Source organism: Mustelus asterias, chromosome 10 (genome assembly GCF_964213995.1).
Source record: "Mustelus asterias chromosome 10, sMusAst1.hap1.1, whole genome shotgun sequence".
Lineage (NCBI taxonomy): Eukaryota > Metazoa > Chordata > Chondrichthyes > Carcharhiniformes > Triakidae > Mustelus > Mustelus asterias.
Genome location: NC_135810.1, coordinates 113,874,293 through 113,946,381, shown reverse-complemented (window position 1 = coordinate 113,946,381; position 72,089 = coordinate 113,874,293). Strand labels below are relative to the sequence as shown.

Genomic DNA, 72,089 nt, shown 5'->3' with positions numbered 1-72,089 from the left:
GGCTAGTGAAAAAGGTTGGATCCCATGGGATAAAGGGGGAGGTGGCTAGATGGGTGGAGAACTGGCTTGGTCATAGAAGACAGAGGGTGGTAGTGGAAGGGTCTTTTTCCGGCTGGAGGCCTGTGACTAGTGGTGTACCGCAGGGCTCTGTATTGGGACCTCTGCTGTTTGTGATTTATAGAAATGATCTGGAAGAAGGAGTAACAGGGGTGATCAGTAAGTTTGCGGATGACACAAAACTGGCAGGACTTGCAGATAGTGAGGAACATTGTCAGAGGCTACAGAAGGATATAGATAGGCTGGAAATTTGGGCAAGGAAATGGCAGATGGAGTTCAATCCTGATAAATGCGAAGTGATGCATTTTGGTAGGAATAATGTAGGGAGGAGCTACACAATAAATGGAAGAACCATAAAGGGTGTAGAGACGCAGAGGGACCTGGGTGTGCAAGTCCACAGATCTTTGAAGGTGATGTCACAGGTGGAGAAGGTGGTGAAGAAGGCATATGGCATGCTTGCCTTTATAGGACGGGGCATAGAGTATAAGAGTTGGGGTCTGATGTTGCAGATGTATAGAACGTTGGTTCGGCCGCATTTGGAATACTGCGTCCAGTTCTGGTCGCCACACTACCAGAAGGACGTGGAGGCTTTGGAGAGAGTACAGAGGAGGTTTACCAGGATGTTGCCTGGTATGGAGGGGCTTGGTTATGAGGAGAGATTGGGGAAACTGGGGTTGTTCTCCTTGGAAAGACGGAGGATGAGGGGAGACTTAATAGAGGTGTATAAAATTATGAAAGGCATAGATAGGGTGAACGGTGGGAAGCTTTTCCCCGGGTCGGTGGTGACGTTCACGAGGGGTCATAGGTTCAAGGTGAAGGGGGGGAGGTTTAACACAGATATCAGAAGGACATATTTCACACAGAGGGTCGTGGGGGCCTGGAATGTGTTGCCGGGCAAGGTGGTGGAGGCGGACACACTGGGAACGTTTAAGACTTATCTAGACAGCTATATGAATGGAGTGGGAATGGAGGGATACAAAAGAGTGGTCTAGTTTGGACCAGGGAGCGGCGCGGGCTAATTGTTCCTTGTTTCTCGTTTCAAGGCTTCATTCTATGATCATCTTGCTGGTGCCAGTACAGAGCGAGACTGCGGATAGTTGGGAACCTGTCTCGGGGGCAGGGAATTCAGATGATGTTCGTAAAGCAGAAGTGGAAATGAATAGGGTTGGGAAGCATTTTCTGATCAGGGCCAGTGTGATCTCCTGGACTCGTTTCGATCGCCACAGGGGGTCGGAGAGGAATTTCCCAGATTTTTTTTTTCCCCATATTGGCCCTGGGGTTTTCACTCTGGGTTTTCGCCTCTCCCTGGAGATCACATGGTCTGGAATGGGGGGGTGGGGGTGAGTTAATAGGTTGTGATGAACAAAGCCTCATAGCTGTGAGGGACAGCTCGGTGGATAGGATATTAGGATGTAGATAGGCTGGAAAATTGGGCGGGGATCCTGGATTCAGGATTCAATCCTGGACCGGGGAGCGGCCCGGGCTTGGAGGGCCGAAGGGCCTGTTCCTGTGCTGTATTGTTCTTTGTTCTTTGTCTATTCTGGGGAATGAATGGACCCTACAGCTGTGAAATTGGAGCCTTGATATTGCGTCCAAGTAAAGATGAGAACATTTGTTAGAGTTGAATGTGGTACAAAGTGTGAACTACTTATAAAGCCTGTTTCTAAATTAGGCAGAATGGCTGCCTGTCTTATTCCAGTCACACTATAGCACCCACAAAGGCGATAAGCCATCTGCACGATTGTGAGTACAGGATGTAAGATGGTAATAAGATATAAATGTCGGTTTCTGATTCATTTCATTAAAACATCTCCCACTGCTTGTGAGGGACCTGATGCTCATCTTTATTGATAGGGCTTTACATTGTGAGGGCTGTTTATACCGGCTAGGCTTACAGTTCTAATCTGCAGCATCGCCATATTGCTGATAATGTGCATTGTTGCGGGCGGCATTTAATTAGCAGGCTGGCATACGGTCACTGTGAGTTGGTTATTATTGTTAAGGAGATGGAAACGGTTCTTGAAGATGTAACTTTTGTGCCTCCAGTAACAAAATTACAATTGAAAACAAAGCTAGGTCAGATAACGAATTTGATCTAATCTTAAAATGTCCCCACGCGAACTTTGAGAGCCACTTTTGACACATGTTCATTTGGTGAGATGGTTCAGATCCTTCCCGAGCATTGGGTTAAATTATGGGAAGTTGTGTTGGTTAAGTTTATATTCCATAGAATGGAATCATAGAATCCCTACAATGCTGAAGGAGGCTATTCAGCCCATTGAACCTGCACCCATAACAATCCCGGCCAGTCCTTATCCAGTAACCCCACATATGTACCCTGCTAGTCTCCCTGTCACTAAGGGACAATTAGATGGCCAATCCGCCCAATCCTTTTTTTTGGACTGTGGGAGGAAACCAGGGTACCGGGAGGAAGCCCACACAGACACGGGAGGAACGTGCAAAATCTACACCTACAGACAGAAACCCAAGGCCAGAATCGAACCCGGGTCCCTGGTGCTGTGAGGCAGCATTGCTAACCACTGTGCCACCGTGCCGCCCTTGAGCAGAGACAATTAAGGGCGACCTAATTGATAAGATGATGAAAGAGTTTGATAGGGTACCACGAGAAAGAGGGACTAGCCAGAGCTTTCCAGCTGTTCATGCCGGTGGAATGATATGGCCCTGCCGATGGCCCTCCACTGCTCTCCCAGCGGAAAATCCCGTTGATCCCATTGACAGTGGTAGGACCAGAAGTTCCTGTCACCGACAAATGGCAAACCATCTCCGGCCATGAGAAACACGCCATGAAACACACCACCCCACCCCCCCGCCACCCCCCCTCCCCTACACACACACACACACACACACACACACACACAAACACACACACACGCACGCCCGTGCACACGCACAAACACATACATACGCATGCACACACACACGCACACACACACATGCACACACATACGCACGCACACACGCACACACACACACACAAACACACACACACACACAAACACACACACACACACACAAACACACACACACGCACGCCCGTGCACATGCACAAACACATACATACGCATGCACACACACACACACACAAACACACACACACATACGTGCACGCACACACATACGCACGCACGCGCACACACACACACACACACACACACACACACAGAAACACCCCTCCATTATTTTGATATTGGGAAAACCAAAAAAAAGGTCATAAACTTAAAATTAGAGCAAGACTGTTCACGGTAGAGATCAGGATATGCTTTTCCACAGGGAGGTTGAGACCTAAACGCTACCGCACCACCTCCCCCCAACACCCACTCACCCATCCACTTCTAGTGCCCCCCCCTGCATGCCCTGCAAGAATTAAAGGATTGAGGCTGGGAGTCAATTGGAAATTTCAAAGCTGGGATTGCTCAATTTTTGTTTGTGTACCGAGGGTCTTAAGGGATCATTGAAGCATGGAAAATCTACAGCATGGAAAGAGGCCACTTGGCCCATCATGTATGTGCTGGCTAAAAAACGAGCCCCACCCAGCCTCATCCCACTTTCCAGCATTTGGGTCCGTAGTTCTGCAGGTTGCAACATTCGAGGTGCCTTGTTCCAGACATCTTTCATAGGAGTTGAGGATTTTTGTCTTGACTATTCTCCCAGGTAATGAGTTCCAAACCCCACAACCCACAAGGTGAAAGGATTTTTCCTCATCTTAGAGAATCCCTACAGTGCAGAAAGAGGCCACTGAGCCCATCAAGTCTGCACTGACTCTCCAACAGAGCAACCTACCCAGGCCTTATCCCCATAACTCCATATATTTACCTCACTAATCCCCCTAACCGGGACATCTTGGGGCACCAAGGGATAATATAGCATTGCCAATCAACCTAAACCTGGACATGTTTGAACATCTCCTCTCTAATTCTTCTCCCAATCCTTTGAAATCTATGCTCCCTAGTCACTGACCTCTCTGCTGAATCATGGAATCCTTAAAGTGCAGAAGGAGGCCATTCTGCCCATCAAGTCTGTCCCACCTCTCCCAAGCACGCCCTATCCCCATAACCATGGCTAACCCTGTTTACCATGGCAAATCCATCCAGCCTAGCCGACTATGGGAGGAAACCAGAGTACCCAGAAGAAACCTACGCAGCCATGGGGCGAGGCAGACTCCACACAGAGAGTCGCCCAAAGCTGGAATTGAACCTGGGTCCCAGGTACTGTGAGGCAGCAGTACTAACCACTGTGTCACCGTGCCACCCAGCAAATGGGTCCTTTCCATCCACACTATCCAGACTCCTCACAATGTTGTACATCTCAATCGAATCTCCCGTCAGCCTCCTCTGTTCCAAGGGTGGCACGGTGGCACAGTGGTTAGCACTGCTGCCTCACAGCGCCAGGGACCCGGGTTCGATTCCCGGCTTGGGGCACTGTCTGTGTGGAGTTTGCACATTCTCCCCGTGTCTGCGTGGGTTTCCTCCGGATGCTCCAGTTTCCTCCTACAGTCCAAAGATGTGTGGGTTACGTTGATTGGCCATGCTAAATTGCCCGTTAGTGTAAGGGGATCTAGCTAGGGTAAATGCATAGGGTTATGGGGATAGTGCCTGGGTGGGATTGTGGTCGGTGCAGGCTCGATGGGCTGAATGACCTCCTTCTGCACTGTAGGGATTCTATGTCTATGTCTAACCCCGGCCTGTGCAATCTTTCCCCTAAGCTGCAATGTTCCATGAATCTCAGCCGTATGGATGGAGCTCAGATATCAAAGCAACAGATATCTAATTGAATAGTGCAGCAAATTCAAAGGGCTGATGACATAATGCTCTTCCTATGTTCCAAGGAAACATTCAAAATGCCTCTGTAAGTGATTGTGATATTAGCAGTGGATAAAATGTTTTCCTGCTATTTGAACAGTATTTACATTAACTGGGTGGAAATAGCTTCATTAAAATACTGAGTGCTTTCAGATCAAAGTGATTTGTATGCTAGTACCGAATAATGTAACTCTGCAGCTGATTAATTCTCAGCACAGCAGCACGTGGCATGGTGGCACAGTGGTTAGCACTGCTGCCTCACACTCCAGAGATCTGGGTTCGATTCCCGACTTGGATCACTGTCTGTGTGGAGTCTGCACGTTCTCCCTGAGTCTGCGCGTGTTTCCTCCGGGTGCTCTGGTGTCCTCCCACAATCCAAAGATGTGCGGGTTAGGCTGATTGACCATGCTAAATTGCCCCTTAGTGTCCCGGGATGCATAGGTTAGAGGGATTAGCGGGTAAATATGTGGGGTTATGGGGATTGGGCCTGGGTGGGATTGTTGTTGGTGTAGACTCAGTGGGCCGAATGGCCTCCTTCTGCATAGTAGGGATTCTATGAAAGCATCCTCTTGCATTAGACTCTATTTCTGATTTCTTTATATTTGTCTAGTTGGCGATGGTGTTGCTGTTCTGCCAATGCAAGGAGATGTCCTTGTTGTGGACTGGCACATTCCAAGGTCCAGGGCTTGGTGCTGAGAGTCACACCAAAGCTTGGCACAGCCCCCACAGAGCAGGAAGGGCGCTGTGCAGGGCCCTGCAGCCATAGCTCACCCTTGGGCTGTGCACCCGACATTGAATGTACTTAACGAATAAAAGAGCATTGAACCAAAACACAGAAAATGCTGGAAAATCTCAGCAGGACCCAGACCTTCCTGCCGCTTGCCATTTCAACACACCACCCTGCTCTCCTGTCCACATGTCTATCCTTGGCCTTTTGTAATGTTCCTGTGAAGCCCAAACTGGAGGGACAGCACCTCTTCCAATTGGGCACTTTACAACCTTCTGGACTGAACATTGAGTTCAACAACTTCAGAGCATGCACTCTCCCCTCCACCTTCACCCCATTTCCATTTATTTAATTTCATTTCTTCTTTTCATCTCATTCATCCATTTTTATCACTTTTTATTCTTATTTTTATTTTTCCACTTCTAAAATCACACTTTCCATCTTGTTTTCCATTCCCTACCAAATCTCACTCAGGCCAACTGCAACATTCCACAGGTTATCCTTTGACACTCTGTGCCTTTGTGCTGCCATTCACACATTCCGATCTCAGCCTTTATCATCACCATTTATGGGCTATGGCAGGTGAGGACCTCGAAACTATCAATGTCACTAAAGAAGTAGTGTTGGGCAAGCTAATGGGGCTAAAGGTATAAATCTCCTTGCCCTGATGGAATGCATCCCAGGGTACTAAATAGAGATAGCGGGGGAAATAGCAAATGCACTAGTGGTAATTTACCAAAATTCACTGGATTTTGGGGTGATTCCCACAGATCGGAAAACAGCAAATGTGACACCATTGTTTAAAAAGGGAGGTCAACAAAAGGCGGTTAACTATAGGCCAGTTAGCTTAACTTCTGTAGTAGGGAAAATGCTTGAACTTATCATCAAGGAAGAAATAGTGAGACATCTGGATATAAATTGTCCCATTGGTAAGACGCAGCATGGGTTCATGAAGGGCAGCTCATGTTTGACTAATTTGGTGGAATTCTTAGAGGACACTACATGTGCAGTGGACAATGGGGAACGTGTGGATGTGGTGTATCTGGATTTCCAGAAGATATTTGACAAAGTGCCGCACAAAAACCTACTGCATAAGATAAAGATGCACAGTGTTACGGGGGTAATGTACTAGCATGGATAGAGGATTGGTTAACTAGCAGAAAGCAAAGAGTGGGGGTAAATGTGTGTTTTTCTGGTTGGCGATCGGTGACTAGTGGTGTGCCTCAGGGATCAGTGTTGGGACCGCAATTGTTTACAATTTACATAGACGATTTGGTGTTGGGGACCAAGTGTAGTGTGTCAAAGTTCGCAGATGACACTAAGATGAATGGTAGAGCAAAGTCTGCAAAGGGATATAGATAGTCTAAGTGAGTGGGCAAGCGTCTGGCAGATGGAGTACAATGTTGGTAAGAATAACAGCAAAATGGACTAATATTTAAATGGTAAAAAATTGCAACATACTGCTGTGCAGAGGGACCTGGGTGTCCTTGTGCAGGAATCTCAAGGAGTTGGTTTGCACGTGCAGCAGGTAATTAAGAAGGAAAATTGAATTTTGTCCTTTGTTGCTAGAGGGATGGAGTTTAAGAATAGGGAAGTTATGTTGCAGCTGTATAAAATGCAGGTGAGGCCACACCTGAAGTACTGTGTACAGTTTTGGCCTCCTTACTTGGGAAAGGATATACTGGCACTGGAGGGGCTGCAGAAACTCACTAGGTTGATTCCGGAGTTGAGAGGGTTGGCTTATGAGGAGAGACTGAGTAGACTGGGGCTATACTCATTGGAATTCAGAAGAATGAGGGGAGATCTTATGGAAATATACAAGATTATGAAGAGAATAGATAAGATAGAAGCAGTGAGGTTGTTTCCACTGGCAAGTGAAACTAGAACGAGGGGGCATGGGCTCAAAATAAGGGGGAGCAGATTTAGGACTGAGTTGAGGAGAAATTTCTTCACCCAAAGGGTTGTAAATCTGTGGAATTCCCTGCCCAGTGAAGCAGTTGAGGTGATCTCTTTGAATGCTTTTAAGGCAATGATAGATACATTTTTGAACAGTAAAGGAATTAAGGGTTATGGTGAGCGGGTGGGTAAGTGGAGCTGAGTCCATGAAAAGATCAGCCATGATCTTATTGAATGGCGGAGCAGGCTTGAGAGGCCAGATGGCCTACTCCTGCTCCTAGTTCTTATGTTCTTATGTTCTTATTTAACTCTCTGTGCTTTTGTCTGGGCGAGTCCTAGCAATTACAACCCCCGCCCCCCCCCCCCCCCCCTCACCCTCATCGTATAAATCTTGTCCAATTTTCCTTGTCTTCAGCTCTGACAAAGGATCATCCAGACCTAAACGTTGGCATTATTCCCTCTCCACAGATGCTGTCAGACCTGCTGAGATTTTCCAGCATTTTTTGTTTTTGTTTCAGATTCCAGCATCCGCAGTATTTTGCCTTTACAAAGGAGTATTGAAATTTTGTTGAAGTGCCACAGAGAGGAACACACTGTGTGAAGGGAAGTTGAATTCCCACCCTAACCTGTTTAGGCTGATGAGACAGGACCACACATACACCTTACTGTCATAAACCATGGCCATTTCTCTGTTCAGACATTACAACATGTGACTAAGCTTTACAAATACTTCATTGGCCCCGGGATCTCCTGAGATCAAACAAGGTGTCACATAAATGCAAGTCATTTCTTATTAAATAGACATGGGCAAATGGTCTTGTACCTTCACTTGTGAAAGAGTCCTTTCAAGAATTGCGTTATTTACATCCACAGTCAAACATGACAGTTTATCAGAAATATTTGGAGACCTGATAGAGGTCCACAAAGTTATGAGAGACATAGACAGGATGGATAGTCAGAGGCTTTTTTCCCCAGGGTGCAAGTGTCAATTACAAGGGGGCAGAAGTTCGAGATTAGGAGGGAAATTTAAGGGAGATGTGTGGGGGAAGTTCTTCATACAGAGAGTGGTGGGTGCCTGGAACGCACTGCCAGAGGAGTGGCGGAAGCAGACACATTAGCAACATTTAAGAGGCATCTGGATGGGTACATGAATAGTGTGGGAATAGAGGGATACGGACCGAGTAAGGGCAGAAGGTCTTTTTTTGTTTAGTTAGGACATCATGATCAGCACAGGCTTAGAGGGCCGAAGGGCCTGTTCCTGTGCTGTACTTTTCTTTGTTCTTTGTTCTTTGTGACATGAAATCCCCCAGATGCAGGAAACTTTTAATTTAGCGGGATTTAATCTCTGCAATCGGCCTTCATCAATGTTTGGTTCACCATAAAGACACAGCTTTTAAAACAAACCAAAAATTTAAAAAAAACAATTAAAGGAGGTGACAGGTTTTAATGGGGCAACACAACTTTATTTTCCTCAACACAGTTGTATTTGTGCATTGACATTATTAGAGGTTCACACGGCCTCCAAACGGAATGTGCTTAATTCTAATTTTCCCTTTCCTGGTGTCATTGACTCATGGTGTGGTCTGTGTTAGCTCAACAGTTCTTAAGGGGAAGTTGTCTGGGTGAAGTTGCACAATAGTACTTCACACCGACAAGTGGAGGAATGCTCAGAGACTGAATACGAGTTGCTTTTTTTAAAATTCGGAAATTGGTATGGTGTGGCGTTTGGTTCCACTATGTAGGCTATGCACCAATGTTGGCACAATGCCATTGACTCTCATAGGAATGTAGGAATTAGGAGCAGAAGTAGGCAAATTCAGCCCTTTGAGCCTGCTCCGCCATTCAATCAGACTGTGCCTTATCTCTACCTGGTCTCAAATCCACCTCCCCATCTGTTCCCCATATCCCTTTATCCCCTTTTTAAATAGAAATATATCTATCTCCTTGATACCATTCAATGATTCAGTCTCCACCGCGCTATGGGGCAGCGAGCTCCACAAATTCACCACCCTCTGCGAGAAGTAGTCCCTCCTCATCTCAGTTTTAAATCTACCACCTCTCAACCTATACCTGTGACCTCATGTTCTAGATTGCCCCACAAAGCAAACATTTGGTCTACGGTTACTCTATCAATCCCATTTAAAATTTTATATACCTCAATCAGGTCACTTCCCATCCTTCTAAACTCCAGTGAGTACGAGCCCAAACTGTTTAATCTCTCCTCATACATTAATCCTTTCATCCCCAGAATCAACCTGGTGAACCTCCTGTGAACTGCCTCCAACACCACCACATCCTTCCTCAAATAAGGAATCCAAAACTGGACACAATACTCCAGTGCCGGAATTCTCCCAAAAAAATTCTAAATGTTGAATTCGCGGGAAAACTGGAGTAATTCACACTGTTTTTTTCAGTGGGAGTTCAGAGAAGAATCTCCCACACTCAGTGCACTGCAGAGGTCACTAGTGTGAATATCATTAAAAATCAGTGGGCAGGACCTATTCCCACTGGAGAGGCCAGCAGCATAGTGCTGAGTGGGCCACTGTGCATACACTGATCTGCCAGTGCCAAGATTGGCGCGTGCGCAGTGCCCACTGTCTGCTGGCCTTCCGATTTCTGGCCATCTCGATCACGGTGTGGAGATGCCGGCGTTGGACTGTTTCACTGCCAGCCCTGTGACCCCTGCAATACCAGCCCTCCGCCCCTCAACCTGCCGAACGCTGGCCTCCCGGACATGTCCGGGCCAGCCTCCACTCCTCCAGCTTGCCCCGATCCCCAGCACCCCATTCCACAGCCCCAACCCGTAGTCCCGACACCGCCCCGCCCCCCCCCCCCCCCCCCCACAAGCAGGCTGACTGCCTCCCAGCCTGATCGCTGGCCTCCCTCCTTCCCCCACTGATCCCTATACAGAGTAGTTGCGGAACCCCCACCCCCATCGATTGGCCCACCAGGCCCTGGCCCAGCAGGCCCCTCCCCAGGCCCCACCCCCATAGGCCTCACCCCCTGAGCACTGCCCCATGCCCGATGGGCAGTGCTAAAGTGCCCCCTAGGCATTGACACCTTGCCCCTGAGCCGTGCCAGGGGGCACAGGCTGGCACTGCCAAGGTGCAAATGCCCAGGGGGCACCACCCCCCCGCGCCTGACCCTCTGAGGGGCCTCGATTGTCCCCCCCCCCCGTCACTCTAGCAGAGTTGGGCCTTGAGTTCCCCGAAAGTGGGGAGCTACTCTAAACCCTGGTGGAATGAAACAGTCTAGTGAAACATTCCTAGTGGGAATTGCTGGAGAGCTATCATGAATGGGAAACCAGGCTGGTGCCCAGACCTGCCTCTTGGTGAATATTCCAGTGTTCCATTATTCCAGTAATATCCTGACTTTATGCAGAACACAAGAACACAACTAGGTGATTCAGCTCCTCGAGCCTATTCTGTCATTCAATTAGATCACGGCATGGTTGCACAGTGGTTAGCACAGCTGCTTCACAGCACCAGGAATCTAGGTTTGATTCCGGGATTGGGTCACTGTCTGTGTGGAGCTTGCACGTTCTCTCCATGTCTGCACAGGTTTCCTCCGGGTGCTCCGATTTCCTCCCACATTCTGAAAGATGTGCTGGTAAGGTGCATTGACACGAACAGGCGCTGGACTGTGGCGAGTAGGGGAATTACACAGTAACTTCATTGCAGTGTTAATGCAAGCCTTACTTGTGATTAATAAATAAAAACTTTAAACTTTAGATCAGGGCTGATCTGAAAAAAATCTCGATTAGCTGCCTTCTACCCTTATTGCTTGATATCTTCACCAAACCAAAAAGGCCATTCGTGGTCCTGAATATTTCAATTGGCCCTCCTTCTAAAGACATTTGTGCCAATGAGTTTTGACAATTACAAGGGGGCACGAGTTCAAGGTAAGGGGGGAAAGGTTCAGTGGAGATGTGCGGGGGAAGTTTTTTACACAGAGGGTGGTGGGGGCCTGGAATGCACTGCCAAGGGAGGTGGTTGAGGCAGATATGTTAGCGACATTTAAGACATATCTTGATATTCATTTGAACAAATGGGGAATAGAGGGATATAAACGGTTGGTTTAGACAGATAAACGTGACCGGTGCAGGCTTGGAGGGCCAAAGGGCCTGTTCCTGTGCTGTACTGTTCTTTGTTATTTGTTCTTTGAGTTTCAGATTCCAACTGCCCCTTCTGCTAAAATATTTTACTTTACCCCTGAGCTTATTTTGTTTATTCATTCATGGGACATGGGCGTAGCTGTCTGGCCAGCATTTATTGCCCATCCCTAGTTGCCCGAGGGAAGTTGAGAGTCAACAACATTGCTGTGGCTCTGGAGTCACATGTAGGCCAGACCAGGTAAGGATGGCAGATTCCCTTCCCTAAAGGATATCAGCGAACCAGATGGGTTTTTATGATAATCGACAATGGTTTCACGTTCATCATTAGATTTTTAATTCCTGATTTTTATTGAATTCAAATTTTACCATCTGCCATGGTGGGATTCGAACTCTGGGTCCCCAGAGCATTACCCTGGCTCTCTGGATTACTAGCCCAGTGACAATACCACTGTGCATTACATTCTTCACCCTCTCCTTTCCTTCTCTTTGTACGGCATGCTTTGTCTCTATAACGCGCAAGAAACAATCACTACTTTGCCTGCCACGGAATGGGAGTGGGCGAGGGGCGGACAATGGAAATATCCGTTGACCTCGGGCGGGATTTTCTGGTCTCGGGTCGAGCAAGGCCGTAAAATCCCACTCAATACATGTGACAATAATAAATCGAATCAAATCAAATCAATTCGAACTATGCCACTGCCACTCTGTGTTGGCATCCCCATGTCTCGGGAGTGCTGCACTGTCAGAGGTGCAGTCTTTTGGGCACTATGTGTTGGCACTGAGGGAGGGGCTGGCGATGTCCCTGGGAGGAGCAAACATGTAACCGAAAGGGGATTTTGCAGCCAAAAGCATCTGCAGAGGAGAACAAGGGAAGTTACTGGCAGAGAGGACCCAAGCCCAGTTACTCATCGCTTTACCGAGTGCATGTTCAATCCTGAACATTAGTCAGTGGTGCGAATTGTCCCTGTAATGTAATGCTGGGCTGTGTAAGGCGTGGAGATGGACGGATCTCACCCTGACTGTGAGCAGTGAGACAGCCCGAGCTCCCCCAGTGCATGAAGAACAAGGGGGTCTTTCTGGGGTTTTTTTTTTATTAATCAACTTGACGTGTCCAAAGCCTAAAGCTTGGTGTGTGTGTACTAAGCGATGCAGAACGCCGTCTATCACTGGCTCTGGGCATCGCCCCATCACTGAGCTTCATCTGCGGTCCAGCCCACACTCCAGTTAACAGTGGCAGGGCACAGCTCCAGATTGGCAGCTCACCCCCTCACCTCCTGGGCACTGAGTGTTGCCCCTAGCTTCTCACACATTGCCCTGTAAAGCCGCGGAACCCATGTGGATGTGAACCCATGAACAAGTGATGTCCGTGGGGCTCAGAGCGCAAGGGGGGCTCTGAGTGAGTGGGGGCTTCCTCAGGGAGTTCGCAGCTGATGCTGGGCTCCAGAATCCCCCCCCCCCCCGCCCCTCCCTCCAGCCCCTGTCTCCTGACTCCGTTCTTTCACCGTTGGGCAGAGACTGAACCTAATCCTGCCGCACAGGAACTCAGAGAGGAGCGGAATTGAAACTCACCAGCGGTAAGTCGTTTCATTTCATCACAGGATCAATCCTGTCCTGGAAATGTATCTATGTCGCTCAAACTCGTGTGCTAATTGTGAAAACTTTGCTGACACCGATCTGACCATTGTGTATATGTGTAAATATGTACGTGTGTATGTATGTACGTTGTGTGTGCCTGTGTGCATATCTCTGTGTGTATTGTGTGTCTTTATGTGTATGTAAATATGTGTGTGTCTATGTACATATGTGTGCATGTGTGTTTGTATGTGTACGTATGGTTACATTGTCTGTGTAAGTGTGTATATTGTGTGTCAATGTGTGTATACGTAAGTATGTGTGTATGTGTGTCTATGTACATATGTGTGTGTGTATGTATGTGTCTATGTATGTAAGTATGTGTCTGTGCATATGTATGTGTGCGTATGGTGCACACATGTGTGTTGTATGTGTACATGTATGTGTGTGCACGTATGGTGAATTGTGTATATGTGTGTATATATGTGTGTATGTGTGTAGTATTTAAGTTAAATATCTGTGCGTTATATGTGTATATACATGTGTATAGTGTATGTTTGTATTGTGTGTGCATATAGGTGTGTCTGTGTGTACGCATGTATGGTAGTATGTAAGTGTAAGTAAAGTTTTAAAGTTTTTTTAAAGTTTATTTATTAGTCACAAATAAGGCTTACATTAACACGGCAATGAAGTTACTGTGAGATTCCCCTATATATGTGTGTATTGTGCGTGTACATGTATGTGTATGGTGTATGTTTGTATCGTGTGTCTGTATATATGTGTGTGGTAGGTAAGTGTAAATATATGTGTTTATAGTATGTGTACATGTATGTTTATGGTGTATTGTTGTATTGTGCGTATATGCATGTGCGTATATGTATGTGTGTTACGTGTATATGTGTGTGTGTAGTATGTAAGTATTAAATATATGTGCATGTTGTGTGTATATTGTGTGCCTGTGCGCAAACCTATAGGTGCTTATTAATATCAGGACTTATTGAAAATGATACTCAATCGCAGACTCCACATTCTACCTCACCCCAGTTTGTCTGACCGACTGCATGAATGTTTCTGTAAAGGCACACTTTCTGCAGGGAATTCTCGCGAATCATCCTTTCTGAATCATTTCTGAGGTGGCAGCTGAGGTAACAGGGCTGTGAGGTTATTAACAATGGACTGTTAAAGCAAGAATCGGTTCCTCAATTCGAATTTGTGCCCCCTTTGCATTATTGCCCTCGTGGAATTTTAATGGGTGGATTCTAATTAATGGGAAGCAGTCCTAATCCAAAATAAAAAAAATAAAAATAATAAAAGATTACTGGAAATGGCAGCTAAGGGAGAGAGAGAAATAGGTTGAGGTTTTGTGGGGGGCATAGCCCTCAGCCAGAACTTTTATTTTGTATTTGCATCACATCTTACTTTTACTTCCCATTTTCAGCATTCTGATCCTAGAGTGAGGCTCAGAAAAGTTGACGTGTGTATCTTCCTGTTGCAGATGTTGAATTACTGTGCCGTTGGGTTAAAGTGACTGAATAGCTTCCCCTTCAGTGGCCTGTTTACATTAACCTGTCTTGGGAATAGTAGGATATTGGTAATGATGATCCAGAGACCTGAGCTGCTCTATAAGTGTGAGTTCAAATCCCACTCCGTCAGCTGACGGAATTTAAGTCAACTGATTTAATTAAAAATCTGGAATAAGATGACCCTGGTGATTTGTCACCGAACCCATCTGGTTCACTAATGCCTCCTTAGAGGAGACGGTGGTAGCCATGACATGGAGATGCCAGCGTTGGACTGGGGTGGGCACAGTAAGAAGTCTCACAATACCACGTTAAAGTCCAACAGGTTTATTTGGTAGCACGAGCTTTCGGAGTGCTGCCCCATCGTCAGGTGAGTGGAGCAGCACTCCGAAAGCTCGTGCTACCAAATAAACCTGTTGGACTTTAACCTGGTGTTGTGAGACTTCTTACTGTGTCATTAGAGGAGGAAATCTGCCATTCTTGCCCAGTGGCACAGTGGTACAGTGGTTAGCACTGTTGCCCCACAGCGCCAGGGACCCGGGTTTGATTCCTGACTTGGGTCACTGTCTGTGTGGAGTCTGCAGGTTCTCCCCGTGTCTGCGTGGGTTTCCTCCGGGTGCTCCGGTTTCCTCCCACACTCCAAAGATGTGCTGGTTAGGTTGATTGGCCATGCTAATTTGTCCTTAGTGTCAGGGGGTTTATCAGGGTAAATACGTGGGGTTACAGGGATAGGCCTGGGTGGGATTGTTGTCGGTGCAGGCTTGATGGGTCGAATGGCCTCCTTCTGCACTGTAGGGATTCTATGATTCTGTGATTCAGCCTGGCCTACATATCACTCCCGACCCACAGAAACATGGTTGACTCTGAAATGGCCTCGCAAGCTAGTCAGCAGTATTGAACCACTGCAGTAAAGTTGACTAAGAATAAAACTGGACATCAGTTTAGGCAGCGGAACCCAGTTCAATCGCCTGTGTAAAAACATCCTGCTCGGTAACTGAGGACTTGTTCCAAAACTGGGAGAACTCTCCCACAGATTAGTCAAGCATCAGCCTGCCCCAGTCCTGAACAAATCATACCTTGCAAACTTTGTACCAGACTCCTCCATCACCACGATAAAGGCAAAATACTGCTGGAATCTGAAACTAAAACAGAAAAATGGTGGAAAATCTCGGCAGGTCTGACAGCATCTGTGGAGAGAGAATAGAGCCAATGTTTTGAGCCTAGATGACCCTTCGTCAGAACTGAGAGGAAAGCGAGTTAGCAGAGATTTATACTCTGAGGGTAGGGAGAGGTGGTGGAATGGGACAAAGGGAATGTAAATGAGCATGCAGAAGGTGCTGAAAGTGTCCATTAAGTGATCAGAATGCGTTAATGGCAAAACAAAGGTACAGTTTGGTAAAGGACTGCCTGAGGAATGTGGCAGTTGGCCTGAAGAAGGAGGGGTTCGGGGTGGGGGGTTGGGGAGGGGGGAGAGCAATAAAATGGAGAATGAGATGAAATGAAACAAAATAAATGGAAATGGGGTGGAGGGGAGAGTTCATGCTCTGCAGTTCATGCTCTTCGAATGTGTGTGGCCAAATTGGTTATGTTCTCTGAGGTGTCAGGTATATATATACAACACTTCGATCCAATCAAGGCACATGTTCCACTCTGAGCTGTCAAAATGAAGTCTAGTGCCATTCGATTCTAAGCACCACCGTGCGCATTGCAACCATCTCATCACTGATTTCAGTGAGGGCTGAAGCTCTGTTATTGGCAACCTGTTCCAAAGCCGACTTCACAGACTCAATCTCAATTGTTTGTCATTCATGAGTTTTACCATTACCTTATCCCCTGGTTCAGGTAATTTAGGAGTGTTTTCCCCTGCCAATTTCATCCAATCTCTGTGTTGCTGTTGAGTGATCACCTGTTTTTTTGAGAGAATGTAAATGATCTATTAAATCTCTCATACACTGAAACACCGTTTCTCTGCCAATCTCAAGATCCCCTCCCCCTGTTATTACATCCTCTGGAAAGTGCATTGCTCTACCAGTCATTTGTTCAAAAGGGGATTAATCCTGTTCCTCGGGATGGAGTAGCTCTCTGTCTCAATAATATTGCAGGCAAAACCTGTACCCAATTGTTTCCTTCCTCTAAAGTGGCCTTGGCGAAACTATTCTTCAGTGTGCGATCCATTCGTTCTACCATTCCTGAGCTCTGTGGGTGATATGGTATTTGAAATCTTTGTTTTATCCCTAACATTTAGCAGACTTTTCTTAAGACTCTTCCTATGAAATGAGTTCTCTGATCTGAGTCTAACTGAAGAGGCATTCCTCACCTAGGTATTATCTAATTCGCCAATATCAAAGCTACAGTTTTAGCTGTGGCATCCTTTCATGGAAATGCTTCAACCCATCGAATAGATTGCTCAATAATTATTAAACAATAGGTCTTCCCTTTCACTCTCGGCAGTGGTCCTGTGAAATCCATCTGTAAATATTCCCATTGGTCCTTTCAGTCTTGGCTGGTTCCCCATCTTAACCCTATAGTGACGACCTGGTTCTACTTGGGCACATTGTCAACATTTTTGATAGAACCTTGGTATATCTTCCTCTATTCTTCTCCATCACCAATAATTTCCAAGTAGACTGATCATTTTGTCTTGTCCTGTGTGAGCTAATCCATAGTATACTTCCAACAAGGTTTGCTGTACTGCTTCTGGTCTTATTATTTTCCCTTCTCCATCTTGACCTTTCTGCCCCCGCTTGCTGTTCCTATTGCTGTTTCTCTTCCTCTGATGCTTGCACTTGAATCTGCTTCACATCAACATCTGTAACATCACTGACTGGTAATGCTGCTACACCTGCTGTTTGTGCCCCTTCCAAATTCTGTTCTAACAATTCTTTAGTGATTTTGTCTGCTTGACTGTTTCTTTTTTGCGTCGAACTCTCAATCTTCTTAACGTTAAAGTTTATTTATTAGTCACAAGTAGGCTTACAGTATCGCTGCAATGAAGTTACTGTGAAAATTCGCTCGTTACCACACTCCGGCGCCTGTTCAGGTACACTGAGGGAGAATTGAGCAAGGCCAATGCACCTAATCACCATGTCTTTTGGGCTGTGAGAGGAAACCGGAGCATCCAGAGGAAACCCATGCAGACACGGGGAGAACGTGCAGACTCCAGACAGACAGTGACCCAAGCCAGGAATTGAACCCAGCTCCCTGGTGTCACTGTACCACACTTAGGTGCTTGCTCTTTGATTACAGCTGCTTCTAAAGGATTCGATTAATTACCCCTTTGTCTGTGAGTGATTCTTCTGCTAAACCTTCACTTTCTCTTTCATTCACTTCTGCTACACATTCAAGCTCTGTTCCTTGCACTGTCAATCCTCCTGCAGGATTTTCCCTTACATCTCTGCTGATTTCTACATGTTTGTCTCCTGGCAAAAAATTTGCTTCCCATTTCAAACATCTTCCATTAGAAACTCTTTTTAATCTCCCTGCTTCTAAAAGTTGGACGATTGTGTGTGGACTGTGGAGAATTATTTTTTCCCATCAGGGTGAGTGGTTCTGAAACTCTTACTGCCTATGAGGCACATGCAAGTACTCTCACACATCGATGTATACCCCTGGCAACCGAATCTAATTGGGTGGAGGACCCCACTGGTCGAAACCTGTCTCCATGTTGTTGAGTTGCCACTGCAGCTTGCGTTACATCAATTTCCTAACAAAAAATGTGAGACGGTTCAGTAAGATCTGGTAATCCTAATGTAGGAGCTTTTAAATAGCAACATAGAAACTAGAAGCAGGAGTAGGCCATTTGGCCCTTCGAGCCTGCTCCGCCATTCATCTTCATCATGGTTGATCATTGAATTCAATATCCTGATCCACCCTTCCTCCCATATCTCTTGATCCCTTTAGCCCCAAGAGCTATATCTAATTTTTCTTGAAATTAGACAATGTTTTGGCCTCAACTACTTTCTGTGGGAGTGAATTCCACATGTTCACCACCCTCTGGGTGAAGAAATTTCTCCTCACTTCAGTTCTCAAAGAGGAACTCCCTTATCCTCAAACTATGACCCCTAGGTCTGGACTCCCCCACCATCTGGAACATTCTTCCTGAGTCTACCCAATCTAACCCTGTTAGAATTTTATAAGTTTCTATGAGATCCCCGCTCACTCTTCTAAACTCCATTGAATATAATCCTAACTGACTTCGTCTCTCCTCATATGACAGACCTGCCATCCCAGGAATCAGCCTGGTAAACCTTCGCTGTACTCCCTCTAAAGCAAGGACATCCTCCCTCAGATAAGGACACCAAAACTGCACACAATACTCCAGGTGTGGCCTCACTAATGCCCTATACAGTTGTAGCAAAACATCCCTATTAACATGGCTTGCTTTAAATCGGAAAATGCCTGCACTTCTTTCTCTCCCCATTCTGTTCTCTCACTACTGGCTTTCCCTCCTTTGATCAGATCCTGTAAGAGTTTTGCAAACACTGCATAATCTTCCACAAAATTCCTGCAATAATTAAAAAGCCTTCCATACTTGTCTTACCCCTTTTCCGGTGAGAGGCCTTGGTACATAATGCATAACCTTCTTCCGATCCTCTGGAGTTTCTTTCTTACTGAATTCTATAACATAATAACATCTTTGAAACAAAAATCAAACGGTCAGTTTGATTCCAGGCAGTAACTTGTTTTGATTGCTCATTTCTTTACCTTAAAGAGCATCATTGTATTAAGGAAACTTGCTTACAGCACATTTTCTTATGTTAGAATTGTCTGAGGCTCAGAAAACAGTGTTGTGGGCTTTCGAATAGCTATTAATGTCTAACTTATCACCAGGCTCACTCCCTTCAATGTTCATTTATTCTACTGGTTCAAAGGTTTACCAGGATGTTGCCTGGTATGGAGGGTATTAGCTATGAGGAGAGATTGAATAAACTAGGGTTGTTCTCCCTGGAAAGACGGAGGTTGAGGGGCGACCTAATAGAAGTTTATAAAATCATGAAGGGCATAGATAGGGTGAACAGTTGGAAGCATGTTCCCAGGTCAGAAATGACAAACACAAGGGGTCACAAGTTCAAGGTAAGGGGGGCAAGGTTCAATACAGATATGTGGGGGATGTATTTTACACAGAGGGTGTTGGGGGCCTGGAATGCACTACCAAGCAAGGTGGTTGAGGCAGACACGCTCGGATTTAAGACTTATCCAGATAGCCACATGAACAGACTGGGAATAGAGGGATACAAACGGATGGTCTAGTTAGGAACACATGATCGGTGCAGGCTTGGAGGGCCGAAAGGCCTGTTCCTGTGCTGTATTGTTCTTTGTTCTTTGATCTTTTCTTTGGATTGTTTCCCTTAGAGTCTGCCTTGCATCTGATACAGTTTTCAAACTTCCCATATTCAAAATTTGCGCCTATTCTCTCGTTAGCTTGCAATCTTGTTTTAAGAATCATTTAACCCTTTGCTACTAATCCTGTCAGTGTCTAAATGTCTAAAAACCATATATTGATTTGTTATAAATTTCCCACATCACCATTTCAGGCAGTGAATTCCAGATTCCCACCACCCTCTGGGTGAACAAGTTTTTCCTCAAACCCCCTTTAAATCTCCTGCCCTTTACCGTAAATCCAAGCCCTCTGGTTATTGACCCCTCTACTAAGGGGAAATGTTCCTTCCTATCTACCCTATCTACGTCCCTCAATTTTGTCCACCTCAACCATGTCCCCCCCTCAGCCTTCTCTGCTGTAAGGAAAACAACCCCAGCCTAACCGCCCTCTCTTCAGAGCTGAAGCTTTGTTAAACTCTTTCAAATTTGAAAACATCTATGAGGTGTCCCCAAAGCAACCCCCCCGACAATATCCCCACCCCCCCATATTCTTTGAAAAAAGAGCACCAGTTTTCCTCGCGATTGTAATCTCTCAATCCTTAAGAACCCCTTTAGAACCTTCTCCAATGCGTCTCAATCCTTTTTAAAATACGAAGACCTGAACTGTGTTCAGTACTCCAACTGCGGTCTAACGAAGATTCTGTGCAAGTTTAACATGGCTCCCTTGCATTCCAATTCTAGTCCTCCCAAAATGAACTCCCGTGCTTGTTATTAACCTGTGTAGCTACTTTTAGTGATTTGTGTGTTGGTGTCTCTCGTTCTCTCTGCTCCTTATTCCCATTTAGATTCTTCTTATTATATTTGCTCACCTTCTTCCTCCTATCAAAGTGCTCGCTTATCGATATTGAAATTAATTGGTTAGCTAAATATACATTCTACAAGTTTATGCACGGCTTCTTGCATTTTGCCATGTCCTTCCTTTGTCCTAACTCCCCCCTCTGATTTGGTGCTGTCTACAAATTTTGAAATGGTACCCTGGATTCCCGAGTTCAAATTGTAGTGGAAATTGTGAAGAACAGAACTCGCAACAAAGCTTCCTGTGGAACATCAGCCACAGGCACGGTCTGCCAAATCCAGCCTTGCAAAAACCACAGTTGCCCAAAATGTAGGGTTTTTAGAATATGCCGTGTGTAAATTTTAAATGAGTGAAACTAAAACATCTAACTTAACTGGACAATGTAACTCAGTGCCGCATTGGCACGGTGTGGCGCCGGACTGGTTATGCATTTTGTCGCTTTCCGGTCTATTCCTTGACCCTTGACCTCACTCGACCTGGCTTGGCCCAAACTGCCCAAGCTGAAATCCAGTTAGACCTGCAATCCTGCATGGCCTGAAACACTGCATCTGCATCATTGTTTTCGGGTGGCACGATGGCATAGTTGTTAGCACTGCTGCCTCACAGTGCCAGGGATCCGGGTTCGATTCCCAGCTTGGGTCACTGTCTGCGCAGAATCTGCACGTTCTCCCCTTGTCTGCGTGGGTTTCCTCTGGGTGCTCCGATTTCCTCCCACAGTCCGAAAGATGTGCTGGTTAGGTGCATTGGCCATGCTAAATTCTCCCTGAGGGTACCCGAACAGGCGCTGGAGTGTGGTGACTAGGGGATTTTCACAGCAACTTCATTGCAGTGCTAATGTAAACTTACTTGTGACACTAATAAATAAACTTTAAAAAAGAGATACTTAGATTTTTGCTTATGGGAATAGTGTGAGGGTTGTTGAGGTAAAAGGACAGCCATGATTTTGCTAAACAATGGAAGAGTCTCGAGGGATCAAACGACCTTCTCAATGTCCTATTGTTCCAAGCAGCTTAGGTCAGCCAGAAGTGAGAATGAAACTGTTGATTGTTTCAAAAACCCAACTGGTTGACTAATGTCCTTTAATAAAGAAAACATGCTGGCCATCTGGCTTGCTTGTGGCTTCAGCTGGACATCAATGTGGTTGACTCTTAGACATCCTCTGAGATAGCCTAACATGATGTGGAGATGCCGGCGTTGGACTGGGGTAAACACAGTAAGAAGTTTAACAACACCAGGTTAAAGTCCAACAGGTTTATTTGGTAGCAAAAGCCACACAAGCTTTCGGAGCTTCAAGCCCCTTCTTCAGGTGAGTGGGAATTATGTTCACAAACAGAGCATATAAAGACACAACCTCAATTTACATGAATAATGGTTGGAATGCGAATACTTACAACTAATCAAGTCTTTAAGAAACAAAACAATGTGAGTGGAGAGAGCATCAAGACAGGCTAAAAAGATGTGTATTGTCTCCAGACAAGACAGCCAGTGAAACTCTGTGGGGGTTACAAATAGTGTGCCATGAACCCAATATCCCGGTTGAGGCCGTCCTCGTGTGTGCGGAACTTGGTTATCAGTTTCTGCTCAGCGACTCACACATCTTTTTAGCCTGTCTTGATGCTCTCTCCACTCACATTGTTTTGTTTCTTAAAGACTTGATTAGTTGTAAGTATTCGCATTCCAAACTTTTGACTGAGGCCAAGATTTTCTGGCTCCACCATCTGGGCAGAATGTTGGCACAGTGGTTAGCACTGCTGCCTCACAGCGCCAGGGATCCAGGTTCAATTCTGGCCTTGGTGGGTGTCTGTGTGAAGTTTGTGCATTCTCCCCGTGTCTGCGAGGGGTTTCCTCCGGGCGCTCCAGTTTCCTCCCACACTCCAAAGATGTGCAGGTTAGATGGATTGGTCATGCTAAAATTGCCCCTAAGTGTCAGGGGGACTAGCAGGGTAAGTGCGTGGTGTTTGGGGGATAGGGACTGGGTTGGATTGTTGGCGGTGCACGCTCAATGGGCCAAATGGCCTCTTTCTGCACTGTAGGGACTCTATGGTGGCGGGGGGGCTGGGGGTGGGGGGTTGGGGGGGGTTGGGGGGGGGTGGTGGTGGGGGGGGGGTGGTGGTGGGGGGGGGGTGGTGGTGGGGGGGGGGTGGTGGTGGGGGGGGGGGGTGGGGGGGGGGTGGGGGGGGGGTTGGGGGGGGGGTTGGGGGGGGGGGGTGGGGGGGGGGTGGGGGGGGGTGGGGGGGGGGGTGGGGGGGGGTGGGGGGGGGTGGGGGGGGGGGTGGGGGGGGGTGGGGGGGGGTGGGGGGGGGGTTGGGGGGGGGTTGGGGGGGGGTGGGGGGGGGTGGGGGGGGCGGGTGGGGGGGGTGGGGGGGTGGGGGGGGGTGGGGGGGGCGGGTGGGGGGGTGGGGGGGGCGGGTGGGGGTGGGGGGGGGGTGTGGGGGGGGGGTTGGGGGGGGTGTGGGGGGGGGTTGGGGGGGGTGGGGGGGGTGTGGGGGGGGGGTGGGGGGGGCGGGTGGGGGTGGGGGGGGGGTGGGGGGGGGGGGTGGGGGGGGGGTGTGGGGGGGGGGGTGGTGTGGGGGGGGGGTGGGGTGGGGGGGGGTGGGGGGGAGGTGGGGGGGGGGTGGGGGGGGTGGGGGGGAGGTGGGGGGGGGGGTGGGGGGGTGGGGGGGGGTGGGGGGGGGTGGGGGGGGGGTGGGGGTGGGGGTGGGGGGTGGGTGGGGGGGGGGTGCGCGCTATACAGACAAAGCATACTGTTCATAGAGAAGGAAAGGAGAGGGTGAAGAATGTAATGTTACAGTCACAGCTAGGGTGCAGAGAAAGATCAACTTAATGCAAGGTAGGTCCATTCAAAAGTCAGGGAAGAAGCTGTTCTTGAGTCGGTTGGTACGTGATCTCAGTCTTTTGTATCTTTTTCTTGATGGAAGAAGGTGGAAGAGAGAATGTCTGGGGTGTGTGAGGTCCTTGATTATGCTGGCTGCTTTTCCGAGGCAACGGGAAGGGTAGACAGAGTCAATGGGTGGGAGGCTGGTTTGCGTGATGGACTGGGCTTCATTCACGACCCTTTGTAGCTTCTTACGGTCTTGGACAGAGCAGGAGTCATAGCAAGCTGTGATACAACCAGAAAGGATACTTTCTATGGTGCATCTGTAAAAATTGGTGAGAGTCATCGCGGACATGCCAAATTTCCTTAGTCTACTGAGAAAGTAGAGGCGTTGGTGGGCTTTCTTAACTATAGAGTCAGATCCGATCAGCGGTGGGGCTGGAAAATCCTGGCCTTAGAGTTAAGGCACACCGATAATTTAGAGAGGATTTTAGTGATTTTAAGATTACGGATTAACGAGACTGAGATAAAAAGAAAATTTGCATCAAGTATGCAGAGGTTGGTGGAAAGCGCTGATAGATTAAATAAGCACTGTGGGTAGGATGCGTATGGAGTAGGAGAGAGTGTAGGAGACGCAGAGGAAATGGTTGATGACACATATGCATTGTGTAACTGAGATCTAAAAGATTTGACTGTTATTTTCTCAACAATTTTTAATTTTCTTTCATGCTCTCTTCGTCCTTTCTTGGAAACATCCCAAAGGTTGCAGGCCATCCTTGAGTTCATTATTGGACTTGGAAAATGCAGGGAATTAGAGTCAAACACAATAACAACATCCTGTATTCTTAAAGCACTATTCACATGGTAAAATGTTCCAAGGGGCGGCACGGTGGCACAGTGATTAGCCCTGTTGCCGCACAGCTCCAGAGACTTGGATCCGATTTCCTGCTTGGGTCACTGTCTGTGAGGAGTCTGTACGTGATCTCTGTGTCTGCGTGCGTTTTCTCCGGGTGCTCCAGTTTCGTCCCACAGTCCAAAGATGTGCGGGTTAGGTTCATTGGCCATGCTAAAATTGACCCTTAGTGTCCTGAGATGTGTAGTTAGAGGGATTAGCGAGTAAATGTGTGGGGTTGGAGGGATGGGACCTGGGTGGGATTATTGTCGGTACGGACTCGATGGACTGAATGGCCTCCTTCTGCACTGTAGGGATTCTAAGATATTTCACAGGAGTGTGATTGAACAGAATTTGACACCAAGATACTTAAGAAAACATTAGGACAGGTAACCAAAAGCTTGGTTAAAATGGTGGGCATTAAGTTTATTTATTAGTAGCATAAGTAGGCTGACATTAACACTGCAATGAAGTTACTGTGAAAATCCCCTAGTCGCCACACCCCGGCACCTTTTCAGGTACACTAAGGGAGAATTTAGCATGGCCAATGCACCTAAACAGCACGTCTTTCGGACTGTGGGAGGAAACCGGAGCACCCGGAGGAAACCCACGCAGGCACGGGGAGAACATACAGACTCCGCACAGACAGTGACCCAAACCGGGAATCTAACCCGGGTCCCTGGCGCTGTGAGGCAGCATTGCCAACCACTGTGCCATCGTGCCGCCCCTAAAGGAGGGAAGATATGTTAACAAGATTCAGGAAAGTATTCCAGCATTTGGGGCCCAGCTGAAGGCATAGCTGCCAATGGTGGAGTGTTTAGAATCCAGGAAATGCAATGGGCCATAATTAGAGAGATGCGGGTTATAGGGTTAGAAGAGGTTACAGAGATAAAAGTAAGGCATTGGTGGATTAGGACCCCATGTAAGTCAATGAGCAGAAAGGTCATGGGTTAAGGAGATGTGGTTTGATTTAGAGTATGGGTAGCAGAAATTTGGATGAGCTCAAGTTTCTAGAGTGTGTCAGATAGATGCCAAAGATGTCAAAAGACAGCACCGGACCAAGCTAGAGTCCCAGGTTAGCCACACGGACCCCTGTCGACTATGGCAAGGTTTGCAATACGTAACAGGCTACAAGATGAAGGCATGTAAAATCGCCAGCTCCAATGCATCCCTCCATGATGAGCTCAATGCATTCTATGCCCGTTATGAGCAAGAAGTCAGCGAGAGCACGCCCTCCACCCTGGAAGCCCTGGATGAACCTGTATCTGAGGTCACCATTGCAGATGTCAGAGCAGCTTTCTCGAAGGTCAACCCACGGAAAGCGAATGGCCTGGATGGGGTACCCGGACGAGCACCCAGATCCTGCACAGGTCAGCTGCTAGGGGTATGCGGAGACATCTTCAACCTCTCTTTACAACAATCTGAGGTCCTTATCTGCTTCAAGAAGACAACCATCATCTCGGTACCAAACAAAGCCAAAGCCTTAATGACCATAATCCGGTGGCTCTAACATCCATCTTTATGAAGTGCTTCGAAAGGTTAGTCATGGCATGAATGAATTCCAGCCTCCTGGACTGCCTGGATCCACTACAGTTTGCCTACCACCGCAACAGGTCTACAGCAGACACCATCTCACTGACCCTGCAGTCAATCCTGGAACACCTGGATAACAAAGACACCTATGTCTTTGACTACAGCTCAGCCTTCAACACCATTATTCCCACGAAACGCATCTCCAAACTCGTTGGCCTGGGACTCGGCTCCTCCCTCTGCGACTGGGTCCTGAACTTCCTAACTCACAGACCACAATCTTGTTTTATCCGCAAGTTACCGAGAGAGGATGGCAGGGAAGGTAGTGCTCTGTTCCTCCTGCAGAATGTTTGAGGTGAGGGTCAGTGTCCCTGCTGATTTCACCTGTGGGAAGTGCACCCATCTCCAGCTCCTCAAAAACCGCGTTAGGGAACTGGAGCTGGAGCTGGATGAACTTCGGATCATTCGGGAGGCAGAGGTGGTCATAGATAGAAACTTTGGGGATGTAGTTACTCCGAAGAATGAAGATAGATGGGTGACGGTGAGAGGGGCTGGGGGGAAGCAGTCAGTACAGGGAGTCCCCGTGGTCGTTCCCCTCGGCAACAAGTATACTGCTTTGGATACTGTTGAGGGGGCCACGGTGACCGGATCTCCAGCACTGAGTCCGTCCCTGTGGCTCAGAAGGGAAGGGGGGAGAGCAGGAGAGCAATAGTTATTGGGGACTCGATAGTTAGAGGGATAGATAGGAGGTTCTGTGGCAGCGAAAGAGACTCACGGATGGTATGTTGCCTCCCGGGTGCCAGGGTCTGTGACGTCTCGGATCGTGTTTTCAGGATCCTTAAGGGGAAGGGGGAACAGTCACAAGTCGTGGTACACATCGGTACCAACGACATAGGTAAGAGAAGGGACGGGGATTTAAAACAGGAATTTAGGAAGCTAGGGTAGAAACTGAGAGCAAGGACAAACCATGTTGTCATCTCTGGTTGTTGCCAGTGCCACGTGCTAGCGAGTTGAGGAACAGGGAGAGAGTGCAGATAAACACGTGGCTGCAGGGATGGTGTAGGAGGGAGGGTTTCAGTTACATGGATAATTGGAGCACATTCTGGGGAAGGTGGGACCTGTACAAACAGGACGGTTTGCACCTGAACCAGAGGGGCACCAATACCCTGGGAGGGAAATTTGCTACGGCTCTTCGGGGGGGTTTAAACTAATTTGTCAGGGGGATGGGAAAACGAGCTGTCGTCCAGAAGCCAGTGTTGAGTGTAGTGAGGTACTGAGGAGGGTATCAAGGTCGCAGGAGTGTACCGGCAGACAGGAAGGTGGGTTGAAATGTGTCTACTTCAATGCAAGGAGCATCCGGAATAAGGTAGGTGAACTTGGAGTGTGGATTGGTACTTGGGACTACGATGTTGTGGCCATTACGGAGACATGGTTAGACCAGGGACAGGAATGGTTGTTGGAAGTTCCGGGGTATAGATGTTTCAGTAAGAGTAGGGAAGGTGGTAAAAGAGGTGGAGGAGTAGCATTGTTAATCAAGGATAGTTTAACGGCTGCAGAAAAGCAGTTCGAGGGGGATCTGCCTACTGAGGTAATATGGGCTGAAGTTAGAAATAGGAAAGGAGCGGTCACATTGTTAGGAGTTTTCTATAGGCCCCCAAATAGTAATAGAGATGTGGAGGAAGAAATTGCAAAGCAGATTATGGCTAGGTGTGGAGGTCACGGGGTAGTTGTCATGGGTGACTTTAACTTTCCAAATATTGATTGGAACCATTATAGGTCGAATAGTTCAGATGCGGCAGTTTTTGTACAGTGTGTTCAGGAGGATTTCCTGACACAATAAGTGGATAGGCCAACAAGAGGTGGGGCCACATTGGACTTGGCACTGGGTAATGAACCAGGCCAAGTGTTAGATTTGTTTGTGGGGGAGCACTTTGGAGATAGTGACCACAATTCGGTGTCTTTCATTATTGCAATGGAGAGGGATAGGGCCATACGGCAGGGCAAGGTTTATAATTGGGGGAGGGGTAATTATGGTGCGATTAAGCAAGAATTAGGGAGCATAAGATGGGAACAGAAACTGTCAGAGAAAGGCACAAATGAAAAGTGGAGCTTGTTCAAGGAACAAATACTGCGTGTCCTTGATAGCATGTCCCCGTCAGGCAGTGAGGAAATGGCCGAGTAAGGAAACATTGTTCACAAAAGAGATTGAATGTCTTGTCAAGAGGAAAAAGGAAGCGTATGTAAGGATGAGAAAAGGTAGCAAGGAATGAGCTAAAAAAAAGGGCTTGGGAGAGCTAGGAGGGGCATGAGAAGTCCTTGGCGGGTCAGAATAAGGAAAACCCCAAGGTTTTTTACTCTTATGTGAGAAATAAAAGAATGACCAGGGTGAGGTTAGGGGCGGTCAAGGATAGTAGTGGGAACTTGGGCATGGAGTCAGAAGAGATAGGAGAGGCGATGAATGAATACTATTCTTCAGTGTTCACCAAGGAGAGGGGCCATGTTTTTGAGGATGAGATTGTGATACAGACTGATAGGCTGGAGGAGGTAGATGTTCTGAGGGAAGATGTATTAGCAATTTTGAAAAACCTGAGGGTCGATAAGTCTCCTGGGCTAGATGGGATATATCCAAGGATTCTTTGGGAGGCAGGGGATGAGATTGCAGAGCCTTTGGCTTTGATCTTTGGGTCCTCACTGTCCACGGGGATAGTGCCTGAGGACTGGAGAGTGGCGGATGTTCTTCCCCTGTTCAAGAAAGGAAATAGGAATGACCCTGGTAATTAAAGGCTGGTTAGTCTTACTTCAGTGAAGTTAATGGAAAAGGTCCTGAGGGATAGGATTTATGATCATTTGGAAAGATGCAGCTTAATCCAGGATAGTCAACACGGATTCATGAAGGGTAAGTCTTGCCTCAATACACATCTCTTTAACCTGTGTTTAATGTTCCCTCCACTCACATTATCTGTACCTTTAAGACCTGGCTGGCTGTAGAGATTTGCATTCTAATTAGTATTCTGTAACTTGATGTTGTGTCTCTGTGCACTGTTGGAGAACAGATTTTCACTCCATCTGACGAAGGGGCAGCGCTCTGAAAGCTTATGGTATTTGCTACCAAATAAACCTGCTGGACTTTAACCTGGTGTTGTGAGACTTTTTACTATCTCATAGAAGACAGAGGGTGATGGTGGATGGAAAATTTTCAGACTGGAGACCAGTTACCAGCAGTGTACCACAGGGATCAGTGCTGGATCCTCTGCTATTTGTGATTTTTATCAATGACTTGGAGGAGGGGGCTGAAGGGTGGGTCAGTAAATTTGCTGACGACACCAAGATTGGTGGCGTAGTGGATGAGGTGGAGGGCGGTGGTAGGCTGCAAAGTGACTTTGAAAGGATGCAAAGCTGGGCCGAAAAATGGCAGATGGAGTTTAACCCTGATAAGTGCGAGGTGATTCATTTTGGTAGGACAAATTTGAATGCGGATTACAGAGTCAACGGCAGAGTTCTGAGAAATGTGGAGGAACAGAGAGATCTTGGGGTTCATATCCACAGATCTCTGAAGGTTGCCACTCAAGTGCATAGAGCCGTGAAGAAGGCCTATAGTGTGTTAGCGTTTAGTAACAGGGGGTTTGAGATTAAGAGCCATGGGGTTATGCTGCAACTGTACAGGACCTTGGTGAGACCACATTTGGAATATTGTGTGCAGTTCTGGTCACCTCACTATAAGAAGGATGTGGAAGCATTGGAGAGAGTGCAGAGGAGATTTACCAGGATGCTGCCTGGTTTGGAGGGTAGGTCTTATGAGGAAAGGTTGAGGGAGCTAAGGCTTTTCTCTTTAGAGCGGAGGAGGATGAGAGGCAACTTAACAGAGGTTTATAAGATGATGAGGGGGATAGATAGAGTGGCTGTTCAGAGACTATTTCCTCAGGTGGATGTAGCTGTTACTAGGGGGCATAACTATAAGGTTCATGGTGGGAGATATAGGAGGGATGTCCGAGGTAGGTTCTTTACTCAGAGAGTGGTTGGGGTGTGGAATGGACTGCCTGCTGTGATAGTGGAGTCGGACACTTTAGGAACTTTCAAGCGGTTATTGGATAGGCACATGGAGCACACCAGAATGATAGGGAGTGGGATAGCTTGATCTTGGTTTCGGACAAAGCTCGGCACAACATCGAGGGCCGAAGGGCCTCTATTGTGCTGTACTGTTCCATGTTCTATGTTCACAATCAGTAAGGATAGGCAACAACACCTCTTCCATGATCACAAGGCTGTGTTCTCTGCTCCCTACTATACTCCTTATACACCTATGACTGTGTGGCCAAATTCCCCTCCAGCTTGATTTTCAAGTTTGCTGATGACACCACCGCAAGAGCCTACAAAAGGTCATGAGTGTAGCCCAATCCATCACGCAAACCAGCCTCCCATCTACACTTCCCGCTGCCTCGGCAAAGCAGCCAGCATAATTAAGGACCCCACGCACCCCGGACATTCTCTCTTCCACCTTCTTCCTTCGGGAAAAAGATACAGAGGTCTGAGGTCACATACCAACCAACTCAAGAACAGTTTCTTCTCTGCTGCCATCAGACTTTTGAATGGACTTACTTGCATTCAGTTGATTTTTCTCTGCACCATAGCTATGACTGTAACATTACATTCTGCACTCTCTCATTTCCTTCTCTATGAACGGTATGCTTTGTCTGTACAGCGCGCAAGAAACAATACTTTTCACTGTGTACTAATACATGTGAAAATAATAAATCAAATAAAATCTAATCAAATCAGATGGAAGGTTGACCAGGCTGTAATAGTTAAGTCTAGAGATAACGATTGGCGTTTCAGCAAAACATGATGTGAGACAGGGGTGGAGTTGGGTACTATTACGGAGTTAGAACTAGGATCATCTGCAGTAAACAGTGCCAACCTCCAGAATTGTCCTGACACCTCTAGAAGTTATGGATTAATCTTTTGGACACTGCTTCATACAACCTCTGTAATTTAAAGTGTAAGTTGCCTATATCAAAAGCATGGTGTTTAGTCAATAGTGCTTTCTTTGTCATTTGTTACTGTAAAAGTTTTAAAACGTGAAATCTTGTCTCCTTTTCTGAGGAAGGATGTTCTTGCTCTTGAGGGAGTGCAGCGAAGGTTTACCAGGCTGATTCTGGAGATGGCGAGACTAATGTATGAGGAGAGATTGACTAGGTTAGGATTGTTTTCGCTGGAGTTCAGATGAATGAGCGGGGATCTCATAGAGACTTATAAAATTCTAACAGGACCAGGCAGGGTAGATGCAGGGAGGATGTTCTCGATGGTGGGGGAGTCTAGAACCAGGAGTCACAGTCTGAGGACTCTGGCTAGTCCATTTAGTAAGAGTTTTAACAACACCAGGTTAAGGTCCAACAGGTTTATTTGGTAGCAAATACCATTAGTTTTCGGATTACCTTCGTCAGATGGAGTTGCCAGATTTCCACTCCATCTGACGAAGGAGCAGTGCTCTGAAAGCGAATGGTATTTGCTACCAAATAAACCTGTTGGACTTTAACCTGGTGTTGTTAAAACTCTTACTGTGTTCACCCCAGTCCAACGCCGGCATCTCCACATCATGATAGTCCATTTAGGACAGAGGTGAGGAGACATTTCTTCACCCAAAGAGTGGTGAGCCTGTGGAATTCATTACCACAGGAAGTAGTTGATGCCAAAACATTGAATGCATTCAAGAAGCGGCTGGATATAGCACTTGGGGGCGAATGGGATCAAAGGTTATGTGGAGAAAGCAGGATTAGGCTATTGAGTTGGACGATCACCCATGATCGTAATGAATGGCGGAGCAGGCTTGAAGGGCTGAATGGCCTCCTCCTGCTTCTATCTTCTATGTTTCTAATACTCTCAGAAGTTTGTGGGTACAAGTGAAACCATAACACAGATCTACGCTGGTATTCCAAGGTGGTACAGAGGGAGAGGATTGAACTTGATGCCTTTCTTATGGTCTTTCAGAAGGAACTTTAACCAAGATCGCTTTCTCAGGAAAAGGTAAAAGATGCCATGGCACTCTTCAAAAACGAACAAGGCAATTCAGGCTGCCTAATATTAATATTAAATTAATATTAATCCCTCAACCAACATTCAATGTTTTGGCATCAACGACCTGAGGTAATGCATTCCACAGGCTCACCATTCTTTAGGTGAAGGAATGTATTGCACATTGAGTACAGCGAACACCTCCGAAAAAGAATAACCTTCAGTCCTCCATGCACTTTCCTGTATTATGTACCAAAGGTACGGCATGGTGGCATAGTGGTTGGCACAGCTGTCTCATAGCTCCAGGGACCCGGGTTCAATTCTGGCCTCGGGTCACTGTCTATGTAAAGTTTGCACGTTCTTCCCGTATTTCCTCCGGGTGCTCCGATTACCTCCCACAGTCCAGAGATGTGCGGGTTAGGTTGATTAGCCATGCTAAATTGTCCCTTAGTGTCAGGGACGTTTGCAGGGTAAATACAAGGGTTTACAGGGATAGGGCCTGGGTGGGATTGTTGTCAGTGCAGGCTTGATGGGCTGAATGGCCTCCTCCTGCACTGTAGGGATTGTATGATCTAAATTTAAATTATTTAGGCTCAGAGCTGAGTGGTTAAAACTGGCTGTCCCAGGATAGAGTGAATTCGCTATTGATGCCAATGGTCCATTTTAATTTTAATTTAGCCTGTTGATCTGATTACTTCTCGTACTGAATACATATAGTAATCCTATAGTGTCATCCAACTAATTTTTTGGCGTCAAGTACATTTCGCAAGAACGAACTTTCACCCAATGAAAAAGGATGTTATATATTTGTTCTTCCCGATTGAAGGAGTGAAATTAGTGTTTTTTTTGTTCTTCTGCATTTCATTTCACAACCGTAACTCCTAGTTCTAGATTCTCTAACAGGAGAAAACATACCTCTAGCTGGTTACTGTGATAGCTGTGCCTCGCTCGCCTCCAGCACTCTCAACTCCAAGTCAGAAGATTTTGGGTTCTAGTCCCAGCCCAGAGCCTTGAGCACATAATCCAAGTTAGCCCCTCCGTGCAGTACTGAGGGAGTGCTGCACCGTTGCCAATGCCACCTTGCGGTTGAGATGACAAATTGACGCTTATCGAAGAAGAGTCAGAGCACATCCCTCGTGTTCTGGCCATAATTTTTCTCTCCACCAACATTGCTAGAACTGATTATCTGGTCATCATCTCATGTTTCTTTGTGGAGTTTTGCTGTGCCCAAATTTCCTAGATTACAGTAGCAAGGGTGGCACGGCAGCACAGTGATTAGCACTGTTCCCTCACAGCGCCAGGGACCCGGGTTCAATTCTGGCCTCGGTTGACTGTCTGTGTGGAGCTTGCACATTCTCCCCGTGTCTGCGTGGGTTTCCTCCGGGTGCTCTGATTTCCTCCCACAGTCCAAAGATGTGCAGCTTAGGTTGATTGGCCATGCTATATTGACCCTAGTGTCAGGGGGATTAGCAAGGTAAATGTGTGGGGTTACGGGAATAGGGCCGAGGTGGGATTGTGGTTGGCACAGACTCAAGGGGCCGAATGGCCTCCTTCTGTACTGCAGGGATTTTATAACTATCCTGATTCCCCATATTCCTTTAGCCCCAAGTGCTATATCTAATTTATTTTTGAAATCAGACAACATTTTGGCCTAAACTACATTCTGTGGTAGTGAATTCCACACATTCACCGCCCTCTGGGTGAAGAAATTTCTCCTCATCTCAGTTCTAAAAGATTTATCCTCAAACTATGACTCCTAGTTCTGGACTCCCCCACCATTGGGAACATTCTTTCTGAATCTACCCTGTTAGAATTTTATAAGTTTCTATGAGATCCCCTCTCACTCCCCTGCATTTATCTCTCCTCCTATGGCGGACCTACCGTCCAAGGAATCAGCCTGGTAAACCTTCGCTGTACTCCCTCTATAGCAAGGACATCCTTCCTCAGATAAGGACACAAAAACTGCACACAATACTCCAGGTGTGGCCTCATCAACGCCCTATACAATTGCAGCAAAACATCCCTATCTCCATACTCAAATCCTCTCATTGTGAAGGCCAACATATCATTTGCCTTCTTTACTGCCTGCCGTACCTGCGCGCTTACTTTCAGCGACTGATGCACGAGGACACCAAGGTTTTGCTGAGTATCCACCTCTCTCAATTTACACCCATTCAAGTAATAATCTGTCTTCCTTTTATTGCTACCAAAGTGGGTAACCTCATATTTATCCACATTATACTGCATCTGCCATGCAGCTGCCCATACACTGAGCCCATTCAAATTGTGCTGAATCATCTCTGCATCCTCCTCACAGCTCACCCTCCCACTTTGTACCATCTGCAAATTTGGAAATAATACATTCAGTTCCCTCTTCCAAATCATTAATATATAATGTGAACAGTTGGAGTCCTAGCACAGATCCCTGCGGAACCCCACTAGGCACTGACTGCTAATCAGAAAAAGATCCATATACACCAACGCTTTGCTTCCTATCTGCTAACCAGCTTTCTATTCGTCTCAAGACATTACCTGCAATCCCATGTGCTTTAACTTTACACAGTAGTCTGTTATGTGAAACCTTTTTGAAAGCCTTCTGAAAGTCTAAATAAACCACATCCACTGGTTCTCCTTGGTCAACTCTACTCGTTACATCCTCAAGGAATTCCAATAAATTTGTCAAGGTATTCTGAGAGACAGGATCTACAGGCATTTATAGAGGCAGGGACTGATGAAGGATAGTCAGCATGGCTTTGTGAGTGGAAAATCATGTCTCGCAAATTTGATTGAGTTTTTTGCAGGGATAACCAAGAAGGTAGATGAGGGCAGTGCAGTTGATGTTGTCTACATGGACTTTAGCAAGGCCTTTAACAAGATACCGCATGGTAGGTTGTTGCATAAGATTAAATCTCACGGGATCCTGGGTGAGGTAGCTAAATGGATACAAAATTAGCTGATGACAGAAGACAGAGGGTGGTTGTAGAAGGTTGTTTTTCAAACTGGAGGCCTGTGACCAGCGGGATCAGTGTTGGGTCCACTGTTATTTGTCATTTATATGAAGGATTTGGATGAGGTTTAAGGAGGCATGGTTAGTTAGTTTGCAGATGACACCAAGTTTGGTGGCAGAGTGGATAGTGAGGAAGTTTATCTCGGATTGCAATGGGATCTTGATCAATTGGGTCAGTGAGCTGACGAATGGCAGATGGAGTTTAATTTAGATAAACGTGAGGTGATGCATTTTGGTAGATTGAACTAGGGCAGGACTTACTCAGTTAATGGTAGGGCGTTGGGGAGAGTTACAGAACAAACAGATCTAGGGGTACAGGTTCATAGCTCCTTGAAAGTGGAGTCACAGGTGGACAGAGTGGTGAAGAAGGCATTCGGCATGCTTGGTTTCATTGGTCAGAACATTGAATACAGGAGTTGGAACATCTTGTTGAAGTTGTACAAGACATTGGTAAGGCCACACTTGGAATACTGTGTAAAGTTAGAATCATAGAATCATAGAATCCCTGCAGTGCAGAAGGAGACCATTTGGCACATCGAGTCTGCACCGACCACAATCCCACCCAGGCCCTATCCCCGTAACCCCACATATTACCCTGCTATTCCCCCTGACACTAAGGGGCAATTTAGCATGGTCAATTAACCTAACCCGCACATCTTTGGACTGTGGGAGGAAACTGGAGCACCCGGAGGAAACCCACGCAGACACGGGGAGAATGTGCAAACTCCACACAGACAGTGACCTGAGGCCGGATTCAAACCCGGGTCCGTGGCGCTGTGAGGCAGCAGTGCTAACCACTGTGCCACCATGCCACCTAGTTCTGGTCACCCTATTATAGAAAATATATTATTAGACTAGAAAGAGTGCAGAAAAGATTTACTAGGATGCTACCAGGACTTGATGGTTTGAGTTATAAGGAGAGGCTGGATAGACTGGGACTTTTATTTCTGGAACGTAGGAGGCTTAGGAGTGATCTTATAGAGGTCTACAAAGAGGCTTTGGAGAGAGTACAGAAAAGGCTTACCAGGATGTTGCCTGGTATGGAGGGTCTTAGCTATGAGGAGAGATTGGGTGAACTGGGGTTGTTCTCCCTGGAAAGACGGAGGATGAGGGGTGACCTAATAGAGGTGTATAAAATTATGAAGGGCATAGATAGGGTGAACAGTGGGAAGCTTTTTCCCAGGTTGGTTCCCAAATGTGACGTCCTCTGCAAACAGCTGTTAGTTAAACTCTAAGCTGCGGGGAATCAGGATAAATCCAGCAAATGGACTGGAATCTGGCAGAAGAGCAGAAGCCAGGCAGCGTCCGGGCTTAGCTATTCTCTTAGGCACGGTAATGTTAGTCACTCCTATATGTGGTGTGGGTGACTCCAACTTGGGAGTGTGCCTGAACTGCCCAATCATGTAATTGTGTAATCAAGGGGCGTAATAATGGAATTACATGCTGCATTGAAACAGGCTCTTCAACTTGTCTAACTTGTCTCTGCCAGTGCTTATGCTCCAAAGAAACCTTTTCCCACATATCTACCTGTGATCCTACCAGATCTGAAGTGGATATCATGTCTTCTGCACTTGTCCTTACACACTCTCTCAAATTTCTGCCTGAGAAAGATTTAGGAACATAGGAAAATAGCATCAGGAGTAGGCCATTCGGCCCATCAAGTCTGCTCCGCCATTTTATACAATCATGCCTGATCATCTGCTTCAATGCATTTTCCCACACTCTCCCCATATCCCTCAATGTCATTGGTATTTAGAAATCTGACAATCTCTAAACATATTGGGCGGCACTGTGGTTGGCACTGCTGCCTCACAACGCCCGGGTTCAATTCCGGCCTTGGGTGACTGTCCGTGTGGAGTTTGTACATTCTCCCTATGTCTGCATGGGTTTCCTCCGGGTGCTCCAATTTCCGCCCACAGTCCAAAGATGTGTGGCTTAGGTGGATAGGCCATGCTAAATTGCCCCTCGTGTCCCAAGATGTTTAGTTTAGGGGGATTGGCAGGGTAAATACGTGGGGAAAGGGGCTGGGTAAGATTGTTGTTGGTACAGGCTCGATGGGCCTTGTTCTGCACTTCTATGATTCTATGATACCCAATGACTGAGCTTCCACAACCCCTTGGGGTAGAAAATTCCAAAGATTCACAACGCTCTGAGTAAAAAACATTCTCCAAATATTGGTCCTAAGTGGGTTCCCCCTTATTTTGAAAGTTTTCCCTGGCTCTAGACTCCCAACCCAGGGGAAACACCTGACCTGTAATTACTCTGTTTACCCCTTGAAATATTTTGTTGGTTCCAATGAGATCCCTTCCTGTTCTTCAAAACTCCAAGGAATATAAGCCCAGTTTCCCCAATTCCTCTTCACAGGACAGTCCCACTATCCTGGGAACAAGTCTGGTGAACCTTGCACCCCCCCATGGCAATAATATCCTTCAGAGTAAATACACTTTGAGAAAAAAGGCCAAGTATGAGTTGTTAAAACTGCTTTATTTCACTGATAGTAAGTGGCCACAGAGCGTAACAATTGAAGCAATATCTACCCACGTCCAAAAAATATGACAAACCATGCACCTTTTCCATTCTTGTTACTTCTTCCATCTAAACAACTCCCACCTGCATGTTCTGACCTTATTTATTTTGACCTCCATACCGAAGACAACAGGGTAGATTCTTGCCCAGAAATGAAAGTGATATTATGGATCCATTATGAAACCACGCAATGCTCTTTTTTTCGATAATGCTGAGGTCAAGGTTCAAGGCGCCATGCCTCTTGCAACTTCCCAGGTGGGGATTCATCAACAAGCTTCTTGACCAGACTGGCTGTCTGTAATGAATTTGAAGGTCAGTTGTTGTGGCTTCAAGTTATAAAAAGTTTATTCTCAATGATATACTTTATATATATATATATATATATATACACAAACAAGTATCTGACAGAACCACGTCTAGTCTCTTCTCCTCCCTGGCTCCAACTGAGGTTCCCTCACAGATCAGGGTGCATCCTTGCTCCCGATTGGCTCGGCTTCCCATGCTGCCTCCCCAGAGGGTCCACCCCCTTAAAGGGGCCACGCTACCACGTTGTCTCTTCCGCCAACAGTTTATGCTCAAGAAACACACTCACATTGTTCCTACGTGAGTAAAACTGTCCTTAGCACAAAAGGTGGGGCTCATGTATTGGGTACCTGAGACAGGATAATAAATTGCTAATGTCCCCTTAAGTTTTAAAGTTTATTTATTAGTGTCACAAGGAGGCTTACATTAACACTGCGATGAAGTTACTGTGAAAATCCCCTCGTCGCCACACTCCCCCCCCCTGTTCAGGTAAGCTGAGGGGGAATTTAGCATGGCCAATGCACCTAACTGTGGGAGGAATTCAGAGCACCCCGGCGGGTGAGGTGGTAAAATTCCGGCATGTATATCATGGGTGGCACGGTGTCACAGCGCCAGGGACTCGGGTTCGATTCCTGACTTGGGTCACTCTCTGTTCTCCCCGGATCTGCATGGGTTTCCTCCGGGCGCTTCGGTTTCCTCCTACAGTCCGAAAGACGCGCTGGGTTGGGTGCATTGGCCATGCTAAATTCTCCCTCAGTGTACCCGAACAGGTGCCGGAGTGTGGCAACAAGGGGGTTTTCACAATAACTTAATTGCAGTGTTAATATCAGCCTACTTGCGATACTGATAAATAAACTTAACGCCCATCGTCTTAACTGAGCTTTTGGTCACCTGTCCTAATTTTCTTTTCAGCATGGAAACAGGCCCTTCGGCAGAACCTATCCATGCCGCCCTTTTTTAAACCCCTAAGCTAATCCCAATTGCCCGCATTTGGCCCATATCCCTCTATACCCATCTTACCCATGTAACTGTCTAAGTGCTTTTTAAAAGACAAAATTGTTTCCTTAAGTATCTCAGTGTATCTGAACAGGTGCTGGAATGTGATGACTAGGTGATTTTCTCAGTAACTTCATTGCAGTGTTAATGTCAGACTACTTGTGACACTAATAAATTAACTTAAACTTTAGATACCATCCTGAATGAGACATATCGCCACTGGCTCCAACCCTGTAGAGTATTTCAAACCTAACACCACTGCGAGAGCACCATTAGGGCAAAAATAGTAGCACTTCAAGGAGAAAGCCCAGCGTTGCCTTGGCGAGGGAGTTAGGGACTGAATGCAGCCTTATCAATGTTACCCGTGTTCCGGGAACTCACCATAAAACAGTTGGAGCAACATCTGTGGAGCTGCGGGAAGAGCAAAAGTGGATGTTCTGATCAGCACAAATTGTAACAGTGTTAATCAATGAAAAACCACAAGTACTTTGAGAAAGAGTTGGGAGTCTAGATTTGAGAGAATGATCGATTAATAAAATAACAAGCTTGCTTGTAGTCGGTAAGAGCCGAGATAAAGCATTAAGTTGTTGTCTGCAATTCTCCAGAAGAACCATTAGTCTGAAAGCTAGAGATATCAGGCCTCCTAAGATAGATACTTCAACAGTCAAATAGTAGTTAGAGTGTGGGCAGACCATTTTGGAGAGTCCCTGGAAAGCAAATTTGTATCTGAAGCAGATAAACAGACATAACATTACCTCATATTTTATAAATGTGGTGTTGAAATTGTTTTGCACAGGCAAAGATAAAATGATGACTCAGAACACTTTTTATTGAGGGTGCAGAGGTAATTTCAGGACTATTTTCCTCTGAAAGGCTCTGGGCTTTTTTCTCTTTCAAGAGTTTCAACAGCATGTTGGTGGCTGGGGGATTAGCAGGACATTAAGAACATAAGAACATAAGAAATAGGAGCAGGAGTAGGCCATCTAGCCCCTCGAGCCTGCCCCGCCATTCAATAAGATCATGGCTGATCTGAAGTGGATCAGTTCCACTTACCCGCCTGATCCCTATAACCCCTAATTCCCTTACCAATCAGGAATCCATCTATCTGTGATTTAAACATATTCAACGAGGTAGCCTCCACCACTTCAGTGGGCAGAGAATTCCAGAGATTCACCACCCTCTGAGAGAAGAAGTTCCTCCTCAACTCTGTCCTAAACCGACCCCCCTTTATTTTGAGGTTGTGCCCTCTCGTTCTAGTTTCCTTTCTAAGTGGAAAGAATCTCTCCACCTCTACCCTATCCAGCCCCTTCATTATCTTATAGGTCTCCATAAGATCCCCCCTCAGCCTTCTAAATTCCAACGAATACAAACCCAATCTGCTCAGTCTCTCCTCATAATCAACACCCCTCATCTCTGGTATCAACCTGGTGAACCTTCTCTGCACTCCCTCCAAGGCCAATATATCCTTCCGCAAATAAGGGGACCAATACTGCACACAGTATTCCAGCTACGGCCTCACCAATGCCCTGTACAGATGCAGCAAGACATCTCTGCTTTTATATTTTATCCCCCTTGCGATATAGGCCAACATCCCATTTGCCTTCTTGATCACCTGTTGCACCTGCAGACTGAGTTTTTGCGTCTCATGCACAAGGATCCCCAGGTCCCTCTGCACAGCAGCATGTTGTAATTTCTTTCCATTTAGATAATAATCCAATTTGCTATTATTTCCTCCAAAGTGAATAACCACGCATTTGTTAACGTTATACTCCATCTGCCAGATCCTCGCCCACTCACTCAGCCTGTCCAAATCTCTCTGCAGACCTTCTACGCCCTCCACACGATTCACTTTTCCAAATATCTTTGTGTCGTCTGCAAACTTTGTTCCCCTACACTCAGTCCCCTCCTCCAGATCGTCTATATAAATGGTAAATAGTTGAGGCCCCAGTACCGATCCCTGCGGCACGCCACTAGTTACCATCTGCCAACCAGAAAAGCACCCATTTAATCCGACAATCCCAGCAATTTTCTCCCTTGCCTCTCTCAGTATTCTGGGGTATATCCCATCAGGCCCTGGGGACTTGTCTACCTCAATGTTTCTCAAGAACCCCAATACTCCTTTTTGATCTCAGCATAACTCAAACTATCTACACACCCTTTCCCAGACTCATCATCCACCAAGTCATTCTCTTTGGTGAATACTGACGCAAAGCACTCATTTAATACCACACCCATTTCCTCTGGCTCCACGCATAGATTCCCTCCCTCATCCTTGAGTGGGCCAACCCTCTCCCTGGCTACCCTCTTGCTCTTTATATTTGTATAAAAAGCCTTGGGATTTTCCTTAATCCTGTTGGCCAATGCTTTTCTGTGACCCCTTTTAGCCCTCCTTACTCCTTGCTTAAGTTTCTTTCTACTTTCCTTGTATTCCACACTTGCTTTGTGTGGTCCCAGCCTCCTAGCTTTGACAAATACTTCCTTTTTCTCTTTGACTAGCCTCACAATATCTCGCGTTATCCAAGGTTCCCAAAACTTGCCATACTCATCCTTCATCCCTACAGGAATGTGCTGGTTCTGAATCCCTATGAACTTACACTTAAAAGCCTCCCACATGCCAGATGTTGATTTGCCCTCAAACGTCTGACCCAATCTACATTCTTCAGTTCCTGTCTAATATTGTTGTAATTAGCCTTCCCCCCAATTCAGCACCTTAACTTGAGGACTACACTTTTCCTTATCCATCAGTACCTTAAAGCTTACTGAATTGTGGTCACTGTTCCTGAACTGCTCCCCTACTGAAACATCAACCACCTGGCCGGGCTCATTCCCCAATACCAGGTCCAGTATGGCCCCTTCCCTAGTTGGACTATCTACATACTGTTTCAAGAAGCCCTCCTGGATGCTCCTTACAAACTCTGCCCATTCCACGCCCCTAGCACCATGTGAGTCCCAGTCAATATAGGGGAAGTTAAAATCTCCCACCGCAACAACCCTGTTACTTTTACACCTTGCCAAAATCTGCCTACATATCTGTTCCTCTATTGCCCGCTGGCAGTTGGGTGGCCTATAGTAAACCCCCAACATGGTGACTACACCCTTCCTATTCCTGAGCACTACCCATATTGCCTCGCTGTATGAGCCCTCCGAAGTGTCCTCCCGGAGTACAGCTGAAACCAAAAGAGCAAATGCTGGAAAATCTCAGCAGGTCTGACAGCATCTGTAAGGAGAGAAAAGAGCTGACGTTTCGAGTCCAGACGACCCTTTGTCAAAGCCTACTTGTGACACCAACAAAATTAAAAAATAAGCTTTAAACTTTGGATTCCTGGTCCAGCATGTCATGGAAAGAATGTTGGAACCTTTACCATAGCTCCAGACTACAACACATGTGTAAAAGTGCATGCTGCCACAACCTGGACCCCTGGAGTCAAGTAGAATTTGTGAATGGTTCAGATTTAACTTTATAAATTTAACACAGAACATTAAAAACTGTGAAAGAAACTGCAAGTGAGTTAACACCTACCCCTGACAGGCAGTTGCACTCAGTCTATAAATGAATGGTTGAATAGGTGTGAGTTACAATGAACAGGAAATGAATCACCAGTTCATTTACAAAAAGCAAGACAAATCCAACCCGGCTAATTACTGCCCCATCAGCGATGGAAGGGTCGTTGACGAACAGCACTTATTCAGCAATAACCTGCTGACTGACGCTCAGGTTATGTTGTGCCAGGTCACTCAGCTCCTGACCTCATTACAGCCTTAGTGTGAACATGGACAAAGGAGCTGAATTCAAAAGATGACGTGAGAGTGATTGCCCTTGACATTGAGTCAGCATTTGGCCGAGTTGGCATGAAGGAGCTGCAGCAAAACTGGAGACAACAGCAATGAGGGGGAAAATTCTTCACTGGCTGAAGTCAATCCTTAGCCCCAAGGAAGATGGTTATGGTGGTTGCAGATCAATCATCTCAGTCCTGGGATTTCTCTGCAGGAGTTCCTCCGGGTAGTGGTTGAGGTATACAAAATTATGAGAGACATGGATAGGGGAGATAGGAAGAAACTTTTCTCCTCAGTAAAAGGGTTAATAACCAGGGGGCACAGATTTAAGGTCAGGAGCAGGAGATTCAGAGGAGATGTGAGGAAAAACCTTTTCACCCAGAGGGTAAAAGCAAATTACTGCGGATGCTGGAATCTGAAACCAAAAGAGAAAATGCTGGAAAGTCTCAGCAGGTCTGGCAGCATCTGTAAGGAGAGAAAAGAGCTGACATTTCGTGTCCAGATCACCCTTTGAGTCCCAGATGCCCCTTTGGGACCCAAAACATTGAAACTCAAAATGTCAGCTCTTTTCTCTCCTTACAGATGCTGCCAGACCTGCTGAGATTTTCCAGCATTTTCTCTTTTGGTTTCACCCAGAGGGTGGTGAGAATCTGGAACTCTGAAAGGGTGGTAGAGGCAGGGACCCTCACAACATTTAAGAAGCGTTTAGATAGCTTACAAGGCTATGGACCAAGTGCTGGAAAAAGGGATTAGAATAGAAAGGTGCTTGATGGCCAGCACATACACACTGGGCCGAAGGGGCTCTTTCTATGCTGTAAAACTCTATGACTCTGTGACCCTATGTTCTGGGCTGAACCATCTTCAGCTGCTTCATCAATGACCTTCCTGCCATCATGAGGTCAGAAGTGGGGATGTTCGCAATTAACTGCACAATGTTCAGCACTATTCATGACTCCTCAGATGCTGAAGTAGCACAAGGAGATTCAGGTTTGGGCTGATAAGTTGCAAATAATTTTCATGCCATATAAGTGCCAGGGAATGACTATCTCCAACAAGAGAGAATCTAACCATCGCTCCATGCATTTAATGGCATTATCATTGCTGAATCCTCTTCTATCAACATCCTGGATGTTACAGAGAGTGAAATGGACCAGCCATATACTGTGGCCACAAGAGGAGGTCAGAGACTGGGAGTTCTGCACTGAGTAACTCACCTCTGACTCCCCAAAACCTGTCTAGCATCTACAAGGTGCAAGTCAGAAGTGTGATGGAAAAATCTCCACTTGCCTGGATGGGTGCAGTTCCAACAACACTCAAGAAGCTTGACACCATCTAAGAGGGAGCAACCCTCTTGACCGGCACCCCATTCACCACCTTAACATTCAGCGGTGTGTTTTTTAAAATATTCATTCATGGGACATGGGCATTTGATGTCTGGGGCAGCATTTATTGCCCATCCCTAACTGCCCTGAACTGAGTGTCTTGCTAGGCCATTTTAGAGGGCAGTTAAGAGTCAACCACATTTCACACAGTGAGAACGTGCAAACTCCACACAGTGACCCAAGCCGGGAATCAAACCCAGGTCTCTGGTGCCGTGAGGCAGCAGTGCTAATCACTGCGCCACCTTCTGGATGAATAATAATGCTGCTAAGCCATTCCCACCCCTTAAATATATACAGTTCTGTTACTTAGTGCACTGAGCCAAGAATGCAGGCCCCAAAATTCCAAACAGTGCGCTGTGGCAAATCTTTGCCTGATATTGCCCTACAGACCTGAATCCTTCAGAGCTTTTGTGAGTTAACTTGGTGAGACCGCATTTGGAATATTGTGTGCAGTTCTGGTCACCTCACTACAAGAAGGATGTGGAGACACTGGAAAGAGTGCAAAGGAGATTTACCAGGATGCTGCCTGGTTTGGAGGGTAGGTCTTATGAGGAAAGGTTGAGAGAACTTGGGCTTTTCTCTTTGGAGCGGAGGAGGTTGAGAGGAGACTTGATAGAGGTTTATAAGATGATGAGGGGGATAGGTAGAGTGAACGTTCAAAGACTATTTCTTCGGGTGAATGGAGCGGTAACTAGGGGGCATAACTATAGGGTTCATGGTGGGAGATATACGAAGGATGTCTGAGGTAGGTTCTTTATGCAGAGAGTGGTTGGGGTGTGGAATGGACTGCCTGCAGGGATAGTGGAGTCAGAAACTTTAGGAACATTTAAGAAGCTATTGGATAGGCACATGGAGTACTTCGGGATGATAGGGAGGAAATAGCTTGAACTGGGTTTCAGACAAAGCTCGGCACAACATCGTGGGCCGAAGGGCCTGTTCTGTGCTGTACTGTTCTATGTTCTATGTATGTTCTATGTAGGCAGATTTCCTTCCCTGAAGGGCATGAGTGAGCTGGATGGGTTTTTACAACAATATTGCAGCAACCAGCATAATCAAGGACCCCATGCACCCCGGACATTCTCCCTTCCGCCTCCTTCCATTGGGAAAAAGATACAAAGTCTGAGGTCACGTACCAACCGACTCAAGAACAGCTCCTTCCCTGCTGCTGTCAGAGTTTTGAATGGACGTACCTCGCATTAAGTTGATCTTTCTCTACACCCTAGCTATGACTGTAACACTACATTCTGCACTCTCTCCTTTCCTTCTCTATGTATGGTATGCTTTATCTCTATAATGCACAAGAAGCTATATTTTTCACTATATACTAATACATGTGACAATAATAAATCAAATCAAATTAAAGCATAGTCACCATTAGACCCTTAATTCCAGATTTTTGTTTTATGAAATTTTATTGAATTTAAGTTCCATTATTTGCCAAGGTGGGATTTAAGCCGAGGTCCCCAGAGCTTGGTCTTGGAGTTACTAGTTCAGTGATAATACCAATACACTACTTGTTGCCCGTGACCATCTACAGGATGCACTGCAGCAACTCACCAATGTTTCTTCGGCAGCGCCTTCCAAACCCATGACCTCCTCCAGCTAGAAGGACAAGGGCAGCAGATACATGGGAACACCACCACCTGAAAGTTCCTCAGCAAACCACTCAGCATCCTGACTTGGAAATATATTGCCCTTCCTTCACTGTTGCTGGATCAAAATCCCTCCCTAACAGTGCCATATTTATACGAACACCACATGGATTGCAGTGGCTGAAGAAGGTTATCACCTTATCAATGGCAATTGAGATGGCATATGACCATATGAGTTAGGAGTAGACCACTCAGCCCCTCGAGCTTGCTCCGCCATTCGATAAGATCGACAGTGGACACCACGTGGGCCAGGGGCCACATGTGGCCCATCAGGGTACTGAGTGCAGCCCACAAGGAATTTTGTTCACCGTTGACCACATGCAGGATTGCCACATTCCGTTGGACTTTGATCACGTAGTTTTTTTTCCCGACCGGAATGCCTGAAGTGATACGTAGGTAAAGCAAGGCAAGTATAGCGAGAAGCGTGCTGATTGCTCACAACATTGACACTGAGAGGCGTGTGCCTCCCTCTGCATCCAATCAAAGCACAAATCTTTTTGTTCGGATCATAGAATCCCTCTGTGCAGAAGGAGGCCATTTAGCCCATCGAGTCTGCACCGACAACAATCCCACCCAGGCCCTATCCTTGTAACCCCATATATTTACCCTGCTGATTCCCCTGACACTAATGGATAATTTATCATGGCCAATCCACCTAACTTACACATCTTTGGACTGTGGGAGGAAACTGGAGCACCCGGAGGAAACCCACGCAGACACGGAGAGAATGCACAAACTCGTCACAGACAGTGACCCAAGCTGGGAATCAAACCCGGGTCCCTGACGCTGTGAGGCAGCAGTGCTAACCACTGTGTTTTTATCACTTAAAGTTGATGACAGTCCTATTAGTATATGAATGATTAAACATCTTCTTCAACTCATTACAAAATTGTTGGCCTGTATTAAATGTATTTAATCTTATTCATGGGGTCATGGTTAGTGAAGTAGCCCAATTTCAATCTTGCGGCCCACTGAGATGAAGGGGGGGGAGGGGAGATGATCAGTTCTGTGGCCCACCCACTAACTTCGGTTGTCCACCACTGATTAAGATCATAGCTGACCTGGCCTGGCCAGCGACACCCACGCCCAGGTCAATATAAGGACACAGTGTCTGCTGGTGCTACAGTCGTTGCAAACAGACTGGAAAATGTGAGAATGGCTGTGGGTACAAGTTCAGTGCAGAGGCTGAAGGAGGTGTCACGTTCGCCTCCGATACACATAATGATTCAAATGTGCTCCCATTATTTAAGAAGGGTAGCAAGGATAACCCGGGTAATTATAGGCCGATGAGCTTGACGTCCGTGGTAGGGAAGTTGTTGGAGAAGATTCTTAGAGACAGGATATATGCGCATTTAGAACGGAATAATCTCATTAGCGATAGACAGCATGGTTTTGTACGAGGGACGTCATGCCTCACAAATTTGGTTGAGTTTTTTGAGGAGGTGACAAAAACGATTGACGAGGGAAGGGCCGTGGATGTCGTCTATATGGATTTTAGTAAAGTGTTTGACAACGTCCCTCATGGCAGGCTGGTGCAAAAGGTTAAATCTCATGGGATAAAAGGTGAGCTAGCTAGATGGGTGGAGAACTGGCTTCGCCATAGAAGTCATGATGTGGAGATGCCGGCGTTGGACTGGGGTAAATACAGTAAGAAGTCTGACAACACCAGGTTAAAGTCCAACCTGGACTTTAACCTGGCGTTGTTAGACTTCTTACTGTGTTAGCCATAGAAGAGAGGGTAGCAGTGGAGGGGTCTTTTTCTGGTTGGAGGTCTGTGACGAGTGGTGTTTCGCAGGGCTCTGTACTGGGACCTCTGCTGTTTGTGATATATATAAATGATTTGGAGGAAGATGTAACTGGTATGATCAGTAAGTTTGCAGATGATGCAAAGATTGCTGGAGTTGCGGATAGTGATGAACATTGTCAGAGAGTACAGCAGGATATAGATAGGCTGGAACATTGGGCGGAGAAATGGCAGATGGAATTTAATCCAGATAAATGCGAAGTGATGCATTTCGGTAGATCTAATGTAAGGGGGAGCTATACAATAAATGGCAGAACCATCAGGAGTATCAACACACAGAGGGACCTGGGTGTACAAGTCCACAGATCCTTAAAGGTGGCAGCACAGGTGGAGAGGGTGGTGAAGAAGGCATATGGCATGCTTGCCTTTATTGGACGGGGCAAGAATATAAAAGTTGACATATGATGTTGCAGTTGTATAGAATGATGGTTAGGCCACATTTGGAATACTGCATCCAGTTCTGGTCGCCACACTACCAGAAGGACATGAAGGCTTTGGAGAGAGTACAGAGGAGGTTTACCAGGATGTTGTCCGGTATGGAAGGTCTTAGCTATGAGGAGAGATTGAGTAAACTGGGGTTGTTCTCCCTGGAAAGACGGAGGATGAGGGGCGACCTAATAAAGGTGTATAAAATTATGAAGGGCATAGATAGGGTGAACAGTGGGAAGCTTTTTCCCAGGTCGGAGGTGATGAACACAAGGGGTCATGCGTTCAAGGTGAGGGGGGCAAGGTTCAACACAGATGTCAGAGAGATGTATTTTACACAGAGGGTGGTGGGGGCCTGGAATGCACTGCCAAGCAAGATGATTGAGGCGGACACGCTGGGATCGTTTAAGACTTATCTAGATAGCCACATGAACAGACTGGGAATAGAGGGATACAAAAGAATAGTCTAGTTGGGCACATGAGCGGCGCAGGCTTGGAGGGCCGAAGGGCCTGTTCCTGTGCTGTATTGTTCTTTGTTCTTCTTATCGCAAAACAGTTAATTAGATCGAGCAATGACTTCAATTAAATCAGGTAATTTTTTTTATTGAATTCAAATGCCACCATCGGCCGTGGCGGGATTCGAACCCGGGTCCCCAGCACATTAGCTGAGTTTCCGGATGAGGTTTCTGGACGGTGACACGATGGCACAGTGGTTTGCACTGCTGCCTCACTGCACCAGAGACCCGAGTTCAATTCCTGCCTTGGGTCACTGTCTGTGTGGAGTCTGCAAGTTCTCCCCGTGTCTGCGTGGATTTCCTCTGGTTTCCTCCCACAATCAGAAGATTTGCAGGTTATGTGGTTTGGCCATGCTAAAACTTATCCCTTGGTGTCAAAATATTTTTAGGTTAGGGGAATTAGCGGGGTAAATGTGTGGGATAACGGGGATAGGTAAGATGCTCTGTCGATGAGTCAGTGCAGACTCGATGATCCATATGGCCTTCTTCTGCACTGTAGGGATTCTATGGTTCTATGAGAATTAGTTGAAAGATTAAAGCTGGAAGTTAACTTGATTGACAGCAATAAGTTGATTGAAAACATTGACAGATTAGTTAAATAAATGGAACCGATTTGTATAGGGAGGGCAGCTGTGCTCGCGGTATGCCCTAGCAGCAGTATGTGGGTTTTGTGGACAGCATTGTATTCACTGACAACCACATCTGCAGCAAACGTCTGCATCTCGATGAACATCAGCTCAGAATGCCGAGCTACAGTTTGAGGGATAGACACTGTGAGATTGCGAGAGTTACCTGGAAACTAGATGACTATCCTAGATACCTGGATCCGGGAAGCAAGTTCGCGCCCGGTGGTGCGCCGATCCGATTCGTGGTCAGGGACGGGAGGGTGTGACTCAGAGTCCGGTAACGGGGACCCCAGGTGCAACGCTCGAGGAGTCTTGGCTTTTGCCCGTACCCAGCAGGTACAAGGTCCTTGCTACCTGAGAACAAGGATTGCAGGGTGGTTGAGTGAACTGACCACAGTACTGTGGTACAGGAAACCAGAAGGAGTGAAGAGGAATGTGGTGGCGATAGGGGTTGAGGGATCCTATGTATGCTTAGCTCTGTTTGCTTCATTGATGCAAAGACTTCATTTTGAGATATTTCTGCCGATGCAATTACATAGAAACATGGAAAAACTACAGCACAAAACAGGCCCTTCGGCCCCACAAGTTGTGCCGAACATATCCCTACCTTTTAGGCCTACCTATAACCCTCCATCCTATTAAGTCCCATGTACTCATCCAGGAGTCTCTTAAAAGACCCCATTGAGTTTGCCTCCACCACCACTGACGGCAGCCGATTCCACTCGCCCACCACCCTCTGTGTGAAAAACTTCCCCCTAACATTTCCCCTGTACCTACCCCCCAGCACCTTAAACCTGTGTCCTCTCGTAGCAGCCATTTCCACCCTGGGAAAAAGCCTCTCAGAGTCCACCCGATCTATGCCTCATTACATTCAAATGCTAAGCTTTTAAAGCTAACTTGACCACATTTTAAACTCAGCAGGCCTGTTGGGATTAGCTAGGAATTGACTGCATTCTTTGAAAGTACAAAGTTTTTTTTATAAACAGCATGTTTTCATGGCCACAGCTGTGAGGATTGTTTTGGCAGTAAGAGACGGCGGTGTACCAAAGAAATTCAACAACACAGATAAGAATTAACTTATATTCTAGCCACAGCTCTATCTTTGGTTATTTCAGTCCAGAGTATGTTTTGAGTTCTTCGACCAGCACAGGACTGGCTCTTGCCTGTATCTCTCTCTCTCTCTCTGCAGTCTTTTTCATTTTCTGTAATGTTTTAATTTTAAATTCTGCTCAATAAAAAAATTCAGCGTATCAATGCTGTCTTCGTCTATTCTGAGGAATGAATGGACCCTACGGGGGTCATCATAGACGGAGGTTGCGGGGGGGGGGGGGGGGGGGGCTGGTGGGGGGGGGGGGGGTGGAGATAGGAATTCTTCCCCACAGGAATGGCCAGAAGTCCCACAGATTATGTTATCCATCCCATGCCATGGTTAAAGACACTCCCTCATGGCTGGAGAGTCATTTGGAATGGTCCACACCAGGAATGCTATGTATAGTATTTGGTCTTATCACCTATTTATATGTAATTGCCTTAGTAGCGGCGCAATGAAATTTGGCTTTAGTTGGGCGATTATCGTTCGAGAAGAGAATGGCCCTCTATTCTCTGGAGTTCAGAAGAACGAGAGGTGATCTCATTGAAATATAAAGGGTTCTGAATGGGCTAGGCGGGGTAGATGCTGAGAGACTGCTTCCCTCTCTAAAAGTCTGGAGTTATGGGGTCACAGATTCAGGACAGGGGGTCGGCCATTTTGGCCTGTGATGAGGAGAAATGTCTTCACTTGCAGGGTCGTGAACCTTTGGACTTCTCTAACCTAGAGGGCTGTGGATGCTCAGTCCTTGAAAATGTTCCTAATTAAGATCGATCAACTTTTGAACTCTAAGGAAATGAAGGATTTTGGAGATGGGGCGGGAAAGCTGGTGTTGATGTTGAGGATACGCTGTGAACTAATCAATGGCAGAACAGACTCACAGGTTTACTCCTGCTCTGAAGGAGGGAAATAAAATGAGTCAAGCCTTGAAGACCGTGTTGAACTTTAAGGAAAGCTTTTATTCCACATGCATGAGGGAGAGCTGAACTCGGGCCTGAAATCGCAGCTTGCCTGCGAGATCTCTCTGCCCATCGTGGATTCGTACAGGCTATTATACTTTTCTGAGTCGCAAAGTTTTACATTGTCATATTAATTCCTCGAGTTGGACACAAGATGATTCTTCTAATCCCATTATGCAAAATACATTGTTCAATACATCTCTGGTAATCATTTCTCTGGACATTTCCATTTACCCGATTATAATGTCAAAGCGTTGTGTTTGCCCAACCAATTTACAATGATATGTTAATCGCTCCCCCCCCCCCCCCCACTAGGTTATCATGTTTTCCAGAAGGCTGTGACCTCTCTAGGCGGTATGGAGCCTGGCTGTCTTCATGCCGGTTTTCCCATTGTTGTGATAACTCGGAAAGATTTCCTGCGCGTTACTACTGTTAGAAGTTGAAAGCATGTGTTAATCGTTATCTGTCGGCAGAGCAGACCTCTAGCTGTCTGCGTCAACCCTTTCCTTCCCGCTGGTGAGGCCTGACTCTCTGGGCTTGCACTATGTAGCCCTGCATGTATTACACTGAAATCAAGCAAAGTATGAACGGACGCAAAATTAAAATATAAAAGACATGATCCCTGATATTGCCCTGCAGCATGCTCCTATTCCTTATGTTCCCCGGGATACTGTGGATCAGAGATATGTGAGGTGATCTTGTGTCCAATATGTTCAGTTCCAACCAACTTTGTGTGCATTAACCTTCAGGCCAGAATGTCGCAATGTCTTTCAGGGAAAGAAATCTGCTCTCCTTTCTTGGACTGGCTTTTCTGCAACCTCAGATGCATAGCCTTCTTAACCAGACTGCTAATCGGCAGGGCGGCACGGTGGCACAGTGGTTAGCACTTCTGCTTTGCAGCACCAGGGAGCCGGGTTTGATTCCCGGCTTGGGTCGCTGTCTGCGTGGGGTTTGCACGTTCTACCCGTGTCTGCATGGGTTTCCCTCGGGTGCTCCGGTTTCCCCCACAATCCGAAATACATGTTGGTTAGGTACATAGGCCATGTTAAATTCTCGCTCAGTGTACCCGAACAGGCGGTGGCGGAGTGTGGCGATTAGAGGATTTATACAGTAACTACAGTAGGCTTAGTTATGAGGAGAGATTGGGTAAACTGGGGTTGTTCTCCCTGGAAAGACGGAGGATGAGGGGAGACTTAATAGAGGTGTATAAAATTATGAAAGGCATAGATTGGGTGAACGGTGGGAAGCCTTTCCCCAGGTCGGTGGTGACGTTCATGAGGGGTCATAGGTTCAAGGTGAGGGGGGGGGGAGGTTTAACACAGATATCAGAAGGACATATTTTACTCAGAGGGTGGTGGGGGCCTGGAATGCGCTGCCGGGCAAGGTGGTGGAGGCGGACACACTGGGAACGTTTAAGACTTATCTAGACAGCCATATGAGCGGAGTGGGAATGGAGGGATACAAAAGAATGGTCTAGTTTGGACCAGGGAGCGGCACGGGCTTGGAGGGCCGAAGGGCCTGTTCCTGTGCTGTATTGTTCTTTGTTCTTTGTTCATTGCAGTGTTAATGTAAGCCTACTTGTGACACTAATAAAATTTCAACTTTAATAATTTGATAGTATTCATTCAAGAAGATGGCTCAAGACTACTTCTCGAGGGCAATTAGGGATGATCAATAAAAGCTGGCCTTCTCACATCCCATGAATAAGAATAAACAACAGTAGTCTACCTTAGGCCAAAGGGCGTCCATATTTAATCATTCAGCAATGATCTGCGGTTAGCACAAACAGTTATCTTTGGATTCATGGTTTCACAGTATCTTGAGGTAACTACGCCAGAGTTTCTCTCCTGCTCAGACACCTTAACCTTGCTTCTCGTTCTTCTAGACATGTTTTGAACAGTTATCGAGTTCACGCCTTGTAAGTTAGGAGAAAGATGCCTCACTTCTGAAGTTTAAGTATTGAGCAAGGAAAACCTCACGGATGTCGATGTAGTTCATTTGTATTTCCAGTGTCAGCAATTGTGGCTGGGTTTGTTTTCAGACGCGTGAGATAAGCTTGCACCATCCCAGCATGAGTCTGCGCGATGAAGCTCCACATTTGCCCCTGGCTTTACACATGACATTGGATACACTAGGGGATTTTCACAGTAACTTCATCGCAGTGTTAATGTAAGCCTATTTGTGACACTAATAAATAAGCTTAAACTTAAATCATAGAACCATAGAAACCCTACAGTACAGAAAGAGGCCCATCGAGTCTGTACTGACCACAATCCCACTCAGGCCCTACCCCCATATCCCTACATATTGACCCACTCATCCCTCTAACCTAATTCCCCACTTTTGTCCCTGAGAGGTCCGATTTTCTCCCTGACAACTCTTTTGTTCCTAACGTATGAATAGAATGACTTAGGATTCTCCTTAATCCTGCCTGCCAAGAACATCTCGTGACCTCTTTTTGCCCTTCTAACTCCCCGTTTGAGTTCTTTCCTACTCTCTCTGTATTCCTCCAGAGTTCCATCTGTTTTCAGTTGCCTGGACTTAACGTACGCCTCCCTTTTCATTTTAATCAGATCATCAATTTCCCTGGTTATCCACGGCTCTTGAATCCTACCTTTCCTATCTTTCCTTTTTACAGGCACATGCCTATCCTGCAGCCTTATCAATAGTTCCTTAAAAGACTCCCACATGCCAGACGCGGACTTACCCTCGAACATCCTCTCCCAATCAACATCCACCAATTCCTGCCTAATCCGGCTATAGTTAGCCTTCCCCCAATTTAGCACCCTGCCCATAGGACAGCACTCATCCTTGTCCATTACTATCCTAAAGTTAACAGAGTTGTGGTCACTATTTGCCACATGTTCCCCTACCGAAACTTTGACGACCTGACCGGGCTCATTTCCCAGAACTAGGTCCAGGATAGCCCCCTCTCTAGTCGGGCTATCTACATACTGTTCCAAAGAACCTTCCAGTACGCATTTTACAAATTCCTCCCCGTCCGGACCCCCAGCTCTAAGCACTTTCCAGTCTTATCATGGCCAATCAACCTAACCCGCACATTTTTGGACTGGAGGAAACCGGGGCACCCGGAGGAAACCCACGCTGACATGAGGAGAATGCACAAACTCCACACAGACAGTGACCCAAGCCGGGAATCGAACCCAGGTCCCTGGAGCTGCGAAGCAGTAGTGCTAACCACTGTGCTACCGTGCCGGGTGAACATGCAAATTTAAACTTAAATTTGCACAATGCATGCGTGCAAAACACCACCAATCATATCGGAAAATCTAGGTTGACATGGAGTACATGTTTTTCTCATTGTGGTGTTGTGGCTGCAGCAAGTAGCCCAGTATCTATTCCTTTATCGTGGCTTTGTGACTTGACTAATTTCTTATGGTGTTTCTATGTCTATATGTGATCTTAAGAGGCACAAGGAAAACTCAAAATATCGACAAATCATAGAATCCCTTCATTGCAGAAGGAGACCATTTGGCCCATCGAGCCTGCACCGACAACAATCTCACCCAGATTGTTTGGGGGGGTGGTAAGGGCGGCACGGTGACACAATGGTTAGCACTGCTGCCTCACAGTGGCAGGGACCCGGGTTCATTTCCCGGCTTGGGTCACTGCCTGTGCGGCGTCTGCACGTTCTCCCCGTGTCTGCGTGGGTTTCCCCCAGGTGCTCCAGTTTCCTCCCATAGTCTGAAAGATGTGTTGTTTAGGTGCATTGGCCGTGTTAAATTCTCCCTCAGTGTACCCAAACAGGCGCTGGAGTATGGCGACTAGGAGCTTTTCACAGTAACTTCATTGCAGTATTAATGCAAGCCTGCTTGTGACACTAATAAATAAACTTGAAACTTGAAAACCCGAACCCCTTACACAAGGACCGGGATTCTCTGGGTTCCTCGACAACGTGTTTCCTGCGACAGGGGTGACTCTCGCCATTGGCCAGGGTGGGATCTTCTGGTCCTGCTGCTGTCAATGGGATTTGATTCCACCCCACACCACAGGGATACCCATGGCAGGGGTGCACCGCCGGTGGGTGGGATCGGAAGATCCCACTGGAGTTAACAGCCGGAAAACTCCTGCCATAATGCTTATTATTGATATACTTGCTAATTTACTGACTGACCAGTATTATCAGATATGCGTGGCCTTACCTAGGGGCTGAATGTTACAAGAGGGAGCACTCTTCAAAGGTACCTCATCAACGTGGAGGCATTTTGAGACAACCAGAGAGATTTGAATATATAAATATTATTTTTTCCTTTCCTTTTCTATCTTGGCTGTATGGTTGTCACTCATGACTAAGGAGATAGTACATACTCGCAGTTACAAGGGTCCAGTTTCAAGTCCCATTCCTAGGCTTGAGCACAGAAACCCAGGCCTACAACCCAGTGCAATACAGAGGGAGTGCTACAGTGTCAGTGTTGACTTTCAAGTGTGACATTCAATTAAGGCCCCATCTGCCTGCTTAGCCAGATGTTAAGAATCCCATAGCCCTCTTTGGGAAGGAGGGGTGTGAGTTCTCTCAGATCTACTCAGTTAGCATCACAGATTAACAGGTTATTCTTCTGTTAGGGAAAAATATACCAAAGTCTGAGGTCACGTACCAATCGACTCAAGAACAGCTTTTTCCCTGCTGCCATCAGATTTTTGAATGGACTTACCTCGCACTGAGTTGATCTTTCTCTACATCCTAGCTATGACTGTAACACTACATTCTGCACTCTCTCCTTTCCTTCTTTATGAACGGTATGCTTTGTCTGTATAGCGTGCAAGAAACAATACTTTTCACTGTATGCTAATACATGTGACAATAATAAATCAAATCAAAATATTATCACATTGTTGTTTGCGGGAGTTTGCGGGTCGGCCTCTCTTGTTTATTCACTGTAATAATGATGATACTCCAAAAATACCCTCATTGGCAGTAAAACTTTGAGATGACCAGCGATCATGAGTGAATGCAGGTCTGCCTGTAACACTTAATCAGAAAGAAAGACATTTGCCAGAATTCTCCGACCTCGCCCGCGGCTGGGATTCTCCGATCTCGCCCGTGACTGGGATTCCCCGGTTCTGCTGCAGTGAATGGAGTTTAGGCGGAGCGCCAATTTGTCCGTTCTCATTGGCAGCGGTGACAGTCTGACATCAGAGAATCACCCTCAGGGCATCGCAAGTGGCTTCACAGCCAACAGAGTACTTTTGTAATGTTGCCACATGGCAGCCAATGTCCGAGAATCCAACAAGATGTGACCAATTAACTTGTTTTGGCAGTGCTGGTTACATTGTATTAAGTACGTAGGCTGTACAGCACAAAAACATTGGCTAAACCGGCCCATGGCAATGTTTATGCCGCACTCAAGCCTCCTCCACCTTCCCTCTTCGAAACCAATCATGATAACCATCCGGTCTCTTCTCTCTCACCTGCTTGTCTATCCCCTTAGTTGCTGTTTGCTCCAACCACCTCCTACAGCGTTCCACTTTCTCACCATCCTTTGGGGAAAAGAAGTTTCTTCTGAATTCCCCATTGGATTTCTTGCTGATCATCTTATGTTGATGACCTCGAATTATGTTCTTTCCCACAAGAACATAACTCCATCTGTATCCAAAATCCTATCATTTTAAAGAACTCTATTGGGTCAGCCCTCCATCATTTCTTTTCATGTGAAAACAGACCAGGCTATCCATCCTTTCCTGATATATCCACACGCTTCTGGTAACGTCCTTGTGAATCTTCTCTAAACCCTCGTCAGTACCTCCATGTTCTTTTGATAAAATGGCGTGTAATTCTGGTCATCTAACCAAGGTTTGATACAGGTTTAACAGAACTTCATGATTTTTTGATTCTTTAAGTTGTGCGTTGCCTTCATGGTTTTGAAGGTATGCTGGGGTAGGCTGATAGGCTGATCAAAGGGGAAGACTCATGGTGTTGCAAGTGGTCCAAGAGATATTATTTGAACTTGCGGCTGTGCCGGGAATGCCCATTCACTAAATTAATTATAATAGCTTTTGGTCGCACTCATAGAGTCATAGTGATTTACAGCATGGAAACAGGCCCTTCAGCCCAACTTGTCCATGCCACCTTTTTTTGAAAGCCCCTAAGCTAGTCCCAATTGCCCGCGTTTGGCCCATATCCTTCAACACCCATCTTACCTATGTAACTGTCTAAATGCTTTTTAAAAGACAAAATTGTACCCGCCTCCACTACTGCCTCTGGCATCTCGTTCCAGACACTCACCACCTTCTGTGTGAAACAATTGCCCCCCTGGACCCTTTTGTACCTCCCCCCTCTCACCTTAAACCTATGCCCTCAGATCTGCCATGCATTTTTAAAAATTCATTCATGGGCTGTGGGCATGACTGGCTGGGCCAGCATTTGTTGCCCATCCCTAATTGCTGTAAACTGAGGGGCTCGCTAGGCCATTTCAGAGGGCATTCACAAGTCAACCACATTGCTGTGGCTTTGGAGTCACATGTAGGCCAGATCAGGTAAGGACGGCAGATTTCCTTCCCTAAGGGACATTCTGGCAGCCCGGTGGCACGGTGGTTAGCACTGCTGCCTCACAGCGCCAGGGACCTGTTTCAATTCCACCCTCGGGTCACTGTCTGTGGGGAGTTTGCACTTTCTCCCCGTGTCTGCGTGGTTTTCCTCCGGGTGCTCTGGTTTCCTCCCACAGTCCAAACACATGCGGGTTAGGTTGATTGGCCATGATAAATTGTCCCTAGTGTCAGGGGGTTAGGCCGTGTAAATATGTGGGGTTACGGGAATGGGCCTGGGTGGGATTGTGGTCGGTGCAGACCCGATGGGCTGAATGGCCTCCTTCTGCACTGTAGGGATTCCATGATTCCAGCAAACCAGATGAGTTTTAATGACAATCGACAATGGATTTCAGTAAATTCTTATTTCTAAATTTTTATTGAATTCAAATTCCACCATGGGATTTGAACCCGGGTCCTAGAATCATAGAATCATAGAATCCCTATAGTGCAGAAGGAGGCCATTCAGCCCATTGAGTCTGCACTAACCACAATCCCATCCAGGCCCTTTACCCGTAACCCCCACGTTTACCTAGCTAATCCCCCTGACAGTATGGTCAATTTATCATGGCCAATCAACCTAACCCGCATGTCTTTGGACTGTGGGAGGAAACTGGAGTACCCAGAGGAAACCCACACAGACATGGGGAGAATGTGCAAACTCCACACAGACAGTGACCCGAGGCTGGAATTGAACCTGGGCCCCTGGCGCTGTGAGGCAGCAGTGCTAACCACTGTGCCACCTTGCTGTCCCAGAGAATTACCCTGGGTCTCTGGATTACTAGTCCAGTGACTCCCCTGAGGCATGCTGAGTGATGGTAAATTAGTTGTTTTTATGCATGTGCGCTCAAGCTACATTAGCAAAAAAAGAATCCAGATCTGAAAATCATGCTGCACAAATATTAGTGTTTGCACCGTCTATATACACATTGTTATTTTCTCGGAAGAGTTAACCTATCTTTCAATGTGTCAATCCCCGAAACACAAGGGCAGGGTCCGTGTTAAAATTGTGGTGAGACTGAACTTACCGAATGAGTTGTTAGCAACCAATGAGCAAGAAATCTGTAAGAAAGTCCTGACCAAATTTTTTGCAGCATCTCAGCGCTGATTTCAAGCTCCTCGATATCAAATTGTTCCTCTCACAGGAAACAAATAAGTCAGTGCAGATATTCAGCTAACGACTGATCTGTTATTGCAGTTGGCGAAGGCACCATTGAAAGATCTCCTTCTGCATCTACATCTTCTGCTCAACAAGTCACTGTTTCAAATAAAGAATTATCCATCGTCTAGTGCAATTTTTCATACCAGCTTATCTTTTAATTCGTCATTAAGACAAAAACCGCACATCAGTTTATGCACTCTCAGAGTGTAGGTTTGGAATTAACCTTTTTTACCCAATAAGGTTTGCTCATGACGTGATTATTTTGTGCAACAATTTATTTTATTTTTATTCATTCATAGGACGTGGATGTCGCTGGCTGGCCAGCATTAATTGTCCGTTCCTGTCTGTTCGAGGACAGCTGGGAGTCAACCACATTGCCGTGGCTCTGGAGTCCCATGTAGACCAGGCCAGGTAAGGACAGCAGATTTCCTCCCCTGAAGGACATTAGTGATGATGTGGAGATGCCGGTATTGGACTGGGGTAAGCACAGTAAGAAGTCTCACCAGGTTAAAGTCCAACAGGTATTAAATAAACCTGTTGGGCTTTAACCTGGTGTTGTGAGACTTCTTACTGGGCATTAGTGAACCAGATTGATTTTTCCAGCCACCGGCAATGGTTTTGTGATCATCAGTAGATTTTTAATTCCAGATATTTTGCTTTTATTGAATTCAAATTCCACCACCTGCCGTGGCGGGATTTGAACCTGGGTCCCCAGGATATTAGCTGAGTTTCTGGATTAATAGTCGAGTGATAATACCACAAGGCCATCGCCTTCCCTTCGGTGATAACTGAAGCCGTTGAACTATTCGGAAGAAGGAAAGCCCCAGAAAATAATTGTCGCTTTGAAACCCAGCCTTAACTTTCGTAGCACAGTGTTTGGCACTGCTGCTTCACAGCGCCAGGGACCTAGGTTTGATTCCCGGCTTGGGTCACTGTCTGCGTGGAGTTTGCACGTTCCCCCATGTCTACGTGGGTTTCCTCCGAGTGCTCCGGTTTCCTCCCACATTCTGAAAGGCGTGCTGGTTAGGTGCATTGACCCAAACAGGTGCCGGAGTGTGGCGACATTGGAATTTCACAGTAACGTCATTGCAGCGTTAATGTAAGCCTTACTTGTGACTAATAAATTAACTTTTAATATCACATTTTTTATTGCAATGCAGTTTGAATATTTATGTCACCATTGTGTTCTCCGGAATGTCCAAAATTCTTCTGAACATTTGTGCAATACTGGAATATTCATGGAATCTGAGTGGGCCTACCGTGAGACCCAACCACCAACAATCCAGATCCTTCCCACGATCATCCATTTTAACTTGCCCTTCTGACAGGCAGAACATTCCAGACCCTAACCACCCATTGTATTGTTCCTCTCATCACCACTCATCCTTTTGCCAATCGCTTCCAATCTGTGCCCTTTGTTTATTGATCGTTCAGTCATTGGGACCAGTTTCACTTTCTTACCTAAACCCTTCATGATTTTAAACATCTCAGTCAAATCTCCTCATAACCTTCCATGGAACACAGCACTTAGGAGCAGGGATAGGCCATTCAGTCCTTTGAACCCACTCTGCCATTCAATAAGATCATGGCTGATCTGGTCTTGGTCTCAATTTTACTTTGCCATCTGCCACCCCCCCCACTCTCCGCCCCATGTCCACCCCCCAACCCCCACCCCCCCCGCAATAACCTTTCTCTCTTTGGGCGGGATTTTCCGGCCCCAAAACTAGAAAATCCTACCCGAGGTCAACGGACCTTTGCATGGTCCGCCTCACCCGCGCACCCCCCCCCCCCCACTCCGCCCCCACCCCGCCCCACCCTCCGCCCGCTATGATTCCTGTGGCAGGTGGGACGGGAAAAATCCACCTTGTCTATCGAACATCTGCCGAACTCTACCCTGAATAAATGTAATGACCCAGCAGGTGTGGCACAGTGAAAGCGCCTCTACCTCCAGGTTCAAGTCCAACATCTGGACTTGTGGGCCACGGAAGGAGCATTCATAATGCAGTCCAATGGGCTGATAGTGAGATTGGGGATCCTTTCCCCATTGTTCCCGAAAGGGAAAAAATTGTGTGAAGATACGCTTCAAAAACAAATGACCAGCTTCCACTTCTCCCTGGGGAAGAGAATCCCACAGACAAACTTACACTTGAAGAGAAAAAAAGTTCTCCTCATCTCTGTCTTAAACGATGGATGTCTTATTCATAAATTGTGTCCCTTGGTTCCAATCCCTTCCACAAGTGGAAATATCCCCCCGGTATCTACCCTATCGAATCCCTTCAGGATTCAATAAGGAGAACAACCCCAATTTCTTCAGACTACCCGTAACTGTAATCCCTCCTTCCTGGAACCATTCAAATTTGATTTTGATTTTGATTTGATTTATTATTGTCACATGTATTAGCATACAGTGAAAAGTATTGTTTCTTGCAGGCTATACAGACAAAGCATACCATTCATAGAGAAGGAAAGGAGAGAGTGCGGAATGTAGTGTTACAGTCATAGCTAGAGTGTAGAGAAAGATCAACTTAATCCATTCAAAAGTCTGACGGCAGCAGGGAGGAAGCTGTTCTCGAGTCGGTTGGTATGTGACCTCAGGCTTTTGTATCTTTTTCCCGTCGGATGAATAACCTGTTAATCTGTGATGCTAATTGAGGGATAACCAGGAGATCAGGGAAAACTCACACCCCTCCTTCCCAAGTAGTGTTTTGGGATTCTCAAAATCTGTCTAAGTAGGCGGCTGGGGCCTTTGTTGAATGTCCCACCTGAAGTCAACACTGACACTGTAGCACTCCCTCAGTACTGTACTGGATTGTAGGCCTGGGTTTCTGTGCTCAAGACTAGTAGTGGGACTGGACCCTTGTACCTGTGAGTACAGTGTCGACAGAGTCAATGGATGGGAGGATAGTTTGCGTGATGGACTGGGCTTTGTTCACGACCCTTTGTAGTTTCTTGCAGTTTTGGTCATCACTCTCATTACTTTCCCAAATATATGTGAAAATTTGTTCTCTTTGTTTTCTCAGGATTTTGGCTCTTAATCCTCGTAAGGAACCTCTCAGAGGCCCTGTTGGACAATGAACCTCACAGCTCAGCCCGAGGACTCCTCAATCCAGATAGAAGACTCCACAATCCAGATGCTCAGCAACACTATGCTACACTTCACCTTGCCTGCCATCTATCTGGCCATCTTTCTGGTGAGCACTCCACTCAACATGGTCTCCCTCTGGCTCCTCTGCTGCCGCATGTGGCCCAAGACCCCGACCATGGTCTTTTCCATCAACCTGGCCATCTCTGATCTCCTGTACAGCCTGGTGCTGCCGTTCCAGATCACCTATCACTACAACCGGAATAACTGGCAGGTGGGCGAACCGCTCTGCCGAGTGGTGACCGTCCTGTTTTACGGCAACACGCACTGCTCCATCCTGACTGTCATGTGGATAAGCGTGGAGCGTTACCTCGGAATCGTGCACCCCTTGCACACCTCCCACCTTCGCACGGTGAAAGCCGCCAGCTTGCTGTGCCTGCTCAGCTGGTTCTTTGTCTTATTGGTACATTTGCCTCTGATGTACACCGAGCTGACCTATCAGGTGCCTCCGCTGAATATCACCACCTGCTTCGATATCATACCTCGCGACATGTTTCCCGCCATTCATTATTTCTACCTCTACTTCTCGGCGCAGATATTTCTGTTCTTCTTACTTCCTTTCGTTATCATGGTGCTGTGCTATTCCAGAATAATCTGGACTCTACTGAAGACCCCATTGACTCAAATGAGAGAGTCAAGGAAGCAGATTGTTTATTTGACGTTAGTCGTATTGTTCGCCTTCACCATCTGCTACCTCCCGACTCAGATCATTATGATTGTACATTTTGTCCGGTCAAATCAGAAGAGGCCAATCTACGCCCTCTACAAGTTGTCGCTGACACTGAACAGCTTAAATGGCTGCTTTGACCCGTTGCTGTACTATTTTGCCTCTAAGGAGTTTAGACGGAAGGTCCAGATGTTCTCCACTTGCATCCCCGTGGATGAGTATGACAAGACCTCAAGTGTCATCCCCGTACCTCTAGCTGCTCACAGCAGTCAGTAATGTTGGTGTCTGCTGATTGAGCCAGCAAAGAAACTCGCCACTTTTATCCAAATTATGGTGCCAGTCAGACAAGCCATGGGCAAGGTTGGTGGCAAGGGGTGGAAGGGGCGACTCTTGGTCCAGTTTCATGAAGGACAGTGACTGGGCACATGGCACGCTTCGTAAAAGATAAAAGGACCCATACCAAGGCTCAGTCTCACCATATGCACCATATGAAAACATGGTGAATGTTCCTCAGCGCCAGAGCAAGCGCCAAGACTTCAAGCCAGAATTGTGCCCCCTTGTCCCTGGCACATTTACTTGTCTGGACCCGTGTGAAGAGTTACAACCCTTCCCTGAGAGGGAGTTGGCAACCATGGGGTTTCCATCTGATTGCTCTTTGATTATGCTTGGCAAAGCACTGCAGTGATCTGCCATTGCCTTCTGCAGTACGGTTGGCATGGAAACTCTCCCCGTTCTTATCGCCTGCCATCAGTCATAGTGGAAGGATTTACAGACCAATAATCAGTCTGTTTGTCCATGTTATGATCACACCACCGCTGGCCCAACAACTCCTGAAGCGGTACTTGAACCTGGAGCTTCTGGCCGAGAGATAGGGACACCAGCCACTGCTTCACAAGAATCCCCAGCCAACTTGTTCCCCTTTGCAGAGGTTTCACCCGCAACAGCCTTTCTCCCCATTAAAAACTGAAGCCGAAACCTCCTGTCCTCGCTCGTGGCTGGGAGCCTCCGGTGCCGCTGAAGGTGAATGGAATTTTGGCTGGAACGCCAAATTCCTGGTTCGCGCTCGCAGCGGGTTCCGCCCTGGCAGAGACCGGAGAATCCCTCTCATTTTAGTTCTCCTGAAAGCTTGAATTATTTTTATTTATTAGCTGGCTTGGATTCCAACATTCTTGATGGACCGGCTGTTCTCCTCGCAAGGTGAAAACTGGTAAGCACATGAGAAAGGAGGAGAGGATGGAGGATCACGATGAGGAAACCTGGGAGGAGACTTGAGTGGAACATAAGCACCGACGTGCACTGCTGCAGACTGTCAGATGGTTACTTTCTATGCTGAATATCCTATGCCATCCTTTGAAAGTGGCAAAGTGGCACCAAGTCATGATGCCATCTTCAATCACCAGGGAACCATTCAGAAACGGAAATCGCCCAAGAAGGCAGCAGATACCTGGGAAAACCACCACCTGCAAGTTCCCCTCCCAGCCATTCACCATCCTGACTTGGAAATATATCTCCATTCCTCCAGTGTCACTGGGTCAAAATCCTGGAATTCCCTCCCTAACGGCATTGTGGGTCATCCCTCAGCACGTGGACTGCAGCGATTCAAGAAGGCAGCTCACCACCACCTTCTCAAGGGCAACTAGGGATGGGCAATAAATGCTGGCCAGCCAGCAGCACATGCCCCATGAATGAATAAAAAAATGTAATGAAGGAACGGAACTTGCTGTCTTCACCAATGTGCAGGGACTATACTGCACCATTTGAGGGGCTGTACTTTAATTTGGAATAGTATAATTTATTTAAAAGCAGGGATATAGAGAGAAATAAGATTGGCATCACAGCAATGTGGAATACAATGTGAATGATCGCATGACATGTACAGCTTCTCACTGTCAAGGGCTGTTGGGTGGGGCAGTGCGATAGTGCTCACAGTACTTGCCCGCTTAACACCAGCCACCACCAAAGAACATGAAGCAATACAAAGAAAAATAGACTTATAATATTTATACTGCAATTTTCACAACCTCAGCGTGTTCCAAATGCTTTACAGTCACTGATACTCTCTTGAATGGGGAGCAGGGTGGCACAGTGGTTAGCAAAGCTGCCTCACAGCTCCAGGGACCAGGGTTTGATTCCCGGCTTGGGTTGCTGTCTGTGTGGAGTTTGCACATTCTCCCCGCATCTGCGTGAGTTTCCTCGGGTGCTCCGGTTTCTTCCCACAGTTCGAAAAACGTGCTGGTTAGGTGCATTGGCCGTGCTAAATTCTCTCTCAGTGTACCCGGACAGGCGCCGGTGTGTGGCGATTCGGGGATTTTCACAGTAACTTCATTGCAGTGTTAATGTAAGCCTACTTGGGACACTAATAAATAAACTTAAGCTTAAGTGTAGCTGCTCCTGTAAGTTGGGGAGGCACCAATTTTCACACAGCGAGGTCCAAATGATTGCCATGAAATAAATAATCAGATCATCAGTTTTTGATGATATTTGAGGCAGGACAACATCTCTAAGTCAGAGATTGATGAGTTCTCAGCATCCAAGATAGAACTTGATACAAAGGGCAGAATTTCCTTCCCTGAAGTTTCCGACTCTACGATAATCCCAACCCATTTTCCAGCTTTGTAGTTAGTGCACCATTTACCTTGGATTCCAGGAAAGGTCCTTACATTCGAGAGATTGGGTCCAAGTATGAGGAATCCTAAAGGGGAGCTTAGGGTTGAGAGACTGCGTGAGGCCTGTCCCCACAGTTTTGCCCTGATTTCCACCACCACTGCCTCTCGTAAATACAGGTGAGATCATGCAGACAAATTTATTGATGGGCAGAGGGATCTGGGTGTACAGGTACACAGGTCACTGAAAGTGGCAACGCAGGTGGAGAAGGTAGTCAAGAAGGCAAACGGCATGCTTGCCTTCATCGGCCAGGGCATTGAGTTTAAAAATTGGCAAGTCATGTTGCAGCTTTATAGTACCTTAGTTAGGCCGCACTTGGAATATAGTATTCAATTCTTGCCGCCACACTATCTGAAGGATGTGGAGGTTTTGGAGAGGGTACAGAAAAGATTTAGCAGGATGTTGCATGGTATGAAGGGCATTAGCTATGAGGAGAGGTTGGAGAAACTTGGTTTGTTCTCACTGGAACGACGGAAAAGTTGAGGAGCGACTGATAGAAATCTACAAGATTATGAGGGGCATAGACAGAGTGGATAGTCAGAAGCTTTTTCTCAGGGTGGAAGAGTCAATTACTACGGGGCATAGGTTTAAGGTGCGAGGGGCAAGGTTTAAAGGAGATGTACGAGGCAGATTTTTTACACAGAGAATAGTGGGTGCCTGGAACTCGTTGCCGGGGGAGGTAATGGAAGTGGATACAGTAGTGAATTTTAAGGGGCGTCTTGACAAGTATGTGAATAGGATGGGAATAGAGGGATACGGTCCCCAGAAGAGTAGGGGGTTTTAATTAAGTCGGGCAGCATGGTCGGTGCAGTCTTGGAGGGCCGAAGGGCCTGTTCCTGTGCTGTTATTTTCTTTGTTCTTTGTTCTTTGTTCTTGACAGTGTGGATAGTCAGAAGGTTTTCCCCAGGGTGGAAGAGTCAATTACTAGGAAGCATAAGTTTAAGGTGTGAGGGGCAAGGTTTAAAGGAGATGTACACAGAGGGTGGTGGGTGCCTGGAACTCACAGACGGGGAAGATAGTGGAAGTGGATACGATAGTGACTTTTAAGGGGCGTCTTGAAAATTACATGAATAGGATGGGAATAAAGGGATATGGTCCCCAGAAGGGTAGGGGGCTTTCGTTCACACATGCCGCACGGTCGGTGCAGGCTTGGAGGGCCTGTGCTGCAATTTTCTTTGTTCCATTCCATAACCTAGACTGACTTTGGTACCTAGTATGTGCTTCATTGGTAGAGGTGCTGCCTTTTAGATCAGACATTTACCCAAGGATTTGTATTCATGTGTTCAGGTTTTTTAATTTATTCTTTCATGAGGTGCGGGCGTCACTGGCAAAGCCAGCATTTGTTGTCCATCCCTATTTGCCCTTGAACTGAGTGGCTTGCTGGGCCATTTCAGAGGGCAGTTAAGAGTTAACCACATTGCTGTGGGTCTGGAGTCACATGTAGGCCAGACTGGGCAAGGATGGCAGATTTCCTTCCCTAAAGGACATTAGTGAACCAGATGGGTTTTTAATGACAATCAACAATGGTTTCATGGTCATCATTAGACTCCAGATTTTTATTAAATTCAAATTTAACCATCTGACAAGATTTGTTATTGGGATTCGAACCCGGGTCCCCTCAGCCTCTGCATTATGGGGCTAGTGACAATACCACTATGCCACTGTCTCCCTTGCGATACAGATGAACAATCCCATGGCAGTACCATAAGAAAAAATAAGAGACATGCTGCGGGATTCTGAGCAGAATCTATTCCTCATCCAATGCAACTGAAAGAGAATAACTGTGAGTTAATGTTAGAAGTAGTCTGTGGGATTTTGCTGTGTGCAAATTGGGGCAAGTAATTAAACAACAGCGATTCATTTCAAAAGGAATTCTTTGACTGTGGAGTTTTTTGGGATCTCCGGAGAATATGCAGCTGTAGATCTGGAAATAGATCAGTACGGAAAGAAAACAAAGAAAGAGTCTGAGGAAGCTTGGATTCTGCAGGATGGTGAAATTCAGGCCTAAAGTTGTTTATCGATAATTCAATGGCCTACTTGCAGCATTTTGTCAATAAAAGGATGACTTTGAGGGTAGCACTGTGCAATGTAAATAATAAATAATCTGCTGATGTGTTAATTATATCTGTGTGCTGATTATGTTAATAAACTACTTTGGAGTCTATCACTATCTAATCTATCATGGGAAACCATGTAAGATCATGGCCGGAATTCTCCTGCCATTCATGCCAGTGGGATTCTCTGGTCTCACCAGCAGTGCACACTCCCGCCCAGGGGTTTCCCGCCAGCGTGGGGTGATGTCAACGGGACCAGAGAATTCCGCCCCCAGCAAACAATGCTCTACCTCCCGCTCAGGGGACACACACGGCTGGGAGGCCGGAGAATCTTGCCCCATATCTTGGGCCCACTCACAGCCAACACGACACATCACACCATTTTGCAGTTAGTAATGTAAGTGAAATGTTGCCACATTCCCAGAGTTTGCTCTCCCCTTTGACTGAGAGCTGACTGGCAGTGATTTAACTTTAGGGTCACCACACCTCAGGAGAGGGGCACTATTGGGAAGACGGGGTCTTCATGAATAACCGCAGCTGGTATGGGCAGCACAGTGGCGCAGTGAATAGCACAGCTACTTCACAGCGCCAGGCGACCTGGGTTCAATTCCTGGCTTGGGTCACTGTCTGTGCAGAGTCTGCATTTTCTCCCTATGTCTCTGTGGGTTTCCTCCGGGTGCTCGGGTTTCCTCCCACATTCCGAAAGGCATGCTAGTGGTGGATTGGCCATGCTAAATTCTCCCTCAGTGTACCCAAACAGGTGCTAGAGTGTGGCAACGTGGGTATTTTCACAGTAACTTCATTTCAGTGCTAATATAAGCCTACTTGTGACTAATAAATAAACTTTAACTTTTAACACAGTTCAAAGATGTGCAAATTAGGTGGATTGGCCATGCTAAATTGCCCCTTAGTATCCCAATATTTGATTTGATTTGATTTGATTTATTATTGTCACATGTATTAACATACAGTGAAAAGTTTTGTTTCTTGCCCGCTATACAGACAAAGCATACCGTTCATAGAGAAGGAAATGAGAGCGTGCAGAATGTAGTGTTACAGTCATAGCTAGGGTGTAGAGAAAGATCAACTTAATGCAAGGTAAGTCCATTCAAATGTCTGACAGCAACAGGGAAGAAGCTGTTCTTGAGTCGGCTGGTACGTGACCTCAGATTTTTGTATTTTTTTCTCGACGGAAGAAGGTGGAAGAGAGAATGTCCGGGGTGCGTGGGGTCCTTAATTATGCTGGCTGCTTTGCTGAGGCAGCGGGAAGTGTAGACAGAGTCAATGGATGGGAGGCTGGTTTGCGTGATGGATTGGGTTACATTCACAACCTTTTGTAGTTCCTTGCGGTTTTGCTGAGCAGGAGCCATACCAAGCCACACCCAAGATGTGTAGGTTAGATGGATTAGCTATTGTCAATGCATGGGGATCAGGGATAAGGTGGGGGAGTGGGCCGAGGGAGTGCTCTTTCGGAGGGTCGGTGCAAACCCAATGGGTTGAATGGCCTCCTTCTGCACTGTAGTGATTCTATTGGCATTGAACCCGTGATGTTAGTGTCGCTGCTGCTATTGAGCTAACTGAGTTCCATCAATGCTGAAAGTGGCTGGGGTCAGGTGTGGCTTTTCCAGGATCAGCAGTGTATTTTCAGCTTCCAATGCAACCCAGATTGATGGGACAGAACTGTCTGCTGTCTTCTGGAAGGAAGAGTCCTGTATTAAACTCTTCCGGCTTGTTTGAACCTAGTTCCCAACAGTGATGGCATCACCATATATCATTGCATTCAGGTCACAGGAAGGCTGATGTACAGCAACCACGCCACACTGGTTCAACCGTGAGTCTCATCCTGAAGTTGGCATTAACCGTTGCTGCAGAGCTGGGTAGCGAGTTCTCCGGTTCTAATCAGCATGAGAATTAAGAGTGGGAGTGGGCGACTCAGCCCCTCAAACCTGCCCCACCGTTCCATAAGATCATGGCTGACCCTATTGCAGTCTGCACACCACATTCCCATCTATCCCCATAACCTTTCACCCCCTTGCTCATCAAGAATCTATTTATAGAATCACAGAATCCTACAGTGCAGAAAGAGGTCATTTGGCCCTTTGAGTCTGCGCCGATCACAATCCCACCCAGGCCCTGTCCCCATAACCCCATGAATTCACCCTAGCTAGTGTTCCTTCTTCAGAAGGAACTCTTCAAAATGAAGCTCATGAAAATACAACAAAACTTACTCCAGCTTATAAATCAAAGAAAGGGTTTAATAAAGAAACATCATTACTCCAAACTTGGGGCCTCGCCCTGGGCCACTTCAAGCTCACCCACAATTCTACACAGTTCCTTATTTATAGTGAATCAGCTGGTCAGCTACATCACTCCGTAATTGGTTCCATGGTTTACTGGGTCAGCTGACCCTTACACCTTGGTGCCATTGGTCACATTGCATCCAATACAAAGTTGACACCTGTTACATTCTAACAGCTAATCCCCCTGACACTAAGGGTCAATTTAGCATGGCCAATCCACCTAACCCGCACATCTTTAGATTATCTCTGCCTTAAGAATATCCCAATATTCTGCTCTCCACCGCCTATTGAGGAAGAGAGTTCCAAAAAAATCACCACCCCTTGAGAGAAAAAAATTCTCTTCATCTCTGTCTTGAATAGGCGACCTCTTGGCTGGGATTTTCCGGCCCTGCTGCGGGGGATTCCCTTGCGGCGGATATAGCAAGCCATTTAAACAGAGACTTTGGCGGGAATGAGAGATCCTGTCGGCCCAGAGGGGCGAGAAATCCCCGGCCCTCATTTTTAAACAGTGACCCTCAGTTCTAGAGTCTCCTGCAGGAGGAAACCTCCTCCCCACATCCACCCTGTCAAGACCCCTTCCCCATCATGAGGTGGGACATTTTGACAAATACATGAATAGGATGGGAATAGAGGGATATGGTCCCCGGAAGGGTAGGGGGTTTTAGTTCAGACGGGCAGCATGGTTGGTGCAGGCTTGGAGGGCCGAAGGGCCTGTTCCTGTGCTGTAATTTTCTTTGCTCTTTGTTCTGTTCTTTGATGTTCGCCGATGACTGCCCAATGTTCAGCATTTGTGACTCCTTAGATGCTGAAGCATTCTGTGTCCAAATGCAAGGGCGATCCCACTGCTATGGAGAACTGAGTTGAAATAGTTCCAATGGATTTAATACAGAGCTCTTGTTGCCAAAAGGCAAAGCAGGCTTATACACTATTAAATCTGGATTGCATTGGAAGGTGAAAATGCAGTATTGAATCCATGCCTGCATCCAATCACTCGCACTATCTATTAGTTCCTTAATTTCTCTTCCAATTTAAGTCAAAGAAAAACAATAAGATCAACTGCCAATTCACAATGCAACTCTCAAACTGGTAATTGCTAATAAATCTGGCTATCGATCAAACACTGTAGACACTGTCTACACGTCCCGCTGCCTCGGCAAAGCTGCCAGCATTATCAAGGACCCCATGCACCCCGGACATACTCCCTTCCAATTTATTCCGTTGGGAAAAAAATACAGAAGTCTGAGATCACGTACCAACCGGCTCAAGAACAGCTTCTTCCCTGCTGCCATCAGACTTTTGAATGGACTTACCTTGATCTTTCTCTACACCCTAGCTATGACTAACACTACATTCTGCACTCTCTCCTTTCCTTCTCTATGAACGGTATGCTTTGTATACCATGCAAGAAACAATACTTTTTACTATTAATATATGTGACAATAATCAAATCAATAATCAAAATCAAAAACGCAGCTCAATTTGACGAATATTATTTTAAATATTTTACGTTATTGAATTACTTCATTACCCTTTAATGCTGTAACAACAACTTGCATTTATATAATGCAATATCCCAGGCACTTCATAGGACCATCACACACCAGTGTTGTAGATACCCAACTCAGCACAGCAGTGCACATCATCTTGGGCACCTTCCGAACGATGCAACCACCCTTGGCTCCCAGTCCTGAGCAACGTCCCACCACCTTTCATCAGGAGAGAGATTGCAACGAGAAAGCTCCTGGAGATGGTTTAGGGGCAGTAGCACATTGGTTAACACTGCTGCCTCATAGCTCCAGAAACCCGGGTTCAATTCTGGCCTTGGGTCACTGTCTGTGCGGAGTTTACACGTTCCCCCTGTGTCTGCGTGGGTTTCCTCCAGGTGCTCCGATTTCTTCCCACAGTCTGAAAGATGTGTGGGTTAGGTTGATTGGCCATGCTAAATTGACCCTTAGTGTCAGGGGAATTAGTAGAATGAACAGGGATAGAGTCGGGTGGGATTGTTGTGAGTAAAGTCTCTATGGGCCAAATGGCCTCCTTCTGTACTGTATGCGTTCTATGATATGGTAGGTCCATTCAAAAACCTGAAGGCAGCAGGGACGAAGCTGCTTTTGAGTCGATTGGTACATGTTTTCAGACTTTAGAACATGGAACATAGAACATTACGGTGCAGTACAGGCCCTTCGGCCCTCGATGTTGCGCCGACCAGTGAAACCAATCTAAAGCCCCTCTAACCTACACTATTCCAATATCATCCATATGTTTATCCAATAACCATTTGAATGCTCTTAATGTTGACGAGTCCACTACTGCTGCAGGCAAGGCATTCCATGCCCTTACTACTCTCTGAGTAAAGAACCTACCTCTAACATC

General features: G+C 46.6%; 1 protein-coding gene across 1 annotated transcript; it reads left to right on the top strand.

Annotated features, from left to right (window-relative positions):
* The first annotated feature begins 13,129 nt into the window (after positions 1–13,129).
* Positions 13,130–63,971, top strand: LOC144499886 (S-geranylgeranyl-glutathione receptor P2RY8-like). Its single transcript, XM_078222520.1, has 3 exons — positions 13,130–13,188; positions 59,189–59,300; positions 61,910–63,971. The coding sequence occupies exon 3, from the start codon at positions 61,961–61,963 to the stop codon at positions 62,972–62,974; it is 1,014 nt and encodes a 337-aa protein (XP_078078646.1). The 5' UTR covers positions 13,130–13,188; positions 59,189–59,300; positions 61,910–61,960; the 3' UTR covers positions 62,975–63,971.
* Positions 63,972–72,089: the final 8,118 nt, after the last annotated feature.

What these genes read in the sequence shown, in the direction of transcription:
- LOC144499886 (XM_078222520.1), top strand. Translation starts at nt 61,961, where the DNA reads ATGAACCTCACAGCTCAGCCCGAGGACTCCTCAATCCAGATAGAAGAC.